Genomic DNA, 65,925 nt, shown 5'->3' with positions numbered 1-65,925 from the left:
TTGACACAAATCAGAGGTGATAAATTTTGAATTGTTTAAAGGTAGCACTCAAGCAATTTACTTTGGAATGGCGGGAAATACCATGTAGTAGGTAGGTATGGTGGACACAAATGGCATAGTGTTGTTTGGCTCAAGGATTTGGATGCATGAGAAGTATTCCCTCTCGATACAAGGTTTAGGCTAGCAAGGTTGTTTGAAACAAACACAAGTATGAACTAGTACAGCAAAACTCACATAAAAGACATATTACAAACATTATAAGACTATACATCGTCTTCCTTGTTGTTCAAACACATACTAGAAATTATCTAGACCTTAGAGAGACCAATTATGCAAACCAAATTTTAGCATGCTCTATGTATTTCTTCATTAATAGGTGCAAAGTATATGATGCAAGAGCTTAAACATGAGCACAACAATTGCCAAGTATCACATTACCCAAGACATTATAGCAATTACTACATGTATCATTTTCCAATTCCAACCATATAACAATTTAACGAAGAGGAAACTTCGCCATGAATATTATGAGCTAAGAACACATGTGTTCATATGAACCAGCGGAGCGTGTCTCTCTCCCACACAAGCATGATGTAATCCAATTTATTCAAACAAAAACAAAAACAAAAACAAACAGACGCTCCAAGTAAAGCACATAAGATGTGATGGAATAAAAATATAGTTTCAGGGGAGGAACACGATAATGTTGTCGATGAAGAAGGGGATGCCTTGGGCATCCCCAAGCTAAACAGCTTGAGTCTTCTTGATATATGCAGGGGTGAACCACGGGGCATCCCCAAGCTTAGAGCTTTCACTCTCCTTGATCATAGTATATCATCCTCCTCTCTTGACCCTTGAAAACTTCCTCCACACCAAACTCGAAACAACTCATTAGAGGGTTAGTGCACAATAAAAATTCACATGTTCAGAGGTGACACAATCATTCTTAACACTTCTGGACATTGCATAAAGCTACTTGGACATTAATGGATCAAAGAAATTCATCCAACATAGCAAAAGAGGCAATGCGAAATAAAAGGCAGAATCTGTCAAAACAGAACAGTCCGTAAAGATGGATTTTATTAGGCCACCAGACTTGCTCAAATGAAAATGCTCAAATTGAATGAAAGTTGCGTACATATCTGAGGATCACTGCACGTAAATTGGCATAATTTTCTGAGTTACCTACGGAGAGTTAGACTCAGATTCGTGACAGCAAAGAAATCTGTATCTGCTGATAATCCAAATCTAGTACTTACTTTACTATCAAAGACTTTACTTGGCACAACAAAACACAAAACTAAGATAAGGAGAGGTTGCTACAGTAGTAAACAACTTCCAAGACACAAATACAAAACAAAGTACTGTAGCAAAATAACACATGGGTTATCTCCCAAGAAGTTCTTTCTTACTTAGCCATTAAGATGCTTGGCCAAATTGAATGAAAGTTGCATACATATCTGAGGATCACTCACGTAAAGCGGCATAATTTTCCGAGTTACCTACGGAGAATTAGGCCCAGATTCGTGACAGACAAGAAATCTGTTTCACGCAGTAATCCAAATCTAGTATGAACCTTACTATCAAAGACTTTACTTGGCACAACAATGCAACAAAACTAAGATAAGGAGAGGTTGCTACAGTAGTAACAACTTCCAAGACTCAAATATAAATCAAAGTTACTGTAGCAAAATAAACACATGGGTTATCTCCCAAGAAGTTCTTTCTTTATAGCCATTAAGATGGGCTCGGCAGTTTTAATGATGCACTCGCAAGAAATAGTATTTGAAGCAAAAGAGAGCATCAAGAGGCAAATTCAAAACACATTTAAGTCTAACATGCTTCCTATAAAAAGGAATCTTGTAAATAAACAAGTTATGTAGGCATAATGCAATAAGCATAGGAAAACTAGACAAGGTCAATTTCAAAATTTTAAGCATATAGAGAGGAATTTTAGTAACATGAAAATTTCTACAACCATATTTTCCTCTCTCATAATAATGTCCAGTAGCATCATGAGCAAACTCAACAATATAACTATCAAAGGAAACATTCTTATTATGAGTCTCATGCATAAAATTATTACTCTCCACATAAGCATAGTCATTCTTATTAATTGTAGTGGGAGCAAATTCAACAAAGTAGCTATCATTATTATTCTCATCATCAAATATAGGAGGCATATTATAATCACAACAAAATTTAATCTCCATAGTAGGTGGCACCAAAAGACCACTATCATTATAATCATCATAAATAGGAGGCAAAGTATCATCAAAGAAAATTTTCTCCTCAATGTTTGGGGGACTAAAAATGTCATGCTCATCAAAACCAGCTTCCCCAAGCTTAGAACTTTCTATATCATTAGCAACAATGGTATTCAAAGTGTTCATACTAATATGTTCCATGGGTTTTTTAATTTTCGCATCAAACCATCCATGTCTTAAATCAGGAAATAGAATAAGAAGCTCATTGTTGTCCATTATGCCAAACTAGTGTAAACAAGAAACAAAAAGATGCAATTGCGGGATCTAAAGGAAATAGCTTCGAGCACACACACAACGGCGCCGGAAAAGTACTTTTACCGGGACCGGAGTATGAATGCCTTTTACCTTTCCTCCCCGGCAACGGCGCCGGAAAAGTACTTGATGTCTACGGGAGCTTCTATTCTTGTAGACGGTGTTGGGCCTCCAAGAGCAGAGGTTTGTAGAACAGCAGCAAGTTTCCCTTAAGTGGATCACCCAAGGTTTATCGATCTCAGGGAGGAAGAGGTCAAAGATATCCCTCTCAAGCAACCCTCCAACCACAAAGCAAGTCCCCAACACACCTAATAGGTGCACTAGTTCGGCGAAGAGATAGTGAAATACAGGTGGTATGAATAAATATAAGCAGTAGTAACGGCGCCAGAAAAGTGCTTGCTGGCGTGTGGTTGATGGTGGTAATATTGCGGGAAGTACGGATGCGATAAAACGAGTAAACAAGCAGCGATAGCGATATTTAGGAACAAGGCCTAGGGATCATACTTTCACTAGTGGACACTCTCAACTTTGATCACATAACGAGAATAAATAAATAGATCGTTGGACTCTACACTCTCTTGTTGGATGATGAACACCACTAGCTGTGTAGGATTACACGAACCCTCAATGCCGGAGTTAACAAGCTCCACAATATTCGATATTCATGTTTAAATAACCTTAGAGTGCATGACAGATCAACACAACTAAACCAAGTACTAACATAGCATGCACACTTGTCACCTTCACACTACGAAAGGAGGAATAGATCACATCAATACCATCATAGCAATAGTTAACTTCATAATCTACAAGAGATCACAATCATAGCCTACGCCAAGTACTACACGATGCACACACTTGTCACCATTACACCGTGCGGGAGGAATAAACTACTTTAATAACATCACTAGAGTAGCACACGAGATAAATTGTGATACAAAACACATTGCAATCATAAAGAGATATAAATAAGCACTTCACTATGCCATTCATAACGGTGAATAAGTATTACGTGAAATATAGCCTAAGAGACCCACACGGTGCACACACTGTCACCTTTACACACGTGGGACAAGGAGTCTCCGGAGATCACATAAGTAAAACCCACTTGACTAGCATAATGACATCTAGATTACAAGCATCATCATATGAATCTCAATCATGTAAGGCAGCTCATGAGATTATTGTATTGAATTACATAGGAGAGAGATGAACCACATAGCTACCGGTACAGCCCCGAGCCTCGATGGAGAACTACTCCCTCCTCATGGGAGACAACGGCGTTGATGGAGATGGCGGTGGTGTCGATGGAGGAGCCTTCGGGGGCACTTCCCCGTCCGGCGGCGTGCCGGAACGGAGACTCCTGTCCCCGGATCTTGGCTTCGCGATGGCGGCGGCTCCGGAAGGTTTTCTCTCGGTTTCGTCGTACGTGTCGAGGTTTTTAGGTCGGGGACCTTTATATAGGCGAAGAGGCGGAGTCGGAGGGTCGACGAGGCGACGAAACACTAGGGGCGCGGCCAAGGCCGGGCCGCGCCACCTGTCGTCCGGGGCCCACGGGGCCCTCCTCTGCGCGGCTCTCGGGTGTTACGGAAGCTTCGTGGAAAAATAGGATGTTGGGCGTTGATTTCGTCCGATTCGAGAATATTTCCTTACTAGGATTTCGAAACCAAAAACAGCGAGAAAACGAGGACGGCACTTCGGCATCTCGTCAATAGGTTAGTTCCGGAAAACGCATAAATATGACATAAAGTATGCATAAAACATGTAGATATCATCAATAATGTGGCATGGAACATAAGAAATTATCGATACGTCGGAGACGTATCAGGTAGCTTTCTCGCTATCTTCTTCGTTGGGAGTAGCCAGCCTCGTCTAGTAGGTTGTTTGAGTTTCAGGAAAGGCTGAGGTGCTTTCTAAAACTACCGGTGCCACTATGTTCTCGGTCCAAGATCAAATCCCAATCCATGGTTGGGGAGCTCGGTATGCCAATGCTTCCCCTAGCTGTGTTAATGGATCAAATCCAGCAATCATTACCAACAGCAACCCCCGCTTTAGAAAAAACCCTTTTTTAGCTAGTTTCGGGTAAGCAATAAGTTAAGTAAGTCAAGCCCTTCTAAGCGAAGAATAACAGAGAAAATGGTAATGTATAAGGGAAAGGGAGCTTATGAACATTCCACGTGCATTTCTAGAGTAAGATTCATGTGCAGCCTTTCTCTTTCGTTTATTCTCTCTCAATCCTCTTCCTTGCCTGCACCGTATGACTAGTTCCATAAGGTTGCAAGCGATATCCCTCATAAGCCCGCTAAGCTATTTTAGTTTAAACTTGCCAAAGGGTATATACAATGGTAGAGAAGGCATGTCCTCCCTTATCCCGCCACATCATCTAGAGAAAATAATAGGTATAAGTCCTACAATGCGTTATCTCTTATAGCCATCCCTAGAAATTAATAATAATCAATTAAATTTGGTAGGAAATTTTGTTGCTAAGGGAAGACATGTCGTACAATGGATAAAATAGTCTTCCCATATTTTCTAAGAGATGATCTCTTAGACAAGGAAAAACAACCTCCTCTTCCTTTATTTTCTCTCCTTCAACTAAACAAAAATACAACGTGGCACCTCTAAGGAAAGGCTGACGTCCACCTATTGTACGTGCCCTAAGAGCATCTCCACTCGCCTCCCCAAAGGCCCCCAAGAGCCGATTTTGGGGCGCCGGCAGGCACCCAACCGCGGCCCCCGAATTTGTTTTTCCGTTGGCGCGACCCAACTCTTCACCCGGTGCCCCCAGGCCGAACCCAATCTACAGGGGGCTAGCGGGGGCGTCGGTGGGGCGAGAAAACGCAGCGGGCCAGCCCTATCGGCGACCAGAGCCAAAAAAGAACCCAAACATTTTCCTCCTTCTCGCCCCGCGACCACTATCGCCGCTGCAAACACCCCTCGCCGCGATGGACCATTGCCGCTGGTAGTACCCACTCCACCGCCGCGTACGCTCCGCCGCAAACCCCCGCCACCTCGCCGGCCCTTCCCATAGTCGTCGTTCACCCGTTCCCGCCACCGCTGCTACCTCCATCCCCACTGCGTTCCCACCCTGCACGCGAGGTGTTCGGCCATTTGCCAAGGCGATGGACTCGGACGACGAGGACGTCATGGCCGCACTCATGGACGAGGAGCTCGCTGTCGCGGCTGCGACCAGGGACGTCGCTGGAGACGATGAGCATCTGGCGATCCTCGTCTCCCTCTTGGCCATGATCGACGAGGAGGACAAGCCAGTCATTGGTGGCTCTGGGTCGGGGCGCCGCAAGAGCAAGCCAAGGCAGAGGATGGAAGGCTACTGCATGCTCTACGCCGACTACTTCGCCAACGATCCATTGCACGGCGATATCGTATTTCATCGTTGTTTCCGGATGAGTATGAAACTCTTTCTGAAGACAGTCGAGAATTTGAGGGAGATCGACTACTTCAAATTGAAGAGAGACGCCGTCAGCGAGCTTGGTTTCTCGACAATTCGGAAGTGCACAGTGGCTCTTCGGATGCTTGCCTATGGAATTACAGGTGATACACATGATGACTATCTGCGCATGGCAGAGTCCACAACCATTTATTGCATGTATAGATTCTGTAGGGCAATTGTGGCGGTGTTTGGAGAGACCTATCTGCGCACACCCAATGCGGCAGATACAACTCAGATATTGGCACAAAATGCAAAGAGGGGTTTTCCTGGGATGCTTGGCAACATCAACTGTATGCACTGGGCATGGAAGAACTGTCCATTTGCACACCAGAGCATGTATAAGGGACACAAGGGTGCATGCAGTGTGGTGCTTGAGGCCAGTGGCTGACTAGGACCTATGGATTTGGCATACATTCTTCGACATGGCAGTATCACACAATGATATCAATGTGCTGCAGTGCTCCGATGTGTTCCAGAAAGCTTGTCGAAGGCAATGCCCCTCCGGTGCAATTTGAGATCAATGACCACCGGTATAACAAGAGCTACTATCTTGCATATGGCATCTATCCAAGATGGTCAACATTTGTGAAGACAATCTCGAACCTGTTTGGAGGAAAGAAAGCTTGGTTTGCTCAAATGCAGGAGGCTGCTAGAAAGAATGTGGAGAGAACATTTGGTGTGCTGCAAGCTCGCTTTACCATTGTCTGATACCCTGCTCTTACATGGTCCAAGGAATAGATGTGGAAGGTCATGACATGTTGTGTCATACTGCATAACATGATCAACGAGAGTGAGAGGGAATTTCCACTGTTTGACACTGAACCATATGACGAATCACAATGTGCCCTCCCCATACGGCGTTCTCATTTTCCGCCAGCGCCCCTCTATAGGATCCCTATAATTGCTACGCTGGAACGCCGTATGGGGAGGGCAAGCGGAGATGCTCTAACTTGTTGAAAAAGGTCACAACTAATCAAACTGATTTTGCCTACAAAGCAGGGCAGATCAGGCTGAGGCGTTCACCTACCCTCTTCCTGGACGAGGCGTTCTACATTTGGGGTAATTGCTGCATCGGCACGGATTGCACAACCTTCAGTAGAAAAAACACATGAGTCGAATTTCAGAAATACAGTCAGAAACAGTTGCAAAATTGACGGGGCCATATCTTGCAAACAGCGAAACACAACCGATCATAGTTTGCAGGTAGCAAAAAGGGCATCTGAACCTCAGCGTATTTACTCATTCTAAGTATCAAAGAGTGATCTTCTTTCTTTTCCCCTTACTGGTTTCCTCCTCCGTACAAGTTATATAACCAAACCAAACAGTCTCACAGTTCACCAGTTGTTGGTCTGGGTGCCTTCCTCAACAGGGAAAGCAATATTTGTAAAATGACAACATTATACACCCATCCTTTCGCACGATGGCCAGGGAATGTTTGTTGTTCTACCGAATCACCGGCGGCGAACCAGAAAGCAACACAAAGCACATACAGCAAAACCTGGTTCAACAGGTGCAATTTTTTTATTTTTTTCCGATTTTCAGCAATACTTCTTTTAGATTGTTCCACGGGTCAACATTGCTTCAATTATATAAGGCCATCCAGGTGCCCCGCGGTGAGCTTCAAAATTCCTGCACCCAGAACAGGGTTAACGTTAGCCACAGATAGTTATATGAAAAGAGTTTATGCATGGCAGGAGAAGGAATTTCACAGATTTTAGAGCATATGGATTGCCTTTGTATGACTGACGACAAATCAACCACCAAAATTGGAGTTAATAAAGCAACACTTTTCGAAGATGCCTCAGTTTAAACCAATGCCTTCAGAAGACTGCACATGTTTGGTAGAGAGCAAAATCCCAGAATGCCTGGATACAAATTTTCCAGTTCACCAAGTCAAATAATGGTATGAATAGCTTGGTAGAACAAAAAAAAAAGAGAAGAATAGGTGCAATGATGTTGATGAAACTGGCAGGGGATCAGTGGAACAGCACCATGACGATATCTACCATTACAGCAAATAAAGGACACGAACTTTGCAGGGACCAACGAAAACTAGTAAAATTTAGCTGGTTGCCTACCCCTCAAAAGATCTTACATTTGATAATATATACAGCTGCTGGTCCCTATAGATGCAATCGACTGAGGAAGTCTGACAATCTGCAACATAAACAGGATATCAATAAAGGAGAAAAATGAGAAGTATAGTAGCATAACAAAAAACAGAACACATACCTAATGTTCTTAGCAATAAGTGTACTTCCATCATCACAATCAAGATGTCGCAGTGTAACTTCTTCCAAGCGGCCATCTCTGTAAGCATGCTGCAAAAAGTACAAGCCCCAGGAATAAGCAAAACATAGAAGGGGAATGAGGATTGAGGACAAAGACCAGTTAGTTAACAACTTAACATTGCAATCTACAACAATCATTTCCATAGCTTCTATACCAAAGCATAGCTATGTAGAAAAATAATCAGCAGGAAATCAAATAGCATGTCCCTGACAACCAAAAAAGTACAATGGTCGCATGCGAACTTGAAAAGTAACATAAGCTCCCAGTCTTTGTATATGCGAACTTTATCCACCAAATAACGAGCAAGGGGCTGATAGGTAGTGGGACTTACGGAACATATAATTGATGATAAAGTAGACAGATTACAAAACACTCTTGAAATCAAAATAAAGTATTGGGCTATACAGAACATTATACTTTTGAAATATATAAAAACAGTATGTTGGGGTGTTTCTACTTTCTAGTAGACCAACTGACAAAGGAGAACGTTACTAATAGCTACCAGTGTTCTGTTTAAACCAGTTAGTGCTAACAGCTAGATGGGGTGGAGCTGGTCTGGCAGAATACTATATGGATAGGGGCAGGCGGATACAATGCATTCACACGTTCATAGAATGTGAGAAGTATGTATACCTTGTAGAAACAGCTAGTCCCAAAGGGGCAAGTACCCGTTCCAAAATCAAAGTACTTGCAATCTATAGACCTGCAACGGTACACTTCAAGGTTAGACAGTAGAATGCTAATCAAGTACTAAGGTGCATAACATACTTATCTTACATCACTTCTCCTGAAACATATCAGCTCATATATTTTTTTTTTAAGGAGAATGAAATGTAAATACATGAGGGCAAGATAATAAGAATGCCATCTGTAGTATATGGCTAACCCATTTCTTCCAGTAATGACAAGTTTAATGCCTAAATAAAATACATCAACTGAAATATATGTGACATTCTAATTTTACTTCTAAAAGTTAGGGCACAGATCACACAAGAGGAGCATGCCACAAAAAGCTTAAAGGATGGGTAATGCCAATCTTACTTGAGCTTTACTTTGTAGTTTTCAGTTATCTCCAGCTTTTCCTCCTTCGAAAAGTACCAAAGAACACTTGGAATGACATAGTAGGATAGTTTGCGACATATTGGGCAAGCCCTCAGTGCTGAGTTCACATCCATACCAGATGAAGGAGAGTTGCCACGCCAATTTCTAATGCATGAAATACAGAAGGGATGATCACATTCAGATAACAGCCCAAATTTCCTTTCAGCGGCCGTAGGCTTTGAGAGCACACGGTCCAAGCAGACACTGCATTCTATTTCTTGGCTACGTTTCAAAGCCTCAAGACGCTTGTGGTTCTTTTCACATAGCTTGATATGCTCCTGCCTCTCATCGGGACGATAGGGATGCAAGCACATTTTCCCACAGACTTCGCACATATCTCCATGCATGTGAGGGCACTCTTCCGCATATGGGCAGTTACCAGCAGCAGCAAAAGAACAAATTGGCATATCAGCAAGTTTGATGGAAGTTTGGTTTTGCTCAGCTTGATTGAACGACCAGTCAATCCCATCCTCTACAAGTTGGACCTCATTCTTCCATGCAGGCTTACTTCCAGAAAGTGGCAGCAAATCTGTAGATACCTGTTGTCTTTGGTTGCTTGAATTTGTTTGGTGTCCCAAGTGAAGAGGACGTCCAGGACTTAAGAGTTGTAGAGAAGTAGATGCAGCACGTGTTGCGGTATTTGATGATGGTGGCAGAGGCACTAGGGAATTACGTGCTGCAGTACTTGATGATGGTAGTGGAGGCACTGGGTTCTTACGAGAAACTTTGACATGATCATATCTGCAACGGCTACCATAGGAGCATGAGCCTTTCTGGTAAAAGGTGCAAACCTGAGGAAACAAGCATCACGGTAAGGAACACTACAATATGCATTGTGACGTCTGGCAAGTAGATCCACATCCAATGTTTACTTACATTATTTGATTGGTCACTCCAGTCATGGGAGAACTCACAGTAGTCTCCTTTCAAGCAAGCTCCATGCATGAAGAACTTACAAAGAACCCTGAAAGAATATCAGTAGAAGCACAAAAAAGACATGTAAGTGAACTACCATATTGTTAATTTCATCTCAGGCAGGACATATTCTGGAAGGAAAACAATAATGAGATTTATGGAGCTATTTCCTGCCACAATATTGCTTCTCAAATAAACAAAATGCAAACAAACTCAAAAAAATGTAGGAACATTTTATGCTTAGATAGATAGTCGAGTTAAGAATTGGAAGTAATGCCTGCCATGACAGAGGTTAAAGTAAGGTACACCTTCCCCGCAAAAAAAGGTACATATTTGTTTCCTTCTGTGTTACACTTCATGTTTTTACCTTTTATATTAACAGCAGTAACTTTATGCTATGCAGGACAATAGAGAAAGGTTAACCAGTTGAATGTTCACTACAAGTTAACACACAGGATAACTCCATGGAGAAATTCTGAGGCCCTAGATATGTGAACACATAGTTATTGCTCTACCAAGTTTGTATGCTCGTCGCTTTCAGCACAGTTAGAAAATGCACGTCACTACTGTTAATAAAATTCATGATAGACATTGTTTTGTCCACATGGAGGAATATCCCACTAGATATCCAACATCAACATCAGAACTCAGCGACCATTATAACCTGATAATTGTAACCTTGGGCCTCAAATTCAGAAAGAATGTTCCGTGAAATCCTCAGAACCCACCCCCATGAATAATCTGGTGGTTGTAGAACCGAAGAAGTAACCTGATTCTAGCCGTTTAAATTTAATCTACTCGGCATTAGAGTATGTATAACCATTCAACAACATATTTTCTGCCGGGCACAACCCAAAAACCTACGTCATACAGCAGAACCGTGATGTCATCATTAGAACCAGTTGATAACAAACAAGATGCATTTGGCGGGAATATAATTCCGTACCAGACCTGTGGACAAAAAAAAAGCCCAACAGACGCTGGATATTCCAAAAGGACACAAGAAAGAGCGTTACATATTAGCATGGTAATGCAACGAAATCACATCATCCACATTAATACGTGGAACGAATAGAGGACATGAGCAAGTGGAACGAATGGAAGGTTTCAGCGATCTGATGCTCAAAGATGGACATCCCATTCGTCCTCATGGGATTCAACTTCCAATTCTAAGCCTAATAGGTGTGTTCTCCTCAATCCTTAATATCTCAAGCTCATGGGGACCCTGAAATCCATCCAGTGCTCAACGGAGCCCCACGCAAATCTCTGCCTAACCTGCGCTTGAAGTCGACAGGATGAATCGCGACACTATTTTCTGTGGGGCACAAATCATGCAGAATCCTAAATTCGTAATACCATCATCACTATGAGTTGGTAACAAAGAAGAGGCACTCAACAGGCTTTTTTCTCTAAATAATCTACTACTTCCCATTCACATTCAGCCTAACTAATCGGACAAAATGTCTGCAGGTTCATGCTCCACAAAATTTATGCGGTAGCTGGACTCCCCATCTCGTCCCACGAATTCAAGCTCCAATTCTAACAAGCGTAGTAGTAGTAATCCTAGGACCCAGGCAAGGGCTACGCCCGCCCGATGGTACGACCGGCAAGCTCAACGGCCCGTGCCGGAACCCCACGGTACATCCTAAAATCGCGCGAAGGAGGGGCCAATCCGCTAGAATAGGTGGGCGAGGAGGGGGAATGATCAATCGCGGTGGTTACCTCTTGGTGGACATGGCCGGACCGGGTCGCCGGGGAGAGCCCGAATCCAGCGACGGAGAGATGGGGTTCGCCGCCGCGTCGTCGCCTAGGGCTTGCTCGTCGCCGCGCCGTCTCTCTCTCTGTCTCGGGCGGAGCGAATCGGGGATTGGATCATCCCTAAAAACGGGAGGCATGCGAAATGGCGGTGCTAGCCCGGACACAGAGGGCAGAGGCCGGAACAGGGCCGGGGGCATGGGCGTCCTTTCGCCGACCGCGTCCGGAGACCGCGCACCGATGCTCCCCCCGCACACATGCTGGGTCGGTCGGACCCTCGGATATGGCCCGCCTCTTTTCGGCCCACAAACCCTACTATCCGTCAACTCCAGCCCAGTCCCTCAAAGCGACCCCCAAAGAATAAAAAAAAAATTGATAAGAGGAAAATAAGGGTGAAAGTATACAAGGTCAACAAAATATGGAAGTACAAAACACAAAAAAGTGATTCGGATTTTTGGATAATAAAAACTCAAAGCAACATCGAGCTCCTTTATGAAGGTACTATAGGAAAATCTTACATTTGGGTGGTACTTTTAATTTCTAGAGTTTTCATTATTATCTGTCCGTACACTAAGGTGTAGTAGAGCTAGGACGATAAGAGCCATATTAAAATCTTAATAGAAATAGCTTTAGTTTCACAGGTATTTGTGAAGATGTCTAGTGTAACCGTGTTTAACCCAAAAGATTATGATGCGGTAGGAAGGTGTACCCTCATCAACCTTTTGAACTAAGTGCAACTATGAGGTCCACTTATTACTGGTCAAAGTCGTCTTCTTCAAAACCTGATATTCAGAGTGAATATAGATAAACATTAGTCGCTGAAACTTTTTCGGTTGTACAATGTTATACGACATACAAGGTCGTTTGATATTGCTAGGAAAGAGGCACGTCTTACAGCCATGTATCTTCCCAAAAATGAGTAATCATTCTATTTCCTATGATGATGTTCTATCTACTAACGAAATCCTCTTTAACTTGTTCGAATGCATATTGCCCCTGAGTGTATTTTTTTTAATTATGACAACTACTGAGAACTAATTTTTCATTAAATCATATTTGGCAGGATTTTTCATAGGCAATGCTTGATGACCATAAGGCTTGCCACTAACACCTTCTCCAGACCCCGCACAGTGCGGAAGCTCTCAGCACTGGGTACGTCCTTTAATGTTTGATGACCATATGTTGGTTTTAAGGTTGAAAGTACAAGAAACAAAGATGGATTTCATGGTTGTGGCACTCAAATGAAACATGCTCTAGCTTATGAGTTAATACATGGAGTATCAGGATCTTGAGAAGACGATTAAAAGAAAATAATTCATGATATGCATGCTATAATTCTTATAGAGAAATCAAACCTTTTCTATTTAAGCTTTAACCCCTCCCCCTCCTCCCTCACACCCCACCTCCCTCTGTTTATAATTACTTCGCGTTCTAGGTTTGTTCAAAGACAAATTTTGTAAACTTTGACCAAATATTTACCAATTTTTTTTGACAAAACAACATTTACTGTATGTACCTAGTGACAAGAAACAAAATCAACTCACTGAAGTGAAGTGCCTGGTTGTCTTAGTATGATAAGTAAAGCATTTCATTATCCGGTTATGATTTCTTTCTCTTTTGTGACATTATTTATTTTTATGTAGGCAATGAAGTTGACTGATGGTAGGAATCACGCGGACCTAATTGAACCTCCCTAACAAGACATGTTGTCGTAGAGTATATTTTCAGGTTATATTTATTTGGTATCATGGATATTGATATTTTTCTTTATATTTTTAGTCAAATTTTATAAAAAAATATCACATTGAAGTAAAGTGCCTGGTTGTCTTAGTATGATAATTAAGTAAAGCATTTAATTATCCGGTTATGATTTCTTTCTCTTTTGTGACATTATTTATTTTTATGTAGGCAACGAAGTTGACCGATGGAAGAAATCACGCGGACCTACTTGAACCTCCCTAACAAGACATGTTGTCGTAGAGTATATTTTCAGGTTATATTTATTTGGTATCATATATATTAATATTTTTCCTTATATTTTTAGTCAAACTTTACAAAAATATAACATTGACTAAACCTAGAAGGCGTATCTAAATACAACAGAGGGGTCTACTACATCAGGTTCTTCATATGACAGTTAAGCTCGGCCAACGGTATGTAGCCAATGTGCTGTACATAGAGCAATACGCTTTTACAATTTGCGAAACCCATGAAGCACTGAGTAGCTAGATTCCAGTGCCTCATCATCCTACAAATCTAACATCAGCCTATACTTTTTTTTAGGGAAATCAGCCTATACATTGTTACACCACACTACTCAGCCGTCGTCAATACTACAGCTGCAATGCCAATTGCAGGATATATATACAGCAATACACACACTGGAGCCCCTGATCGGTAAACCTTCTACGAAGCGGACCCCTTGGACTGCTGCTGGATCTCCAGCGCCTGCTCCGCCACCATGATACATGAATCCATCTCTAGACCCGCCGCCACAGCCTCGCTGCCCTCACTGCTGAGTGGAGGCGCTCTCGGCAGGGACGACAACATGTCGGGGGAGCACTGGATGTCAGGCTGGATCCCGATGTGGTCGATCTCGTGAAGCGCCGGAGAGAGGTACTTGGCGACGGTGATGAACAGGGCCGAGCCGTCATCCAGCTCTGTCACACTCTGCAACCAAGGGATGTGTATGTCTGTCAGATGAAGGGGTTAGGTTATACACGTTTCTGAACTGGATCTCTCGATGTACTGATAGACATTTTACAGTAACATTAGTGCCTAGAGGAATCGACGGCCTTGCCTGTATTCTTCCTTTCCCGAAGGTTTTGTGGCCTACCAGGATCGCACGGCCATTGTCATGCAGTGCACCAGCCAAGATTTCGCTTGCACTTGCACTTTCTTCGTTCACCTACATGTTAAAACCCATGAATACTGCAGTCATGTAAATAAAATGTAAGTATTTAATTTGATTTTATTACTGCAATGTATCTGTTTCTTCCTACCACATAAATGTTTCTGTGCTAATAATCAAGTTTTAGATATTGGCCTGATACTTTTCTGCTTTTAAAATAAACCTTCCTGTGATTTTTTTTAGCATATCCTTTTTACAAGAACTAAAACGACATGAGCAAAAACTGAATGGGAACTCACAAGCACCACGAGAGGATCGTGTGTTAAGGATTGTCCCTGGACCATATTTATCGCCCGCACATTCCCCTCACGGTCAATGGTGTTCACAAGAGTCTCATCTCCATCTAACCATATTTGAGCCACATCAAGACCAGCTTTTACCAAACCACCCTGTTACACACAGTAGCATTAATGCACTAACCTTTTTTTATCGAAATTGCAAATCATATACATGCGTTGTGATAAGAAGAGACTGACCGGATTATTTCTCAGATCTAAAATATATGATTGAACACCTTCATCCTCCATCTTTTTGACGGCACTTTCCATTTCAGCAGCTGCAGTCTGGTTTGAAACACAAACAGAATATGACATGAAGTAGATGTAGCTCAAATATTAGCAAAAAATATTTTCATCTTTTGCAAATTCATTAGGCCCCGCTTGGATTCTTGTTATTTAATCCGGTCGTTTTTATTTTTTGAAGATGCAAAGCAGGGGAGCTCCGTGTAATCTGGTGGTTTTGGTTAAAAAAGGACATTCCAAGCGGGGCCTTAGTATCGAAACAATCAGATCAATATTAGGTTCATAGGGGCAATGGTCAGGGTTTTTTGCAATATTATAGAACATAGGTAATATATTTTGGACTTGGAGAAGATATCAGTGCTGGACTAGTTTAGTGGGTTTGGGGTGGGCAGACTAATAGAAGAAGAAAAGCATAACATGAGCATGTACATTGGCAATGAACAGCGTATCACTTGGAATTGTTCAGTATGACTGACTGCTGGAATCCTCAAAACACTAGGCATGTCTTTAGTAATATCTTGTCATATACAAAGCAATGAAAGAGCTTGTTATTTATTTTTGGTACTAGGAAGAGCTATTACAGATTTTCTTATCGATAACAAGATTCAGGAACCAAATAAAACGAACATTGGTATTACCTGAGAAAAGGCAGCTAACCTAACATACCCAGTCTTGCCCTCAAGGCCACCACCCATCCTATGAGAGATGATTGCAGTTGATAGAGGTGAAAGATTGATAACCTCACGAGATAGCTGGACCTTTTGGGGAAAACATGGTTTGATTAGAAAAATGCAATATCATACACTTAAAGAGGGATACAAAACTCATCTCGGATTTAATTGAACAGTGCAACACTTTCCGAATTGCATAAATGGAAAATGTTAGTTATAAATGTTTGAATGAATTTGGAAATACTTTTCTTCTTGAGGAGGATATGAGAATTTAAATACTACTACCTCTATTTCAAAGCTTAAGGCTTATGCCAAAAATCTTAACATGCAAAATACAAAATCAATATTATTAGATGGATAATGAAATATGTTTTCATATGGCATTTACAAAATATCATATTTGTTGATAGGTTTTTTAAAGTTTGGTCAAACTTTACTTGGTTCGACTTTTTAGAAAAAATATAAGCCTTAAGCTTTGGAACGGAGGTAGTATGTGTTAGTTACTACCTCTCTCTTTGGAGGTTTCTATCACACATTGAAAAGAAGTTAGGCATATACCTCTTTTGGCTTTATCCTCCCACTGCTTTCATTTCCAGTACCCTGGAGATATGATGATGATATATTATTTAGAAATAAATCCAGCAAGAAGAAGAAAATTATTTCTGCACATAAGTTGAAGAAACTATATAACTGAAAATTTGGGATGTGATTATTATGCAACTAAGTGTTCAGTAAAGGATTCAGGCATGTTGCTTTTCCAATACAGATTAGAACCACCTTAGACGAACAGAGGAAAAAAGACACATTAAAAAACACACTTCTCAAGTTAGGAATCTGGGCGTACATCCAATAGTTTCACTTGCACTGTCGTTCCAGCACGACCTCGAAGTCTCTGAGCCACAGCTTCGCCGTCCAACCCCAAAACACTATTCCCTGCAAAACGAGCCAAGATTAATAGCATATCAAGCAACGAAAAGAAGGAAAGCTCGTGAATTCATAAACAAAGAATTCTAGGCTGTGTAATCCAATTTAAGACATACATGTCACTGGTGTGTGATGGGCCTACAGTGCATTTAGCAACACCGGAAGCAAACTGAGTTTAGAAACGAAGCTTTTCAAGGAGTGCAAATGTAAGGCCTTGTTTTTTCACGAAAACAGAGTATTTGAACAGGAAGTGAAATACCGTCGATCTCAACTAGCTCGTCGCCTTCACGTATGCCTGCCCGATCCGCCGGGCCTCCCTGAACGCAGTTCATGACAAGCTGCAGCAAGTTTTATAGGTAGATGAGATTGTAAGACTCTTCTAGTCTTCCGGTGCCCTCTCACATGAAAACAACAAAGTGAACTTACCAAGCGACCGGAGCCAGGTTCCGTGTTTATGAAAATGCCGACCCCTTGAAGGTTCCCGTCGCTGCCGATCCTGAAGCTCTGGTACTCCTGCATCTCACCAACCATGCATTACTAGCCTGGCTTGTTTCATTTCATTCAGCGTGTGTGAGAACAAGCCTGAACCCAGACAGTGCAACTCTTTGTTGACACATAGTATATATACCTTGGGGCTGATGATCTTTGTGAAAGGGTCGCCGAGCGTGGAGACCATCCCGCTGATCTTGCCGTAGGCAGCGTCGGCCGACTTCAGAGGGAACATCTCCACCATCGTCTGCTGAAGCTTCTGGTCCCAGTCTGCATCCACACCAAAGCAGTATCACAGACTATATTACTGTATTGCACTATTGCTAGCATAGCTACAACTATATGCAGAATCAAAAACCAAAATTTTACATCTTTTCCAAGTTATTATGAATTCAGAAAAGCAGCAAGATCAAGAATAGGTGGTGTGTGCAATCAGGTTCAGGTATACCTTGGTGGTTGAAGGTGGGGTCGACGAAGGTCTCCCGGATGAGGCCCCACGCCTCCACCAGCGTCCTCTGCACCCTGTTCACCTCCCGGGCCTTGGAGACCGGGAAAGCGACGGTGAGCGACTCGGCCCGAGCCAGCGGCGGGGCGACGACGTCCCCAGCGAACCCGGTCAGAGACACCACGGCGGCGGCCGCAATCCCCGCCGCCGCCTTCCCCAGCGCCCTGACTCCGTCGTGCTCCCGCGGTTCGGAAGCCCTGACTACCTGGGGAGGCCGCTCCTTCCTCTCGGACCGCACCCGGAGCCTGCTGGCCCTTCCGGCACCAAGAACTGCCCCCGCTGGGGTTCTGGGGAGCATACGCCGCGGCGTGCGGGTGGCGGTGAGGGAGCACTCTACCATTTCCATGGACGCGAGCGAAGCAATCACGCAATGTGGCAGTAGTGGGTTGTTTCGAGTTATAACCCCGCCGGCCGCCGGAGTCCACTGGACGGAGTGAGGAGGCGGAAGAATCTTCTGGCCGAGTTTGGTGGACAGGAGGAGATCCGTGGTCTGGGGATCTCCGAGCCGGGACACGTGGCTAATTTGGGACAGCACACGTGTGTCCCGTCGGGTTTGTGTGGCTATGCGCGCAACAAATATGCAGCCGCATAATAACGAAAAAAAAGGATTTTTTTTGCGGAATATAATATAGATAAAGACGCTCACAAATACGTACATACACTCACCTCTATGCACGCACATCCTACATCTATGAGCACTTCCGAGAGACTGAGTCCAAAAGATTGATGCGACAAGTTTTGGAATTGACGAAGTTACGATGGACACCTCGCTGTCGACGAGATACCTCATCTCCCATTGAAAAATATTTCATCTTTAATAGTATTAAATCTGGAATTTAAATTCTCATGGGCTGCCACTACCCTCTAACCATTCAATCATAAGTTGGTTCTCAAGGAAAAATTCTTCCTAGGAGTACAAACCCAAGAATCATTTGTCATGTATCCATGTAGTGGGAGTGCATGCTAATTGGATCCGCTCCCTTGTGTTTTAATTTGTTTGCAACTAGCTAGCATGGTTCCATCGTGAAAATGTAACAAATATGAAATATCTACGACCATTAGATTAGTGAGATGTGAGGTATAACCGCATGAGAGTATAACCTCCACATGTTTTTATAGAAATTACTTACATCTCACATCAGAATCTAAGGGAGCTTTTCCAAGTATTTCGTACAGTCACAGAAGGCAGACAAAAGGTACATTTGGTTTACCTCCGTATTAATGAATGATCATACTCACAACCATAAATATTGCATTGACGAGCTCATCGTTAGAGTCGACCCCAAAGAATGGCAAACCGACTATTCCCTGGATAAAGGAGATAATTCATTTGGTAGTGATAACAATGAATAGATGTTTAAAATTTATCCTTCATAATTTATTACTTGTATTAAAAGTAGGGAATCCATAACTATATCCTCACCAAGGGTGCTCTACGCAAGGAGAAACATAAAATATATATGTTGTAAAGTACTGAAATTAACTCTTTGATGTTTCTTTTTCACTGCAATCTCTGCTGCTACCCGAACTCTAAGAGTAGAAAAAAACATATATACATATCATTGACAAAGAACTGCCTACACACAAATAAAATTGATACAGCATGCAGCAGCAACATCCATAATTGTGTGTTACTTTCTAGATGGCTGGCACATGCCTACACACAAATAAAATTGATACAACATGCAACAACAAAATCCAGAATTGCTAGCTTGTGCTATTTTTTTGGACTGGCACAGAGAGCAATACTGCATCACCTCCTTCGGCATCATTTAGCCTTCCCTGTCTAGAGATATTAAGAGAAAAAATATATAAAACATCAATGTGAACACATAAATTTTGAACTACTCGAATTGAAGTAGCATGAGTTGATGCACTCAGCTAATTTTGGTCGGGCTCTGGGCTGCAAAAAAGCTTGATACTCGCGAGTGGCTCGAGATCAACTTGTCTTTTAGCTTGATTTGAGATTAATCCAAAAATAAATTGATCCAAGTTTAGCTCGACGTAAAAATAAGCTGATCTTGAGCGACCACTAGCTCACTTGATTTCATCTCGTTAGGATATTTTTGCAATATCTTAAAAATAAATAGGATATTTTTTACCTTGAATGATGTGAGCCTATATTTTCCTTTTTCTATGTGCAACAAAATCTGAAAGGTTATTTAGGTGAGCAATTTTAGACATTAATGGTATCTGGACTACCCCTCTAAATAGGTACTATGTTTTCCGGCTAAAGTTTGACTACACACATTTTTATTATCTTGGTTTTAATTGGAGTAATGTTTAGTAATGTTTTATTTTGATGTTGCTATGTGTCTTACTAGTTAAAAATTGCGTTCAAATATGGAAAATTTTCTTGTCAATTTTAGCTCGAAACTAGCTCGAGATTAACTCGAGATCGGTACAAGCTGAGATTACGACTTAACCTTTCGCTCGAATCAATCAAAGCTTTCCCGAATTTTAAGACAAGCTAAGATGATCCTAGTGTAAATCACTCGAACTCAACTCGTTTGCAGTCCAATCGGTCTCAACATTTGTGACACATATGATAGAGTTTGTGTATTCCTCTATCACTTTAACCTGACAATACTCTAAATAGTTGAGCTGTCTAATAGTGGTTAAAACACTAGTGCTAAACAATGAGAAGCCTCCCCTAGCTTCTTGGGATTTAGTTTGTCGCCCCAAGTCACAAGGTTGTCTGGGTGTACTTAAGTTGTCAGTTCAGAATAATTGTCTATTAATGAAGCATATCCATAAGTTCTATAACAAAGAAAATATTCCCTGGATCCATTTGGTATGGGAGTCTTACTATCATCACACCTTGCCACCTCTTAGACACAGAGATATTTCCTTCTGGTGGAGGGATTGTTTAAAAAACCTTGATCTTTACAAGGCAAAAGCATCATGTACTTTGCACAGTGGAGAAACTGTTCTTTTTTGGACAGATTTATGGAGTACAGAAGTTCTTTCTACTAAGTGGCCTTATCTTTTCACTTTTGCCAGAGATATCACAATATCTGTCAAGAATGTGTTGCTCACTGAGGAGATTTGTCTATTCAAGCTATGGATGAATACCATCAGTTTATAGCTCTCTTACAAGACACACAAATCTCACAGGAGAAGGATAAATGGACGGTTACTGTTGCTACTCCAGGATATGCAGTTTCCTCCATGTATAAGGATCTGATGAATCAAGGACCTGTGTTACCCATCTTATCCTGGCTCTGGACAAGCTGCTGTCAAGAGAAGCATAAAGTGTTTTTTTGGCTACTATTTCATAATCGTCTGAATACCAGGGCTATGTTACAACGAAACAGATTCTTCCTGCCTGACTACACTTGTGTTATGTGTGGTGGTACTGAATTAGAAACAAGGGACCACTTGTTCTTCACCTGCCCCTTTGCAGTTAATTGTTGGCAATACTTATGTCCTGGATGGGTGCCTCCTCTTTCTCATGGACATCTAGTTCTTCAGGAGGTGATCCAGAGCTTGAAATTCAAGATTCAGAAGCCATTCTTCATGGAGATTATTATGCTGATCTCTTGGTCTCTTTGGACGATTATAAATGACTTCATATTCAAAGGAATCACTCCCAGTCTCTATCGCTGCAAATACAAATTCAAGGAGGAGTTGGCTCTGCCGGTGCATTAAGCTAAGAGGAAATCCTATATTGGCCTTAAGGCCTGGGTAACGAGTTTCTTGTAAATTCTCTGTATCATAGTGTAGCTCTTCTTAGCTTAGTTTTAGTGCTACCCTCCAGCACTCCGTACTTCTAGTCTTATACTTTATACCAAAAATCAATAAAAATATATGCAGTGAGGAAACTCACTGTACAGCTTCAAAAAAAAGAAGAGAAGCCTCCCCGATTTTTAGAATTAGTGTTAGGTTTGCCTAATAATCGTAACATGTCTTGGAGAGACCATGCACTATTCGTTCTACAATGCACCATGTCTTGGAGAGACGAATTCATGCAACGGAATAAAAATCATGTGAAGGCCAGTATTAAGCCCTTTTCTTCTCCAACTCAAAGTTTAGAGCATATAAGGGAGCACCATTCCTTTGAATCTAGATCTACCACTGTTCTTGTAAAATATATACACACTACAACAAAGAATGAAAGTATGGATGAAGATTCAATTCCCCTTTATGTGACATTTTTAGCTTGTTCATGTTGCAGAAGAAGGTCAAGCTTCTCAAATGCCTCATTCTTCAAACTATGCATGCAAAGTTAATCCCACAATTCCCAGTTTTCTAAACTTAACTTGTTAACTCATAGATTCAATAGGCGATAAATGTTAAATAATGTTTATGTTGCAGAAAATTACTATGAACTACAACAACAACATTTTAACAACATCTAGTCAAATATGGTTACTTTAGAAATATAACAACTTAAGTATTCATTTTGTGTGTTTGATGAACTGAAATATCTGACTATCCATGTTACACATGCAGAGCAATTCATTATAGAAAAGAGGATGCCGAACAAATGGCCCTCCTATTTAAACAACTACACACATCTAGAGGGATGCCTAAATGTTTGTTGATTGGTGAACCAGCAGAAAGACAAAAGAAAGAAAAAAAATCATAAATGGTGATTGAAGATGTTCAAAGTGCAGCCTGTGCTATATTTGCTCTCCTTGCCTTGCAAGTAGCCCAACTAATCCTGAGATGAACAAGTCATCATTAGCCAATATCCCGCTTATATAACCTTTTTTTAAAGAAAAAAATATTCTAGATCACAGGAAGAACTAACAAATCAAATAGTCAAGATGCAATTGATCATGCACTACCCACTACTGACTACTCTCCCTCCCTCGTGGTGACTGGAGACAATCACAAGTCTTACTCTTACATATGCTTCTTTTGCCATCTAGATTTAGATGGCACCATGGAGAAGTTGAGAACTCTAACATCACATATCACTAACAATATCATCATTTTCTGATAAATATACCGATATCACTATCTTCCTTTTGTGCTTTGTTGTTGCTCCTTATGTTGTACGTGCAAGTGCATGGCACTTATTTAACCTAGACCAATCTAGTCTGGTTTGTATGTGCCCTTACCGAGAAACCTCAACATCAAAATTAAATGATTGAAAGCTTATTTAGTCTGGTTTGTGTGTGCCCTTACCCCGAGAAATCTCAAGCTCAAAATTAAATAGTATGAAGTAGAAAATTCATTGAAAATTACACAGTGAGAAGCTAAACTATTAGAAATGCATTGAACATTATAATATCAAGACCAAACAACATCAGAAATGAAATCCAGAGATATCTCAGACACAGTTCAATAATTCATAAACCATATCACCACAAAATTAAAATAGTAGCGCACACATTCTTATATAGACAATGACCCAATGAACCATATTTTACCATAAATGTCTAATAATTCTTCAACTCCATAGCTAAAAATAGAACAATAGATAATTATGAATGTAAAGTTGAGACATGCAATAAATAATTATTGTGAATAATCAAAAGCTTACTTTGTCACATAAGAAGTATAAAATAATAAAACAACATGTGATAAAATCATCCACACAGATTGACAACATGTCTTTCAAATATACTATCGAATTATCAGATATTTGAGAAAATCCACCCAGGAGTAAGAGCAAACTCACCATGAAATGGCCGATCACATTATGGCTCTATCGGCCACCAACTTATCTCCTCATTGTGTAACTAATTTCTAAGATAGAAAAGTAGAAAGTAGCAGTGGAAAACAACTTGGTGAAAAACCATATATGAAGAAAGTCCACTTTTGGTCCTTGAATTCTAGTGGAAGTCACTTTTGGTCCTAGAAATTCTGTTTGGTTTAAAACGACCCTTAAACTCTAAGAATGATTCACTTTTAGTCCTTATCCTAGTTAAGCTAGTCAATTATCCGCCACGGGTGCCAGAAAACTCAAGATAACGCTGCATGGGTAGAGAGGTAGGATGATGTTGGTAGGCAAAGCAAACATGCCTTCGTGGTGCAACGCTTCAATTGAATTGGGAGATCGAGAGAGAGGGGGAGAGAGAGAGCAAGCAAGAGACTGGTTCGGGAACACAAGGGTTTCAATTTTCCATTAAATTCTTGGGTTCGACATCTCAACTAGCTTGGGCTTGGTCTAGTTCAAAAATAATTCGGTTGGTTGATTGTTTCTTCTTTTCATGTTACCAATTATATCAATTGAACCGAAAAGGCTGAAAGTGAACTATCCGAGAGTTCGATGTCCATTCTAAACTAAAAATAAATTTTAGGACGAAAAGTGAAATTCCTCAAAAGTTCAAGAACGAGAAGTGGACTTTCTTCACCATATATTAGTCAACCAAAACACACAGTAGATATAGGAATAAGAACATGGAGGCCCCACAGAAACTAATCATTTGCAGTTCCAGCTTTTCCCTTGAACCTAGAGGCACAACGACTCCTCACACGAAAACATATTCTCTAGCGCAAATAATTTCATTTAAATAGCTATAATCGGTGCAAAACACATTAGTATAATTTTGATGAAAAATGATAACCCGTCGATTACTTGCCATGGTACATCAAAGAGAATCCATCTAGGCACGTATATCCCATTATAGTTGCATATGGTAAATCTTTGGTTCTAAATAATCAGAGTAGGACAAAAACATATAAATAAATTCTCAAGTTTATGACTGGATACTAAAAGCATGATGCTATCGATGGCACTGGTGAACTTATAGTGCAAATAGGTAAATGTTATGGGCAAATTGATGGACAAGTTGTCGAACTTATTCACCAAAAATACGCTCATCCTTTGAACAACCTAGTAGTTAACTAATCTAGCCTACAAAATGATGCACACATTATAGGCTTGTTACATATGCTTCTTTTGTCATCCAGATTTTAGCTGAAACCACCGAGAAGTAGAGACCTCAAACAAAACATATCACCATGAGAACTGTGATTTTCGGTAAATGTACTGATACAACTCCCTCCATATTGTGCTTTGTTGTTACTCCCGGTGTTATTCAAGTGTAGTTCACTGATTTGCAGTAAATGCATTCAGATAGAAGCAACCAGAATATATTCGCGAAAAAAAACAGAGTACATCAGTGGAAGTATCTACTTCCTCCGTCTCGGTTTAACAGGCGTGCACGTTGTTTAAAAAATTAGTTTAACCATTATTTTGGTCAATAAAATATAAATATATGTAAAAAAAATTATATCATTTGAAACCTTTTTTAAATACGAATCTAACGGTACAGATTTTGTAGATAGATAATTTACATTTTATTAATCAAATTAATGGTTAAACTTTATCTTAAACTACATGCGCGTATGTTAAACTGAAACGGAGGGAGCAGGCTAAAAGCTGAGAACACTCTTAAATTTATCATTTTGGTCCCATATACCATAAGACTATCAACAAATAAGACAACATACTACCTTCATCCGGTTTACCGGGGTATTACGCATTTTAAGAATGAGCTTTGACTACAAATTTGGTAAACAAAATATAAGATTTATGCCATAATAATTATACTGTTGGATTCGTATTCAAAAGAAGTTTCTAATAGTATGATTTTTTGATATATTCTATATTTTGTTGACCAAATTGTTAGTTAAAGTTTTTTTCTCGAAAAGCGTAATACCCTGTAAACCGGTATGGAGTATTTTAATCAAGGTTCAAATAATGGGGATGCATGTGATACGGTATATTCGAAAGTGCAGTACTTCTACTCCATAAATGCATTACATAAGGCAATCAATATGATATAAAAAAAACTCTCTTAATAAAATACCATGATGGTTCCTCTCAGCATTGGTCTAGTTTTTTGCTCCGTCTCAAAAAAATAAAAAACTCGGTCCAGACATATTATTACACACAGATTAAATTGCCTCGCCTAGCTCGGTTAGCTATACCCCAGTCTATTATTCCACCTCATGAGACATAGTAGTACCAGTCAGTCAGTTTGACCGTGGCCCGCCGAAGATCGGTCTCATGAACCTGTCGTCGAACTTCCTCCAGTGGATGTGCACCGTGTGCACGGGTCTTTCCAGCAGCATCGATATGCTCCTCTTGGCTTGAATGAAGCCGCTTCCACTCCCCGATGCCTCCTCGTCCGAGAGAAATGGCAGGATGAAGTCGTCCTTCGGGGAGTTGCTCCCCGTGCTGTGGCCGCCTCTTGTCGCCTCCTCACTGTGCCGATGATGCGGGAGCATCGCGCTTATAAGAGGCCTTGTCAGGAAACCAAACACCTGAAAATTTGACGGGGAATATGGCTCTTTCAGGGCATGTCCAATGCATAGCTTTAGGGGTGTTGCTTCGCAGATTTATCTTGGTTCGGGTGGTCTAAATTAGGTTCGGATAAGGAGGCAGTCTCTTCATCAGGAGGCAACCTCTTCAACCATAAAGTGAAAACTGAGTGAAAATGTGAGAGAGAAAGAGACAAACCAAATCAGCTTTTGAGAGAAAGTCATATTAATGGGACCATAACATGGCATGCATATGTCAAAAGTTTTTATCCAAGCCTAGTTAGACAGCTGCCTCCATTGCTCATGCCCTCAGTTTCCAGGTTTCCAAAACCTTTCAATCGTAGGAATATCTCATTTCGAATATTGCGGCGCCTGGCGAGATACTTACCAGAGTTGTGAAAAACACTACAACGATTGTACTGGTGATGATGGCTGCATGGACGGGATCCACCGTTACACCTGAAAACGTGAACTGAAAACATGCATGCATGTTAAACAGATTTATATTAGTGCCGCGCGCCCAAATGACGACTGCATATACCTGATTATATGCTAGCGCGATTGAAACGGCACCTCTCATGAGCCCAGCCCACCAGATCACAACCTTTACCCGATAGACGAATTGATTCAGTGGATGTTTTACCAGGTCTAGACATGAGTAAGTGAAGGAATATATAACTGGTTCAGAAACAAACCTGGTGCTTGAAAGTGATGGGTGCTTTCTCAGAATTCCCAGTTAGGAAATTTGACAGAATGGATAGAGGGAAAACAAATGCGGCACGACCCAGCAAAATGAGTGAGATGATGATACCGAAGATACCAAGTGATGTCTTGAAGCTAGGAAAATAAGAAAATTAGGCTTTAAGGTTGTAAGTTGGGGGAAATGCTGAATTCTTTGGGCGAATAAAAAAATTGGGCTTGTCGCTTACCCTGCCTTTGTTATCTTCCACTTATCCATGTCAAGGGCATCCATTCCAACATAAAGAAAGATAAATGTCTCAGCGATGAACGATAATGTCGCGAATATGTGCCTGCAGTTACATCAATTGCATTATATTATGTCTGTCAATATAATTTTCACAGGAAAGTAAATTACCAAAATAAAACAAACTAGTTAACAGTTGCTCTGATGGCCAAGCAGACAATTTAGTAACGTTTAAGCAATATAGTTGTAGCACCTTGTCGTGATTCGAGAGCTCTCTGTTACATTATGCCATGCGTAATGGGACATGACGATGCCGCAAAAGAAAACAGTCAAAATCCCACTCAGATTTAGAAACTGCGAAAACGAGCGTATCGTCAGGTGCATTGCTGAAGAACATATAAAACTGAACATACTTCAACTACAATGGACTTACTTCCGCCAGCATATACGATAAATAAGCCATGAGAGCCATTAAGGCTACCTCCCGGTCAGTCGAGTGCCTAGAAAATAAAGGGAAAGCATTACAAATATAATGAGCAAAAGATGAACCAAATGAAATTATGACCTGGTAGCTTTCTACTCACCTACCAAAATATAGTGCTCTGAGAACATAAGCAGTCGACAGTCCAATCTGGTTCCATTTTAAAAATAAATAAAGGTATGCAAAATTATTTAGTGCCACGATTCTGTAAAATATGTACAACAGTAATCATAAATACCACAGATTTGAGATTTTAAAAACATACTGTCCTTACCGTAGCTCCAAGGATAGTACTAGTTGCAAATAGGTAGAGGAAATCTGCGATAACTTTTAGCACCACCCCTCCTTTGAGTCTAGTGATATCAATATTCTTTATGGCGTTGAATAGGACCACTGACGTTGCATCATTGACGACTCCTTCTCCAAACACTAAGCTGTACAACCTTGGAGTCTCGTCTTGGCTTATGACCTGAATTTTGGCACGCGAGATGGAACAAATTCGTCAAAATACAGATACTTGGGGAAAACACTCATAAGTCAGACTTTAAGTGCCCAACGGACCTGGAGCGTGCACACGGTGTCTGTCGAAGAAAATATGACTCCCAGTGCTAGAATTGCAAATCAGATGAGCAGTACTTAATTGGAAGCAATATAAGAAGAAGAGGCAAACATTCCTAGATAAAGAAATGCAAACCTAGATAATCCACCACGTCAAGTTTTCCGAAACCAACTTTTGGGAAGAGCCAGTAGCAACCTGATCCCAAGAAATAGGATATTCAGCAAGAGATAACCAATGTAATGAACAAAAAAAAACTTCCTTAAAAATAAAAAAATTGGTTACCGATGCAGAAAAGAGTGTTAAGGCGACAAAAACTGGATCAATGATCGACCGAGACAAATCTATTCCATAACATCCACGTAGATGTCACTAATAGGAAATTGCCATTTTTAGGGGAAGCTGTTTCATGTTCATGGATAATAGCACACAACTTTTTTTTGGGTGTACCTCACACTGTGAATAATCCACCTAGTGTTAATCCGGGAGAAAAAAGCAGGAATTGGCACCTTCCTCCATGTACTAACAAAATCGTGTCTCCAGTCCACTCATAAAAAAATCGTTTAGTGCCACTCGGTTTTAGCAGCTTAGTCCATATATATTAGTCGTTTACTCCACTAAATTTTGCCACTCATGTAAAATTGGTTTATTTTCCAAGATTGCAAATTCACTATTGTTGTAACACATGCATGGGCAAGTAACATATGCAGGAAAATGTGAAACAATTCGCAAAGTATATACCTGCAGAAACGATGGAAACAGAGATGAAAACCCCTAAGACCCCGAAGGACATGATGGTGAGGAAATTATGGAAGAACTGCTTCTTCTTCACCTGGAAACTGCAAATTGATCAAGAAGAAGAGCCATGAACCGACTCATCCAACAGACACACTCACTGTTGCTCAATTATTACTTGAATACATGGCACAATGAATATATACTAGAGCATGTGTGCCCCATGCGTTACTAATTGAAAGGGCCGAGTGCGCTCCTCCCACACCCAGGGGCGGAGCTCTTTGGGCTTACCTTGATGCACATGCATTAGGGTCCAAGACTGTTTTTTCTAATACTTTTGAGCTCAAACGAAGGCATCAGGGAGGCAGAAATTCAACAAGAGAAGGCTGCAAGCTTGAACATGCATCAAGATATTTTTTCTCTCTAGCTCCGGCCCTGCCCACACCCACACTGACAGGTGGGCTAATAACACATTTGGCCAGTTCGACGCCCAGAGCTCTCTATTTCTACAGAGCTTAGAGCATCTCCAAGGGCACCCTCCATATTTTGTTTGAATTTGTCTGCCGTGGACATGATTTGGGGGCCAAAATGGCCGTCGTCCGTGCGAACGCTGCTCCCTGCGCCCAATGGCGCCTGCCAAATCCCATCCACGCACCGATTTTTTTTTGCCTTTTGACTATTTTTGAATTTTTTTGCTCTTTTAAATAATTTCAACATCACTCATAGTCTCAACATCAAACATAGTTCAACATAAACAACAAATATTCAAATTCAAACACCCGACATCGGGCATACTACCAACTCCAAAAGGACAACAAATCCCACATAGTTTGAACAAGCTTATGAATTGATTAATCTTGTCGATAAATGATTTCTTTCTTCTTCTTCTCGTCCTCCTCAAATCATGCCCTTGTCACGTCGTCCATGCGTCTAAAATCGTGAGCTCATCTTCCTTGTTTGTGAATGACCCGGTCCTCTTGGCGCAGTGTGATGCATTTGAGTTCATGTGCTCAAGCTCAAGCTCAAGCTCAACTTCAAACAAGCCCTCTCCTGCACCATCAAGCTCACTTTGCTCACTACATTGATCACCACCTTTCTCGCTACCTTGCCCATCACCATGCCCACCACCTTGCATACCAGTATACCACCAATCCCATCACCATGCCCATCTTGAACACCAACAAGGCCACCACCATGCGCACCTTGCATACCATGCACAACACCTTGCATATCTTGCTGATGACCTTGTCCATATTCGTTGATCATTTCTTGCTCCACTTCATCCTTGTAGTATGCCAAGTTCGCCGGCGTCGATCCGGCAAACACATGGTGGGCATCCGGCGCCAAGGCCATCGTCGACAGCCCATCGAAGATGTTCCAGCCATCGGGTGTGCCGCGCACAATGGGCACCCACACCAACGCCGACGAGTCAACGAGGGCGCGCGTAGGGGAAGTTGAGGTAAAGATTGGCCGGCGCCGGGCAAAGGACGCCGAGTCGCCAAACTCCGGGGGACTCACTGCGCAAAGACAAGCGGCTCGGCGCTCGGCGGCGGCACACAGGCCGGCATGTAGCCATACGGCGGCAGCGGATGCGTCATGCTCTGCGGCGGCCGGTTGCCGGAGGTTTGGTTCGCGAACCGCGGACACCACATAGGGACGGCCGTTAGAGGCAGTTTCGGCCCAAGCGTCGTCCGCACGAATAGATTAGGACAGATGGGGGGCGGTTTAGGGATTGGAAGGATAAGTACCCGGCGTTGAAGATGATGGGCGGGAGGACGTAGTTGAAGAAGAGCTGCTCGTCGAACCGGAGGATGCGCGAGTTCTTGCCTTTGCTTAGCAGGAATATGAATGCCCCAACGATGCACCCCTGCGTGCCAAGAAAATCAGACAGCTCGGTGCTAGTACCTGTTATGGCGACCTCTCCCAGAAATTAACATGATGGATGGAGATGGAAGCGTACGATGATCAGGGCGGTGATGGACTCGTTGACCCATTTGTTCTCCTCGAGCAGGTGGCCGGCGACCAGGCACAGGCACAGCACCGCCGTAAACACGCAGATGGAGAACACCGTGCCACCGTCGCCGCCGCTCCCGCCGGTCGACACCGCGACGGCCACCTCCTCCCACACCGCCGCCGCCATGCGCACCTAGCCCTGTTTCCTTCCAACCACTCAATTCACTGCTTCAGACTGGATGGTTTCAGATGATCAGATCCACCGCTCTGCTCTGATTTGCATTTTCCATGCACGAAGCGCTCTGTCTTTTTGAGTGACGCCTGATTTTGGCGGGAGCGGCGGCAAGTAGCGGGTGCGGGGCTCGATTCAGAGGAGCCACGCGTGGCGGCCGGATGTGGCGAGCTGGTGCCACGCCTGGGTTCCGGACGGAGTTCGAGGTCACGGACGACACTGCTGCCTGGGGGCCACTGTGTTGCGCGGCAGCAAAATGTCCGATATGCCAATTACCGGATGTACGTGTACCGTGTATCTACACTAGTTAAAAAGGAGGAACATGTGGAGCTGGCAATTTGGCTCATAGGAGCAAATGCTCTCATTATATAAAATAATTAAAAAACAATTTTAAAAATGTTGAAAAATTCTGATATAAATTTGTTGGTGTACATCTTGACATTCTATGTTAGTGCACAAATTTTCGTGGAGAAACAACATTTTATATGGCGTGTACAAAAAAGACAAAAAAATATCCTGTACGTAGTCGAGTTATAGCATCAAAACTTGTCTTTTTTAAAGGAGCCACAATTATTTTTAGTTTTTTTTGAAAACTTGTGTACCAACATAAAATGTCTAGATGTACATGTAAAAATTTAGTTTAGAATTTTTTGACACTTTGAAATGTGGATTCACATAATGGGAGCCAAAGTGCATTTCCCGGAACATGTTCCTTATTCTGCCTCACCTCTCGCTACGTCAATACGTCAAGTTTTGGTCGTCCGCTCCGTCGTCGCTTCCTCCAGTCTTTTCCTTCGTCACACTCGGTCTTTCCTTCGTTGCGGCACTCCCCAGGCTACATTTTCGGAAACGAATTGATTGTCTCTCAATCAACCCATAATACATGCCTATCTCTTCACATATTTTGGTCGCCACAGAGGGCGCATCGTCCAGTACCCAGACTTCATTGTCGGCATCAGCGGAGATCGTCATGCGGCGGCGTCGAGTAGATCAGGGCGATCCCACCGGTAGTAGTTGCCGAGCTCGCCAGCGCGGCCATGGAGCTCGGCGGCGCCTCAACCCTTCCGCGTTGCCGCCCCCGACCTGAAGCGTCGGCATCCCGAGCTCATGCTGCCGGCGTCCGATCCGATCTCTTGGGGCCGATCCCACACACCGTCCTTCGTCCCCGCCATCCAGCAGATCCCTCATGCCGCTCTGGCCTTCGACCCTCGTCAGCCGCCCCCCATCGTCTTCCTCATCCACCAAACCTCAACGGCAGGTGCTCCGAAGTCTTACTCCCTTTTGTTCTTGGTATGCCCGTTGCCATAAAGCACATGATGGCCAATGTAGATGGATTGATTCACCATCTGCCAGTCTACGCCCTACTGTCGTGTACGACATGAGAGATTAATAGAAACCTTGGTTATTCTGTGATTGTTTTAGCATTGCCCTTTCCATGCTTTGGATTTGATCTGTATACGATATGTCACTTTAGTGCTTTGTAGACATGGTTTTTGGAATAATTAACCTTGTAGTATAAAATAGTGCTTTGCTCTTTTAGTTTAACATAAGTTATTCAGTAGGCTTCTCATGCATAACTTAATCTTATTTTCACATCGTGTGGCCAAATCTTATTAACAAAGCAATATGCAAGTATGTAAGAAGCAATTATGTTTCATTATGTTTGAACTAAACTGGGTATCATCGATCTAGGAAATCAACAATCACCAAGAGGAGACATATCGGCTAGCGACGTGTCCGATCACAGCATCACCTGGCTTGAAGGTATAGCTCTCTCCATCGTACCATCCTCCCTGTGAAACCATCCTTCACCATGATCTCATGCTTCTCTCCAAGAATCCAGGGCGGCGTCACCCATCTACTTCTGCATGTTTGGATCAGGGGGTTGATCAACCTGACAACTTTTGTTTTCTGCGCATAGGTAGAAACTGTCAATCAAATGGTATTTTTTTCTTTTTTGTGTTGTTAGGGTCTGAGTACATATATGATACTGAATCTGGCCGTGTCTTTGGACCTGCAAAAGTTGGTAGTACCTTTTGTCATCCAATATCTGTAACCATCTCCTTAGTCTTCTACATTACTTAAAAAGGAGGAACATGTTCCTTATTCTGCCTCACCTCTCGCTACGTCAATACGTCAAGTTTTGGTCGTCCGCTCCGTCGTCACTTCCTCCAGTCTTTTCCTTCGTCGCACTCGGTCTTTCCTTCGTTGCGGCACTCCCCAGGCTACATTTTCGGAAACGAATTGATTGTCTCTCAATCAACCCATAATACATGCCTATCTCTCCACATATTTTGGTCGCCACAGAGGGCGCATCGTGTAGTACCCAGACTTCATTGTCGGCATCAGCGGAGATCCTCGTGCGGCGGCGTCGAGTAGATCAGGGCGATCCCACCGGTAGTAGTTGCCGAGCTCGCCAGCGCGGCCATGGAGCTCGGCGGCGCCTCAACCCTTCCGCGTTGCCGCCCCCGACCTGAAGCGTCGGCATCCCGAGCTCATGCTGCCGGCGTCCGATCCGATCTCTTGCGGCCGATCCCACACACCGTCCTTCGTCCCCGCCATCCAGCAGATCCCTCATGCCGCTCTGACCTTCGACCCTCGTCAGCCGCCCCCCATCGTCTTCCTCATCCACCGAACCTCAACGGCCGGTGCTCCGAAGTCTTACTCCCTTTTGTTCTTGGTATGCCCGTTGCCATAAAGCACATGATGGCCAATGTAGATGGATTGATTCACCATCTGCCAGTCTACGCCCTACTGTTGTGTACGACATGAGAGATTAATAGAAACCTTGGTTATTCTGTGATTGTTTTAGCACTGCCCTTTCCATGCTTTGGACTTGATCTGTATACGATATGTCACTTTAGTGCTTTGTAGACATGGTTTTTGGAATAATTAACCTTGTAGTATAAAATAGTGCTTTGCTCTTTTAGTTTAACATAAGTTATTCAGTAGGCTTCTCATGCATAACTTAATCTTATTTTCACATCGTGTGGCCAAATCTTATTAACAAAGCAATATGCAAGTATGTAAGAAGCAATTATGTTTCATTATGTTTGAACTAAACTGAGGCTAATTTGACCGAATTTTCTGTAGGTATCATTGATCTAGGAAATCAACAATCACCAAGAGGAGACATATCGGCTAGCGACGTGTCCGATCGCAGCATCACCTGGCTTGAAGGTATAGCTCTCTCCATCGTACCATCCTCCCTGTGAAACCATCCTTCACCATGATCTCATGCTTCTCTCCAAGAATCCAGGGCGGCGTCACCCATCTACTTCTGCATGTTTGGATCAGGGGGTTGATCAACCTGACAACTTTTGTTTTCTGCGCATAGGTAGAAACTGTCAATCAAATGGTATTTTTTTCTTTTTTGTGTTGTTAGGGTCTGAGTACATATATGATACTGAATCTGGCCGTGTCTTTGGACCTGCAAAAGTTGGTAGTACCTTTTGTCATCCAATATCTGTGACCATCTCCTTAGTCTGGTTATTCATTGTTTGTTGCAGTTCTTTACACTGCCAGAACAGAGGTCTTGTGCAACGATCGTCAGATTATAGTAACACATGTTGGTCGCATATATCTTGTTGCATGTTGGTTTACATTTTTTTTTGGAAGAGACGATGCTTATGATGCTTGGTTTGTCTAGATTTGTATGTTTGGATATCTGAGTACTATGTTGAGCCTTCAGTAGCACCAACAGATAATCCTAGCTTCATCCTGATTAAATATTGGCTTCTATCTTTACTGATTGAGCAATAATTATTAGTTTTCCATAGTGTAACCTGAAGTTAAATGGTTCTGCTAGCACCTGGAGCAGCATATAAAAGCAGCTTATGTACTTGCTATTTATATGTTATTCAAAAGCACTGAACGATTAATATGTAGGAACTAATCCTCTCACAGGAATTTGTTTGCTTTCTGAAAGAAATATCGTTTATGTATAATTAGTTTATTAAGAGTCAACCCCTGCTAAACAGTTTAAGAGTCATAGTTTACTCTTTGATGTAGCAATTTGCTACTTCCAAGGTTGCATATTTCTATTTCTTTTCAGTTTGTGTTCTATTCGAATGGTACTGCATACCTTGCTAGAAAATTTTCATTTCTAAATTTATGTACTAATTAATGTTTACATCAAATACTAATCGAAAATTCCCTATTTTTTCTTTTGAACTTTGTGCAGACAACGATCAGATTATCACATTTTACGCTGACTTTCTTTTCAACATCAGAGTTACCGTGCAATTCTGTTCTAAGATATATCCAGTATATGAGACTTACTTGCACGATGGTTTTAGTACATCATAAATGTTAGAATACTTAACACAAAAGCAAGCATCAATTTGTACACAATCTACAATTCCCATTCACGAATGTTGCATAGGTAAGTTTATTTTCCTCATGAATTCAGGAATGTTGTATAGATACTTTTTATTCCTGGAATGTTGCATAGTTATTTTCTAGAATCGATTTCTTGTTCCACAACACTCTTAATTTTATGTCTAAGACTGCATGATTCATTCTTCCAGTCTTTCTATCAATTTCTCTTCTTTCTTTATGTCTAACCATGTTAGTGGAGATGACGCTATGATGTGGACATGGAGGCCAATCAGATGGTTGTGGTGGCAGATCACAACAGCGACGAGTTCATCAGCCTTGAGGCCCCCTGAGGAGGTTGGTTGTAAGATCAAACTCCACTAGGTTTCCGTTTTGTTTACTGTGTTCTGCAAGAAGGAGCATTGTTTGAAGGAACGCATGGAAAAAATGATATTACTGCTTCGGTAGTTTCTAGATACAGAGCTTCATCTTTAGTTCTTTGCTGATTGTATATTGACAACGTATTAACGGGATGCATACATAGTGCTGATTGATAAGAAATTTTTGAGGAGTTCATGTTGCTACGTTCTAAGTATAAAGTACAAAAATGCTGTTTGTATGCAATAATCTATATATTGCTTCATCAGTGGTAACTGTTTTGCAGTATGCATGCATATTTGACATTTGAAAGTTTCGTAACTACATTATTTCTCTCTCTGTAGTAGTACGGGACACCATAGCTTCTATATTATGTTGTTACTTTAGGCCAAAAAGTGAACTAAATCTCATGAAGCCAGGGGCTCCTCGCGTTGCTCCCTAGGCGCCGCCGGGAGCCAAACCCTACCCGCGCCGCCGCTGCCGCCGGCCCTTGCCGCGGTGGCGGCGGGCCTCATCTCCAAAGGGGGTGAGGGAGGCCCGAGCTCTTTCCCGTCGGGGTGGCCGGCCCGTGTGGGGCGTCGCCGGAGGGGAGGGTGGAAGCCAGGGCGACGGCCCTGGAGTCTCGTCTGCTGCGGCGGCGGGGTGGTGCGGCTGGGCGCTGCGGGCTGTGGAGGCGCGGCCGTGGCATAGCAGCAGGCGGCGGCCGGCGGTGCGGGGCGTTCGGGGCCCGATCTGGGCCGCGGTGGTGTGGGCGCCTGAGGTGGTGCGGTGGAGCGCGGCAGCAGTCTGCTGTTGCCGGAGGGGTTACTCCGGGCAGGCGTCGGGGGTGGCCAGGCGGGTGCTGTTGCGATATGGCCAGGCGTGCGAGGGTGGCCAGGTTGGGCGATGTGTGGCGCGGAGGTGGGCGCAAGGACGCCGGAGCGGCGGCTCCGGAACGATGGGAAGGCAGATCAGGAGCCTACGCTCCCGGATCTGATGGGGAGGTGGGCCGTGGCGGCGGCCCAACGGATGCGGCGACGCTTGGGCCGTGTGGATGGTCAGGCTGCGGTGCGTGCAGTCCCTGGCCGATGTGCGGTGCAGGGATGGTCCGGGGCGCGCTGTGTTGGTCATTTTCTGGCCTCGCTGGGTTCCAGATGGCTTGGGCAGGGTGAAGCTTCGGTGGTGCTGGGCAGCGGGGCGGCTGCCCCGGGATCTCGTCGGTGGCTCCTATGCGGCGGTGGTGCTGTCGCCGCACAGGAGGTGTGTGTCAGTGGAGTGCGGACTGGCGAAGCTTCGTCTTGTTGTCCGGTTGTGTGGGAATGTTGTAGGCTTGATTGCTCCAGGCGAAAGCCTGACCGCGCGGCGTCCGTGGACGTCGCCATCCTTCTTGGGGGCGGTCGTGGAGCTCTTCGACCTTCGCTATCCCCGGGTTCACGTCTTCGGGTGAAATCCTAGATCCTGCCTTGCGGGATCGGATGACGGCGTCGTTCTATCGTCGCTTCCCCTCTTGAGGGCGTCGTCTTGAAGCCGGTGATCCCCTTCGCGCACTCCGTCGGGCTGGCCGCACACGGCATCTGGGTTGGCTGGTGGTCAACCGGTGATGCGGGTGTTCCGGGGTGGAGGTTTTGCGAGGCAACGACAATGGTGATGAGCAAGGCTTGGTTGCACAAGGCCGTGTTAGTCGGCTCCGTTCCGGCATGTCCGAATGTCTTCGGGTTGGTCTCCTCTTGATGTGAAGTCGAAACTGCTTTTGGGCAGTGTACGATGACCTTCGAGGGGCGGTCCGGTGAAGGTCCTATTCGGCGCGCGCGTCTTGCGCATCTCCCCTCCGGGTTTCGTTTTCAGAATCGGAGCTGACAGCCTCTTCTCGAAGAGCCATCTGTTTGGCATAGGCCAACTTGAGCTTCGCATATGTGTAGCTTCTGTGGGTAGCCAGGGTGGTTTGGTGTGCCCCTCGTGGTGGCGAGTGGGTAGTTGTGAGTGTGGGCTTGACCCTGTTGCTGTAGGTTTTCGCCCGGTTTTCTCCTAAAAACCGGACACCTTCTACTTAATCAATGAATGAGGCAAAGCTTTTGCCTCCGTTTTGAAAAAATATATTATGTTGTTGTTCAAGTTCAAGTAACATGACAAATTTGCATGCTCGCTAAATTTCTTAGTGTACTCATCGGAACTATCGCCTCTCGGTCTCTATGGTATTTTGATTATGATGCGTGACTTCCTATGATTTGGTGATACATTCAGATATCATGTGCAAGGAGTGTCATAAAATCTGGAGGAGCTTGACGAGAAACAAGGTGAGCAATGACCCTCTTGCCCTTTCGGAAATTCTTAGACTTTCCTGCCTAAAATGCAAAGTTTTGATCTGATATTTGTTTCATGTACCATACAAAGGTAAGGGCAATCATACACATAGGGCCTGGACAAATTAGCTTATCATAGAGGCACAACCCAATCACAGGTAGCTCACTACTTGCATTATTGTGTAAATAATTTGTAATAACGAGAAAAAATTGAATACTACTATGTTGCCACTGTAGTTTTACCTTATGGAATAAAAAAATCCACCATCGTTAGAAAACAAAAGTAGAAGATCCGAACCTTCTATTTGGTAAAGACTATTTTAACGCTGAGATATAACATGTTTTCACCAAGGAGGGCAGTTCAAGCAAAGCAAAGCCATGGCCTCCAACGAGGTCAGTTCTCATTCTCTTCCTCATCAAAAGTTGCATGCCTGCCATTATTTGAGAAAGGTTTCCTGATGATACGTGTATATCTGAGACTTTGTGCGCATTTCACAAGGATTTGGATCCTCACGATACAGTATATATGACAATGATGGATCTTTGGAAAATAGTTTGCTTTTTGTCTGGAAATAAAATGTGCAATTTGAAGCAATTTTTTGGTATTCATGTATCTAGAACTCAGTTGGAGAAAAATGTATGTTCTTAAGGACATGGATGGACAATTTGTGAGCAGGAGCTTTTTTTGGGTTTTGTAAACTTACTTTTCTCAACTGGTTGTTTGCTACCTAACTGTACTTGATTTTTTCCCCTTCCCACGAATTTAATTTCTATAGCGCTATGAAAGAAAGGCATGTTCACCTCCCTTAAATTTACGTTCCAAATACTGCAAGGCCTCCCTATGTATGCATGACAGTGTATATTTCCATCATCACCTCAAACTATGATGTCTTCTCTCAGTATTACGAGATTCTGTTTCGGAAAATCTGTTGGTGACAATGGATAATTTTCATTTACATGGCATATGCGTATATGTTTGGCTTATTGAATAATCATATTGTAATACTTGAACTTATGTGAGGACTAACCTATGCTAAACATATGCAGATGATTACACGTGTACCACATATCCTGTTGAGATAAGGTCTATCACTCTTCCATAGCGCCAAGCACTGGGTTTTGGACCTACCACAAGCTAGCCTCCTCCCTCGAGTGCCATAACCAATGACAAGCGGCGGAGTAGAACATGGGCATGCCACCAGGGATAGGTAATGGAGGCAGCGGTGGGGAGAAGGCGTTCATCGAGGCTAGCGGCTGGAAGGCAGGGGACTAGGCAGTCCGGTCGCCTGTAGTGAGGAGGCAAGGAAAGGATTCTTCACCAAAGGGAAATGGAGGGAGATAGAAAGAAGGAAGGTCGAGAGTGGGGAGGCAGGCGAGAGGCACTAAGATGGTGGCCGTGTCCCAGTTTGGGTGTGAGTTTCTTTTATTTTTTCGCAGTGTCATGACTCAAGGAAAGTTTCAAGTTAATTAAGGCTTAAAAGAAAGTTTGATTATGCGTATATGTGGCTACAAAATTACGGCTATGTGGATGCAAAATTACGGCTTCTCAATATATATCAGTATCCTAAATGCATTTGAAAACTTGTTGCTAGAAAATTATGGCTTCTCGAAATGCATTTTAATTGAATGTCAAACTACATGGTTGTCAAAACCTAAATATATCACTGGAGCATGTTCGATATAAATGATCGCCTTGATAGATGCTGATATGGCACTACATATGGTATATGGTCTGGAAAATATCGGAACAAGTGAGGATTCAACTGATGAACCAGATTAGTATCCGTGTAGGAGATATTCCTTTCTCGTTAAAGATGTTGCTGACGGGGCTTAATGTCATCCTATATATGTGCATTAAGAAATAAAATATGAGATCCGTGGCAACGCACGGGCATTTGTACTAGTTTGTTAACAAGAAAAAAAAGGGAACCGCATCAATGGTGGACCAATAATGCATAATGATTTTTTTTTTGCATATCTATCAAGACGGTCAGCCTGATTTCAAAATTGTCCACAGTTTTATATGTTATTTTCATTGCAAATGATGAGTTCTCCTTCCGTAGCTTTCCAATTACGAGTACGAGAATTAAAAGACATGAAAATTCTCAATTCTCTACACCGTCTAGGAGATAGATACTGTAAAATATTTTCAGAAAGAAGAAAATCAGAAAAATCTTTCTCTCTATTCACTACCATTTTGCATTCTCGATTTCTATTATAGTTTCTTTTCTTATTTAATGCAATGTGTTTTCATATTTTTTCGATAAAGAGAATATATTAATATCGTCAAGATACTAATTACACACAGCCTCTACAATAATAATACGGATTCACATAGCTAAAAATAGAAAGAAAAATTACAGAAAAGAAAAGTCTAGTTATAGTGTTTATTCCTTATAATAGGGGACCAAACAGCACGGAGACAGCACCGGAAATCCATCTTCTCCAAAAACAACGTCTTCAAAAAGGAAACAATGCGCAAGTGTTGACATCGTCCTGATTGTAGATCATAGGTTTTCACTTAGGAGAAAGTCTGCAATCACAAAATAATGCCTTCAACAAGATCATTATTAGATACAACCAATTAAGGCCAGCCCTAGGGTTTCACACTGCAAGTTTAGACTATGAATGACTCGAAGCACCATTACTAGTACTCGGATCACGACCTCCATGCCATTCTCCACGACTGATTTCAACATGGGACTAAAGACATGTCACATGATGGCAACAGACTGCAAATCTTTCATCGCTCACTCTGAAACCAAACAACCAGTAAAAAACACGATTGTGCGCGCCTGAAACCCATCCGATCTAGCATCTCCGGAATGTCGCTAGTTAGAGTTCGCCGACAAAGCATTTTGGAACTCGACACTCTAGCTAGATCAAGGAAGACCGACATCAATAAATCTTTGTCTTGGCATGAGATGGATCCTAGTACCGCCGCCTTTATTCAGGCCGAGCAAGCGGCCCCCTCTTCCATACCATTTATCATGGGTTGCCTCCCAAGAAGCGCTTTGTTTTAGGTCGTTGAACTCGACCCAAATGAAGATGAACTCTTCTTTGCAATGGGGATTCCAACCCCAAAGTAGTTCGCTTTTAAGGTGATTATTTTTGTCTCCGTTGGACTTGTTCTTCTTCCTAGGAAAAATAAAAATAAAATGATGCACACGAGGGTAATTCAAATCTAAACGTTCCCTTCATGAAAACTAATCAAGGCTTTAACGGTTCTCAAAAATGACCTACCAAGAATGATAGGCGCCTTAGAATATTCAGCTTAGAATATTCAGGCATATTAACTATGAAAAGATCAATTAGTGCAAGACAATCTTTAACATCAACAACTATGTTTTGTTTAATTTCAACAACTTGTTTCTAGGTGGAATCTGCTAAGTGCAAGTTAAATTTACTTGTCATGGAAGAACCAAGATTAAGCCTATCAAATAATTTTTTGGGGACTGTAGAGACACTAGCACCTAGATCACTAAGTGTAGCAATTTCATTTGTCCCTAACTTAGAAGGTAGTTTCTCAGACAATTTCTTGTATTCATTCTCAAGCTAATGTCACGTACCTTCTGAGCAACTTGATTAATAAAAATTTGGTACATAGCTTCATTACCTCGTTCAGTGTCGGGGGTTCTTCACAGTGATCATCTTTATGAGGTCTTCAATGGTTTAGTCGGTTGAGCGAGTGTTGCCATAGTACAACCCTTCATGTTCATCCACATCCATACTGCTTCTTACTATTTTTTATATCTGCAACTGGGTTAGGCTCTGATTTGCCCGCAAATTGGGCGAGAATTAGTGTTTGGCTTTCAGCAATTTTTCCAAGTTGAGCCTCTATAGTTTTAATTCTCTCTTGCAATTCATTTATATCAGTTTTCATAAAAACCACTTATTTAGATAGTTGTCCTATTGCGGCTTCATGGTTCTTTGACATTTTAGTTATAAAACTATTTTGCTCAGTTTGAACTTGCAGGAAAGACTTAAGAGAATCTTCTAGTGATTGACCATTACCATTGTCATTTCCTCCACTATAATTATTATATGCTCCTGTAGGATTAGGATATGGTTTTTGAAAATTGGAATTATATTCTTTGTTCATCCATGCATGGTAAGAGTTATCGCGTGAAATAAAATCTACATCCTTAACCTTAGCATGAGAGGTAGCTTTACCTTCATTACCTTTTTATCATGCAAATGACCTCATCTACCTTTGCGGTTAGGACTTCATCCTTTTCCTTGGTGAATGAGTTCACCTTTCTTGAAGCGGATCACCCCACGTGGCACTATGAGTGGTTAACTTGCATATCATTGAGGAGTTTTGTACCGACGTCGATCTCCTGTCCCATAAAGGTTCCTCTTATTGTACTGTCCAATATAGACTTAGACATAGGATTTAAAGCATTATAAAATAGATGCAATTTGAGTCATTCCTCCGTCCCATGATTGGGACAGTTTCTTACGGACTCCTTCATCCTTTCCCATCCAAGCGCTAGTGTCTCGCGGTTTTCCTGTCTAAAGGATGTAATATTAGAACGAAGTTGCATGGTTTAGAAACTTAGTCATGAACATGTTGCAACAGTTTTTCAGGAGGTAATAGTTCCAGTAGGAAAAAGGAAAAAAGCGCAACTTAATAATATTTGAATTAATATCTTTTATGTGGAGCTTATCGCATATCTCAATAAAGTTATTTAAATGCATGCTCGCACCCTGAACATCTAAACCACCAAATTGGTTTTGTCATACCAATGTTAATAAATGAGGTTTGATTTCATAATTATCCTCATCTACGTACTGTGGTTTGAGTGATGGCTGCGCACAAATAATCATCACTGGGAGTTGCAAACTCGCCAAGCTTTTTATCTGCCATGCTACCAATTTTTAATGGGTTTTCAAAGAGTTATAAATGATATCAAACTAAGAAAAAAAGTAAAAAATACTTTGGGGTTTTTGTTTAAGAATACTAAGAAAACTATAAACTAAAACAGTAACTAAACTAGCCTTAGGTTTTGTGACGTTGCAGTTACGTTTAGATGCTAACCACACTATCGACCCATGAATACTATCACCTATGCATATCACAGAATCATGCAGTTTAACTCTACTCAAAACCTTAATTTCCTTACCGGTCTTGTTGGTTTTGGTACCAATTAAACCTTCAAGATCGAGATAAAATATCTAAGACATTTAATGCCTCTCTACTCAATATCCCATAATAAGTTAGATGCACATATTTCTGCAAGGATTAGGCCTCAACCCATAGCCCAAGTGGACTACTCACACATAATTTGATGAACAATATCTATAACAAATCTCAAAGAGATGAATGACGAGTCTTACAATGTCGCCAATTGGATACCGAATCTAGATTACAAGTTCATGGAGAGGGGATGAAGATGGCGATGATGTTGATGAAGCGTGGAAGTCGATGGCGGCGGCTTTGAGGCTTCGGTGGAGATGAGATCTGATCTGGCGGCAGAATGGAGTTTCTCTCGATGTGTTCGTCAGGTTTGACGAGACGGAACCACCGACACATGGTACAATTATCCGGTACGGGCGGGGATGACCGTACCATGGGTCGTTAACTCTTCCGTTAATTGTCTCATGACCCTGCTTGACTTGGTGATGATTCCTTCTTCATTAAATTCCCTTGATTTCTTCCTATTTGCTTTCATTTTTTGCAAAACAATTAAAGTAGGGGATTTGCATTTATTAGTTGAGATAGGAAGATATTTGATGCATTTTGTAACGAAATATCCCGGTTTCGATGGAGATAATGCGGTCTTTTTCACGAACCATTAGTCTTCACTTGCTGAGAACCCTAGATCTCTAAGCAGGTTGTTGTTGAGCTGGTTGCTAAGGCCGTGGAGGTTGTTGCAATACACCTGGTTGTTGCCAGTGGCCAGGAAATTACCCATGGTAGATCTGAGAAAATTTCCCATGTTACTTCCATTGAGGAAAAGGAAACGGGGGGAAATTACCATACTGTGACTTGGGAGTATGCGGTAGCATCATCGATTGTTGATGTGGTTGCTGCATAGGGAAACCATAACCAAACCTTGGAGGAGGCTACATACGTGATGGCGGTGGCTGTTACCAAGCATTACGGTCGCTGCCACGCCCTTTTTCCTCAACCTCTTGCTTTCTCCGCCATCTCACAATAAGCAAGAGTTTCATGAAGAGAGGGGCATGACACCCAGCGGCTACTTCGTAGGTCAAAACATGGGATTATATTAGGGAAGACATCACCATTAGATGTAGGGAAGCAATCCTCTGCCGAGAAGCGGCACCCTGCTAACATATCTTTCCTCATATAGATTAGGAGGAGGGGAACATGTGGAGGGGTGGTTTCACCCTAGACATAGGGGTATCCTTGTCCTCTCAAATTTTCCCGAGGAAAAAGCCCCACACATCAACCCATGCCACCTTCTTCAGCTATTTTACACGTGAACCTTGACTTAGGTCCTTCAACAAAGTTCACACATTCAAAAATAGCTTCCCGAGCAACAATATTCAGAGAGTCTTCTTTGAATTTAATTCAAAATTGTTTGTTAGTAACCCCCCCCCCCCCCCCCCCAAATTTAAGTGGATCCCTGACTGAGAGCAACTAGAGACACAACAATGATAACGTCCTTGAATGCAAAATGTTGTTTCCTCTCGAGCCCATGGGGAGAGAGGTTTCGCTGACTGCCACGCTTGGATTTGGGGATGCTTACCCCCAGTGGAATCCCTCTCAGTATGCGGCTTGGTGCAGGCGGGTAGAAGTCTTGGATGTGTCATACGCGCTTGCGCTTCTTCTGGACCTAATTCAGAGCCAATCCCTTGGTCTGAACCCGATTCATAGAAGAAGAAACCAATGTACCGATCCATTCTGATAGGCGAGAGAAATTGGTGAACAACCGCCGAGCTCTTCGCATATATGTCCTTCCCCATATGAGCGATGGAGGAAATCAAGCTGTGGTTGATGAGGAAATTGAGTATCTTGGGGAGGCAACCTCTCGAGTTGAGCAGAGCTTGGAGGTCTCACCTCAGTTAAGGCTTGAGGGCGAAGTCAAAGCACTGTACGACTCATCCGGGCCTCCATCAGACGACAGCGTAAGCCGATGAGAAATGCCCATTGAAGGTTCAAGGAGATGAGCCAGAGGTGGAAGAAGAGTATTACGACGATCGATGAGCTTGAGGGAGGCAGGGGTCGAAGAAGACGATGCGGCGGTGGGATCAAATTCTCCTTGACTGGGGCTTTTCTCTACACATGCCTCGACCCGATATCCATGGTCTAAACATGGACATGCTCACGTGGGGAGGCGTGTTGGTTTCACCATTGAACAATACGATGCTCCCATTGCAAGTGATGCTTCCAACATCGGAGGAGTGGAGCAACAGCGAGCTCCGAACGGTCACGGCGGCGGAAACCTAGGGCCTCGCTCCCCATCCGTGATCCACGCCTTCATGTATCGGATCTTTCTCCGGAGATCTATCATGGGGATCTCCGGCCTCCACCCAATAGGCTCTAGCATGGCTTCCCAGTCCCCAGGCGAGTCACGCACCACGTATAGGAGGAAGAATTTCCTCTCCAGCTTCTCTTGGAGATCCTTTCGCTCGGCTTCGCGGCGAGCAGCCTCCCGCTAGAGAGAGCGCCGACATGAACTTCCCGAGGCTGACATCTACCTCCCATCCTTGGGGGCAGCGGAGGGGCGAGATTTTGCCGGAATCTCTAGGGCATCACCAGCGAAAAGCGGAGGGAGATAGCGGAGCCTCTCTAGTGTGGATTCAACGGATTCAATGCCGACCGTTTTCTTTTTCGATAAAGGGAATATATTAATATCAAAAGATACCAATTACACCCAGCCTCTGCAACAACGCAACACCCTAATATCAGTACAGATACACACAGCCAAAAAAAAAAAGAAAACTAAGAAACAAAAGTCCCACTAGAGTGTACCAGACCTAGCAACAGCAACACATCCACCACCAAGACAACACCTGAAATACAGACTCTCCAAAAGCGACGCCTCCAAGAAGGGAACAATGCATCAGCGTCGTCGTCGCCCGATTAAAGACCTTAGGTTTTTACCATGAAGATAATCTCCGCTCTCAAAACAATGCCTCCAACAAGATCATTGCCAGATGCAACCAGTTAAGGCCAGACCTTGAATTCACACCGACCGTTTTCTAGCGGTCCCAACGGAGTATACACTATCTGAATTTGGACAAATCTCTCACATCCTTCAGGAACAAATAGGTTGTGCAAGAGATTTAGAATAAAATAAAGTATAATAGACTTGTTACCACGAAATCAGGAACGCAACAAAAGCGTTCACTTCCATCATTGTAAACTACGTAGTAAACAGAAAAGATAAGAAAAAAAGGCGCAAACAAAGCGAGCAAAATGAAAAGCATCCGTCGTCTCCCACAAATTCGACCACCGTCTAATCCTCGGTGATCGTTTCGACCCGCCAATGCAGATGCCAACGAGACGATCTTCCGCATTTCCTAATTCGTGTTGTCCGAATCAGCGCTAGCTAGCTAGAGCTAGGGCGTTCTTCCAAGAAGAATAAGTAGATTTGATTGATCCCTTGATTGATGTCGGCCGGGTTCGTGGGGGTGGTGGTCTCCGACCCCTCCCTGCAGGGCCACTTCACCCAGGTCGAGCTCCGATCCCTCAAGGCCAAGGTCATGATCACGCCCTAATCCAAATCGCATTTTCCTAATTGCGATTCCACCCCCAAATCCAATCGTGTCCATCCTGGTGGCTGCAGTTCTTGTCTCTGAAGAGGGACTCCGGCGGCCATGTCACCACCAAGAACCTGCCGGGGCTGATGAAGAAGCTCAGGGGGCTCAGCGACGTGGTTTCCGAGGACGACATTGCTGCATTCTTGTCGGAGGTCTACACCGACGCCGACCAAGAGATCGAATTCGAGTCATTCCTCCGGGTACATCGATCACGCCATGATCCCTTTCAACCAGCTATAGTGTCAGAGTACTTTTATTTGATATAAACGGGGTTGTTATGTCAATGCTGCGGCTGCAGGAGTACCTGAACCTGCAGGCGAGGGTGAGCTCCGACCAGGGCGCGAGCAAGAGCTCGTCGTCCTCGTTCCTCAAGTCGAGCACCACCACGCTGCTCCACAACCCCAACCAGGCCGAGAAGTCATCCTACGTGGCGCACATCAACAGCTACCTCGGCGACGACCCGTTTCTGAAGAAGTATTTACCCATAGACCCCGAGGGCGACGACCTGTTCAACCTCGTCAGAGACGGCGTGGTGCTCTGGTGAGATGACCATGCTGTTCGTTGTGTTGTTTTTTACTGCTTTGGTAGCATACAAGATGATGCATTGCAGTGAGTTTGCTACTATGAAAAATTGAAAATATTGCGGTTTGAGTACATACAGTCCTGCCTAGCCTAAAGCTCTGTTTATTTGTCATTCATGGATAAATGCGGTCAGTAAATTGATCAACCTAGCTGTGCCCGGGACGATTGATGAGAGAGCCATCAATAAGAAGAGGGTCCTTAACCCATGGGAGAGGAATGAGAACCATACACTCTGCCTCAACTCTGCAAAGGCTATCGGATGTACCGTTGTCAATCTTGGTGCCCAAGACCTGGTCGAAGGACGGGTACACATTCGCCATCTCTTACCAGCTGGGCTACATTTTCATTTCAACTGACATCAATAATTTCCTTCTAGGTAGTATGTGCACTGTAGATATAGAAATGCTGTCACTGAAACTGTTTAAATATCAATGTCATGTTTAATGCAACAATAAGTTAGTTATTAAGCAAGGGCTAAATTAAAAATGACTGATCCTAGACCTGATTTCTCCATGTTACAGCCTCATCTAGTTCTCGGGTTGATATCTCAAATCATAAAGGTATATCCTGTAAGTTTCAGCCGACACTACTATCTATCATGCAGACTACACAGTACAAGTGTAAAGCCATCTTAAGACCGCAGTTAATTATGATTTATGTAAACAGATACAACTTTTGGCTGATCTTAATCTAAAGAAGATGCCACAGCTGGTGGAAATTTTCGATGACAGCAGGGTATATACTACTTTTGTAATCCAGCAATGTTTAATTGACATAATATATGCGTGTCATTTGATTTTACTCATTATTGTACAGGATATAGATGAAGTGCTGAGTTTATCACCCGAAAAGTTGCTTCTCCAGTGGATGAACTACCATATCAAGAGAGCTGGCTACAAGAAAACTATTAACAACTTCTCTTCAGATATCAAGGTTCGAACATCAACTAGTCTTGTATCTTGAGGAAATTTTTATAACTCAAGCAATTATCTTATAAACTAGGCTTGGACAGGATGGTGAAGCCTATGCCTATCTTATCAAAGCACTTGCTCCAGAGTATTCCTCTGAAACTTCATTCGAGACTAAGGATCCTACAGTAAGGGCAAAGATGGTGCTTGAACAAGCAGATAAGTTGGACTGCAAAAGATATTTGAGCCCGAAGGATATCACTGAGGGCTCTCCAAATCTAAACCTTGCATTTGTTGCACAAATATTCCAACATAGGTGAGAATTACTCTTTGAAGGAATCTTAATTTTACGTCTTGTCTACTGAATATTCCAACAAATATTTCACCAAAGCAGAATGCATTTTTACATGCAGAAATGGATTGACTACTGACACAAAACAGATCAATCTCACGCAGTCAGCGTCGCGAGATGATATTATATTATCCAGAGAAGAAAGAACCTTCAGAATGTGGATCAACAGCCTCGGAATTGCGACGTACGTGAACAACTTGTTTGAAGATGTTCGAAACGGGTAAGCTTTCAACAGAGGTGGGCCGCGTTTGTCTGTAAATGGATGATTAATGTCAATTCCTGTGCAGGTGGGTTCTTCTAGAAGTGCTCGACAAAGTCTCTCCAGGATCTGTCAACTGGAAGATGGCAACGAAACCTCCAATTAAAATGCCATTTAGAAAACTGGAGAACTGCAATCAGGTTATTAAAATCGGGAAGCAGCTCAAGTTTTCCTTGGTGAATTTAGCTGGAAATGACATTGTTCAGGGAAACAAGAAGTTGATTGTTGGTGAGTTCGGTTTAACAAAATATCGATATTGCTTACTCTTATTTTCCATGTTCCGGATATAGTTTTCATATTAAATATCTTCTCTCGTGTTCTTTCAGCGCTTCTATGGCAACTGATGAGATTCAATATCCTTCAGTTGCTAAACAAACTCAGATTCCACTCTCAAGGGTCCCAAGGAAAAGAAATAACTGATGCCGATATCTTGAGTTGGGCGAATAACAAAGTGAAGGCTTCCGGGAGAAATTCTCGAATCGAAAGCTTTAAGGTGAATTTTATGACTGCACATTGTGTTTCAACAGCGATGGAGTTCGGGGAAAAATTAAGTGGAGGCCTGTATGCAAATTAGACAATTTCATCAAGCTATTTTGTGTCTTCATTGCTGAACTACCCTAATCAATATACTAAACACTTGGCCACAGTTCAGTTGTCACTTCTGTCCAGCAAATAGTAGCTGCTCATAATTCTGTTGTTACTTCAGGAAAAGAACCTATCAAGTGGGATTTTCTTCCTTGAACTTCTTAGTGCTGTACAGCCAAGGGTTGTGAACTGGAAGGTTGTGTCGAAGGGCATAGAAGGTGCATTCTTGGTCAATGAATGAATTGGGTTGTGTTTTTCATTATGGGGTATCATAAAAATCATGCCTAGTCTTTCTTCATTTTGTTGCTGACTCAAAGATACTCTTGTGCTGTGGCAGATGATGAGAAGAAGCTAAATGCTACCTATATCATCAGTATCGCACGGAAGCTTGGGTGTTCTGTTTTTTTGTTACCAGATGACATTATCGAGGTAAAGGGGAATTGCTATGGAACAACCGGCATCCTACATTCCTAAAGATCAAATACATATTACCCTTGGACCTTACAATGTCACTTGTTTGTGCTGCAGGTGAATCAGAAAATGACCCTAACGCTGACTGCTAGCATCATGTACTGGAGCCTGCAGAAACCACAACAGCCTGAAACATCTGAACAGCCGGAACCATCATATGTGGCTTCAGATGCTGCTTCTGATATCGCCTCCGAGGATGCTGCTTCGCCGATGGCACCATCGGAAGGAGAAGAGGTTAACTCATTTCCTATAAGAGTGTCCAACTTGCCAACGGATAACACTTCACAGGCTCATGTTTGAATTCTTTGCCTGATAGTACTACCCCAGCTTAACCACAATGGGCCAGATCATGGTACTGATATGACAACGATATGGAGCGATGATCTGTAGCAGTACTTACCCTCCCATCATTTTTCATTCGCTATCTTGCGCACAGATAGAGCTCCGCAAATTTGTCATATTTACTTATTTAGTTTCCTGACTAGTTAGTGCACATAGCAGTGCTCTCTATAGGGTTGTACTCAATAGAGGTGCTATTTGTTCACTGAATTTTGATCTTAATATGAAAGAAGTGTATAGAGGGCATTCTTTTTTTTTGCAATTTATATGCAACGTTTAGGACATTACGGGAGGCCGTTTCTGATGTCAACTGGAGCTGTTTAAAGCCTTAAACTTGTTTGGCTTGTGCTAACAGATGCTCGAAATGTTGTAAGGTTAAGCTGTCAATTGTGCATTCAAGAATTTATTGTTATCCAGAAGTGTGGTACATGCTGTTGTCCAGAAAGTACGCCTCAATCCTGTTTATACTCTGTAAATTATTTGGTACCTTCAGAGGAAATTTGATTTTTCCTTGTGCACGACCGTGTCATGCACCGAATAGAAAAAATAACTGCACAATCTGACTTAGATTGGTTAAAATGGCCATTAACCATGTTAGGGCAACTCTAGCGGGAAGACTGGTCGGAACCAGAAAACTCTGGCCGTTTTCCGGTTTCTTCGTTTCTAGCGCTCCAAAGAGATACTGGATAACAGCCCGGCCCGAAAACATTATCCAGGGTACCCGATAGAACTGTCGTGTGCTGCTGCCGTTTTAGTGTTTCGATCCCACACCGATCCGCCGCAATTACACCCCTCCCAATCCCTAACCTCCGGCGAACAATCGGCGACGCTTGCCAAAGGGGTCTTCTACTGGCGCGCAGGAGATTGAGTCTATTAGAGCATCTCCACCGGCGGTCCCGATAGCGGTCCCGATAGCTTTTTGTGGACCGGCGGCGAAATTGGCTCGCACCAGCGCGCCCATACGGCGCCGGCCAATTTTGGAGCCCAATAAAATCACCGGCAACCCCGTGCCGGCCCCTTCGCCAAGGGCGCAGATTGGACGCGTCGGCGCCTCGTGGAACGACGGTTTTCGGGGGTGGGGGCGCCTTGTCAGCGAGGGGACGCGGCGGTTCGCATCGGAAACGACGCGGGGAGGTTGGTCATCGGCGTTAATGGCCTCCCGCACGGAAACCGAAACGGCGAGGGCGTCGACTGTCCACGCGGCGTCCACCTACCTTACCCACTCGCCTTCAATGCGCGTCCGCCGCCTTCCTTAAAACCACACCGGCGCGCACTTCTCTTTTTTTCCCCGCCGTCCATCCCTAGCCGCCGCCGTCCTCAATCTCCGCCCGAACCGCCACCCACCCACGCGCGAACGCGATGGCGCACAACGACCAGGCCGGCGGCAGCGGCAGCGGCGGCATGCCACGCTCGATGCAGCTGTCGTTCGACGAGGCCGACGTGATGTACTGGCACCAGATCCCCGTGCCAGTGCAGTTCAAGTTGCCGCACGGCTGGCACGTCTCCAACGGCTGCTTCGCCGACCACAGATGCTGGCCCTCGTCAAGGAACGGCGGGCCTCGATGACGCCGGAGCAGAGGAGACTCCCGGAGAATGCCCTCGGCGGCCCAGACTGGGAAGAGCGCTTCGGCCGCGAGCGCGCCGAAGAGGTCCCGCGGATGGACAATCCCTCCGGCGGCCGCTTCAACAACGTCGGCCGCTGTGCCTGGTGGTACGGCAGCGACATCGACGCCACGCTCCGCGAGTACGGCTACCGTCCACGCCACCGCGGGCAACGGGAGCCGCTCTACTTCCCGCAGGCGGCGACCATGGCGCCGACGCGCGCGCCGCAGATGTCGCCGGGACGAACCGCGGCGTCTGGAACCTCCCGCACCGGATCGTCCGCCGTCGGGCGCACGCGCTCGGCCGCGCCCGCGCCTCCTTCCGGAGGCATCGTCATCCGCGACGACGCGGCGCGGCGCGCGTCCTCTGCTCCGGTTCGTCCGACGATAAGGTCGGGCCGCCGCTCCCGCGTCAAGGAGGAGGACACCTCGCCACCACCTCCACCGGCGAACAAGAAATGGTGGGAGAAGGAGGCCGAGGCGCAGGCGGCCCTCCGTGGCGACGGCGACGAGGAGGAGTTCCCCACCCTGCAGTACATTGTCGGCCGCTCCGTCGACGAGGACTACCGGCATATCGCGATCGACCCGCGGCAGGCGGCGGTGTGGTCCGCTAGGGACCACGGCGCCAACTACGTCGACCTAGCTATCCATCGGAGATGCCAGCGCCAAAGGAGGAGAAGGCCGACGACGCCGACAGCTGGTCCTTCCCGTCGTCCAGCGGCGACGACCTGGACTTCAGCGCCTTCGACTCCTTTCGCGCTAGATGTTTTTTAGTTTTTTTAGTTTGAATTTGTGTTAAATTTGTATAAATTTCGTTCGAACTTCGTATGAATATTGTTTTCAACATTTGAATTCGATTTTCTAAATATTATCGGGACCGCCTGTTTGGGGGCGCCGGTGTGGGAGCAGCTCCCCCAAATGGAGGATGATATGCCAGCGCCTATTTGGGAGCTATCGGTGGAGATGCTCTTAATGTGGTACCGGAAACGGACAGTACTGGAGTTGCTGCGAAGCTAAAGAAGGGCGACATGGACCAGTTTGTTCATAGTCCTTTAGTTGAGGAAATAAAAAAACTCTTCTTGCTATGCACATTGTTTAGCTAAAGAAGGCTGCGAAAATAAATTATGTAATTCATGGTATGGTGTTGCACCAAGCTGGTTACTTGGTTAGGGAACAATATTGTGCTGGATTCGGTTCTTAATTAAATATATCGCAGCATTTGACCTAAAAGAAAATTCTCAGGCAGGAACTAGAAGACCCTTGTTTCTCTTTGATGTGAACTCAGGTTTCCAAACAGGCTTATACCGGTAAAATGTAAGGACATGTGCAGATTAATTACGAAAACAGGAAGCTCCTCTGAGAGCAAGGATAACAGTCATCAAAACATGCCACAGAATTAACAGAACAACTGTTGTGATCCAAACTCCAATCAGCGAAGGCTACCAAAAAACAGAGCTCCACGAGAAAACGCACATACTTCCAGTTTTCAGGTAAGTCATCCAGTATGGTCGTCATCATCGGCTTCTCGCTCCGCGACAAACATGAGCAGCTCGAGCCGCTTGTCAAACTGCGCCGCACTCTGATCTCTCTTATCTAGCTCAGCGGCCTCTGCTTCCAACCATTTTTCGCGCAGATCATCGAGAACATTACCTTGCTCACTGTTCCCAGTAGCCCCGGGCGCGCTGGGATGAGTAGTTCTCAGTGCGTCGGTTGCAGATGGCGGCGGGAGTGTCAACAGCAAGGCCCGGAACTCCCTTGTGTGCGCAAACGTCTCAAAATTGCAGGCGATTATGTCCAGACAGTACTCCCTTATTTTCATAACGCCATAACTGCATTTGGAGAAAATATTGAACTCAGGAACCCGTCAAGATAATATAAACACATACAGAGATCACGCATGAGGAGGACATACATGTCTGATAACATCAACCAATGACACAGTTCTGCAGGCGACACATGTACCAGGTTTGGTAACAGGAGGTCGGCTACGACTCGCTTCAGGGGAAACAGCAAGTATCTAGATGCAACATCAAATAGTTCTTCGGCCTGGGATAGGTTTACTTCATTTTAGTTTCACAGTAAACAAAAATAGCTTCAATACTTCCGTAGAAGTGGTAATTCAGTAATGTTTTTGAATCTTACCAGGATTGGATCCATATGCTCTACTTTATCAGTATACCTAAAATTTTAAAAAGCAGGGGATAAGTCCGACAGCAGCAGTAACCGTAACAATAACAAAGAAAATGTGCAAAGGGACCTTACATGTATTCAAGCATCTTTTCAAATGCTTCTACACTCATGTCATGCGCCTCAAGACATGGGAGATCCGGAGATTCATTGTTACCTTCGAGAAAACCCACTGTTCGAGATATCCTGGCTTTGAAGTACTCCGATCTTGAGGCTAAAATCACCTGATGGCACCGAAATACCCTCTCATCTACTTTCACAATGAGATCGGCACGATCACCATCATATGAGTTCCTGCGCATCTCATTTGGTACAGTGTTGCAATAATCTTCTTGTCTTGAGTTAGCTAGACAGCTATGTAGAACACGCTGCAATGCTGACGGAAGACGGTCTTCCGGTGGCAAGGACTGCCCTTGCAAAACAAACCTCGTCTGCGACTCCATCAAATCCAACTTCCTGGTTGCCTTATACGGCGCAAACCTATGATGCACAATCTCCTTATCAACTAGCCTGTGCAGCTCCTGGCACTTGCAGACTTTGCAAATGATTGACAGACCCTCCATGTCATCGACAGGTGCCTCGAGTCGATCGGCGTAGAAGAAATGAATAAGGTTGTACAGGGCAGTAAAGGATAATTTTTTTTCAGAGAATCTCACTTCCTTCCTGTCTTTCCAATCTGTCTTGAATTTCTTCTCAAAGAAGGGCGACCGGGCACAGAGGATGACCCGGTGAGCTTCGATCGGTTTTCCACCCACGTAGAATGTGATGTCCGGGGGCACCAGACGAGCCGCGGATGCAGCATCCGTTGGCCCAAATCCTGCACAAAATTTAATCAAGGTGTTACTAACGCAAAACCTGTCAATTGTATACCCTTCACTAAAATGAAAACCATCTTGTACTGGGAATTGGTATATATGTCAAATGATTTGCATTGTTGACACTAGAGCCTAGGTGAATCCTAGATGCCAAATTCCTCCCGGACTAATCAATCTATCGACAATCGATGGGCATAGACAGCAATGGGAGAGAGAGGCAAGACCTGCGGCCTCTGCGAGCGCGGCGGCTTCGGCAGTGGCGCTACCCTGGAGCATCATGTCGAGGAAGGCGGCGCGGTTGGCGGGGCATGCGAGGAAGGCGGCCCGTAGCGCGGCGGGCAGCGGGGCGAGCGGGGGCGGGCGGGCCTCGAATGACTTGAGGAGCCGGCGGAGGTCGAGGTTAAGGGCGGCGTAGTGGCAGCGGTCGCCGTCGAAGGTGCGCTCGGCGCAGACGGCCCCGGCCTGGAGCAGCATCCGCGCGGCGTCGGCGTGGCCCGCGAGGCAGGCATAGTAGAGCGGCACGGAGTCCCAGCGGTCCCGCGCGTTCACGTTGGCCCCGGCCTCGAGGAGGAGGGCGAGGCGGGCGCAGTCCCCCGCGCGCGCCGCCTCGAAGATGTCGCCCCCCGGGACCTTCCGCAGGGGCACCGTCGGGTGGAGGTCCTCCGGGTCGAGGTCGATTTCCATGCCCGTGAACGTCACCTCCGCCGGCGGCGAGAAGACCATTTTTTTTTCTGTTCTCTTTGGGGAATTTTTCTGCGGCGGCGGTGGCGGTGGCGGGAGGGCGGGCGGCGGTGAGCGAGGCGTGTCACGCTCGGTTTGTCCAACGAGATGGATGTGTGACACCCACGCTTGCTCCGATCTCGGCCGTTGATTCTGGTCTTGCCAACGGTGGATCTTCTCTGATTCACGACAAGTCGACCACATCAATGGCTTGGTTTTGTATTGAGGGCATCTCAAGCGGCGCGACGTGAGCGACCGTTTGTGTCCGCCGTGACCGGAAATGCGTCTGGGGCCTGTTTCAGCGGGGGCAAAGTGATCGGGCCGTCCGCGGAGACGCAAACCTGCTCGGCGGACGCTCGGCGGTCGCACGGAGCGTCCTCCATTTCTTACCCGGTCCCGCATGTCAGGGACAGCGAAATCGACCGCTTCGATTTGCGTCTTTTTCCCCTTCTTTGCTGCCCTAGTGCGTCGCCACCACCCCAACCCCATCCGCCGCCGTCCGGCCGCAGCCGCCGCGATGGCCGCCGCCGGCTGCGTTCTTGCCGCGCGAGAGAGCGGGAGCATACTCGGGCTTGGCTCCGCCGCGTACCTGCCGGCTGTTTTCGGGCGAAACGCTCCCGGTTGCGCCGCCCTTCCGCCCACGACCTGTTCGGTCAATTGCGCCGGTAGGTTTCTACTCATGTTTTCGGCGCTATTGTGCGCGGCCATTGATCCGCAGTTTGTACCCACGCAGATGGACATGTGGCAGATGTTGTACAAGTTCCGTGCGGAGGTCGTCGACTCCTCTTCCGACGAGGAGTCCGTTGAGTCGACGCGGACATTGGCAACCTCTGCGGCCTCCATGATCCACGAGTTCACCTCTAACCCGGAGCCGCGGCACGGTGCTCTATGAAGGGGCGCTCCAAAACCTGCCGCGCAACGAGTGGAAGGGCGGGCGCGCCTCCACAAGGACTACTTCCACCTCACCAATCCGATCTTCCCGGAAAAATATTTCGGCGCCGATACAGGATGTTAAGGGACCTGTTCTTGGTCATTCTACGGGGCGTCAGAAACTACGACCCCTACTTTCAATGCAGGCGCGATGCAACAGGTGCGTTAGGCTTCACCTCCTACCAAAAATGCTCCGCGGCTATTCGCATGCTCTCATATGGAATGGCTGTGGATATATTCGATGAGTATCTTCGAATGGGTGAGAGCACCTGTCTTGAGGCCATGTACGGGTTTTGCCGAGCCGTGATTGCCGTGTTCGGAGAGTATTACGTAGGGAGACAACTGTTGAGGATACAAGGCGCCTCCTGTCTATCAACGAGTCTAGAGGCTTCCCAGGAATGATTGGCAGCATAGATTGCATGCACTGGCAGTGGAAAAACTGTCCATTTGGATGGCAGGGTGCGTACAACGGGCATGAGGAGGAAACAATTGTCATTCTTGAAGCTGTCATATCTCAAGATTTATGGATTTGGCATTCATTCTTTGGCATGGCCGGTTCCAACAATGACATCAATGTGTTGCACCGATCACCGGTTTTCAACGAGGCTCATGCAAGGTAAAGCTCCCCGGGTGAGCTATGAGATCAATGGAAATGCATATGACAAGCCATATTATCTTGCTGATGGCATCTACCCCGACCGAGCCACATTGGTGAAGGCTGTCACGTAATCCAAACTCCGAGAAGACGAGGAGGTTTGCCAAGATGCAAGAGGCTTGCAGGAAAGATGTGGAGCGCGGATTTGGTGTGCTTCAAGCTCGGTGGGCAATTGTCCGTCACCCGGCAAGAACTAAGGAAAATATATATATTAGCAAGAACATGGTCGCTGAAGACCATGCATGAGGTGATGACATGCTGCGTGATCATGCACAACATGATCGTTGAGAACGAGCGTCCTGGTGGCCGCAATGAGAACCAATGGGATTTTCAAGGTGAGCTGGTTGCGCCACTTCCTGGAGCTTCATCTTGGCAGGACTATCTACATAGGAATGTAGAAGTCAGCGACGAGAACGTCTCCAAACAGCTGCAAACGGATCTGATTGAGCATCAGTGGACATTGGTTGGCCATGAAGATCATGCCTAGAGAAATACTATCTTATTTTCATGTCGACTTTTAAATGCAATAACTATGACTTTGTTGATTTCCTTATTTTGTTGTTTGGAAACTTCATAAATTGATGCAAACGCGAAAATGCGTCGGCCCGCTGGAGCCACCCCTAGGTGCAAACGGACGCGCGGACAAAAACGATCTGTCGAGCGTCCGCCGCCCGACGCAAACGGACATTTCAGACGTCCGAAATGCATCGCGCCGCTGGAGATGCCCTGTGGCCCGGGAACCCATACATTCTCATCCCAGACTAGCTCAATCTACCTCCATCCCAAAGATTAAGCCTATATTTTAGAAAAGTTAAAAGAAGTAAAGTTTGATCAAAATTTTAGAATAATCAATCAATAAATATGATATTTTGTAGATAGCACATGAAAATATATTTCATTATCTATCTAATAATATTAATTTTGTATTTAACATGTTAATGATTTTTTATAAAACTTAATCAAAGTTAACATAGTTTTACTTTCTAAAAAAATATAGGCCTTAAGCCTTGGGATGGAGGTAGTATTAGTTAGTCTGGGTTCGACCATTTTAATAGTACCGATTTTATAGAGCTCGATTGGTAGATTGCACCATCCCTAAATATGTCGTGGGACGCCAAAATCCATGTGATTGGACGACTGGGCTCCCTCAAAATCTTGGCCTACGCGCGTCAAAGCAGTCTAGGGCTAGTCCCTGGTGGTGCGTCTTATTTGGCTGTTTCCACGAAGGCAGGTCCCGCAGAGCACAAACTGACACTTCCCTTGATATCGCGTCGGTCCATGTCGCTCGCCATAAATTCCGCTCGCCACCCTCTTCCTCCTCTCACTCGCTCTCGTCTCACTCCATTCCCCTCGACGGTTCATCTGCCGACGATGAGGTGTAGATCGACGGCGGGGTTTGTGTACCATCGCCGAATCCATGCCGCCTCTGTTGCTTTGACTTTGACCACTGATTCCCTGCTGCCTCCGCCACCCCTACACCCTCTACTTTGACCATCGACAGATCGGACATGTTGGTAAGGCTTCCAAAATCTCTCACCATCCCTTGTTTACAGTAGATCTACCCGTGCGCGATTCATGACATGCATAGCAGTTCTGGTAGGGTTTAGGGTTCCATCGGGTTAATGTTCCGAGATTGATTCCCTTTGTGACATTCCGATTGTTCTTTGATACGTCTCCGACGTATCGATAATTTCTTATGTTCTATGCCATATTATTGATGATACCTACATGTTTTATGCACACTTTATGTCATATTCGTGCATTTTCTGGAACTAACCTATTAACAAGATGCCGAAGTGCCGGCTCCGTTTTCTCGCTGTTTTTGGTTTCGAAATCCTAGTAACGAAATATTCTCGGAATTGGACGAAATCAAGACCCGAGTTCCTATTTTCACCGGATGCATCCGGAACACCCGGAAGGACCGGAGGGGGGCACTGGGCCCCCAGACCATAGGCCGGCGCGGACCAGGCCCTGGCCGCGCCGCCATATGGTGTGGCCACCCCTTTCGACCCTCCTGCGCCGCCTCTTCGCCTATATAAAGCCTCCGTCGCGAAACCCCTGAGGCGAAGAACCACGATACGGAAAACCTTCCAGAGCCGCCGCCATCGCGAGCCAAGATCCGGGGACAGGGAGTCTCTGTTCCGGCACCTCGCCGGAGCGGGGAAGTGCCCCGTGAAGGCTTCTCCATCGACACCGCTGCCATCTCCACCGCCATCTTCATCACCGCTGCTTGCTCCCACGAGGAGGGAGTAGTTCTCCATCGAGGCTCGGGGCTGTACCGGTAGCTATGTGGTTCATCTCTCTCCTATGTACTTCAATACAATAATCTCATGAGCTGCCTTACATGATTGAGATTCATATGATGATGCTTGTAATCTAGATGTCACTATGCTAGTCAAGTGAGTTTTACTTATGTGATCTCCGGAGACTCCTTGTCCCACGTGTGTAAAGGTGACGAGTGTGTGCACCGTGTGGGTCTCTTAGGCTATATTTCACGAGAATACTTGTTCAACGTTATGAATGGCGTAGTGAAGTGCTTATTTATATCTCTTTATGATTGCAATGTGTTTTGTATCACAATTTATCTATGTGCTACTCTAGTGATGTTATTAAAGTAGTTTTATTCCTCCTGCACGGTGTAATGGTGACGAGTGTGTGCATCCGTGTTAGTACTTGGCGTATGCTATGATCATGATCTCTTGTAGATTGTGAAGTTAACTATTGCTATGATAGTATTGATATGATCTATTCCTCCTACGTGGCGTGAAGGTGACAGAGTGTGCATGCTATGTTAGTACTTGGTTTAGTCGTGTCGATCTTTCTTGCACTCTAAGGTTATTTAAATATGAACATTGAATTGTGGAGCTTGTTAACTCCGGCATTGAGGGTTCGTGTAATCCTACGCAATGTGTTCATCATCCAACAAGAGTGTAGAGTATGCATTTATCTATTCTGTTATGTGATCAATGTTGAGAGTGTCCACTAGTGAAAGTCTATTCCCTAGGCCTTGTTCCTAAATATCGCTATCGCTGCTTGTTTACTTGTTTTATCGCGTTACTACCGATGCGTTACTACGCTTGTTTACCGTCCCGGGCAAAGCACTTTTCCGGTGCCGTTGCTACTACTTATTCATACCACCCGTATTTCACTATCTCTTCGCCGAACTAGTGCACCTATTAGGTGTGTTGGGGACACAAGAGACTTCTTGCTTTGTGGTTGCAGGGTTGCATGAGAGGGATATCTTTGACCTCTTCCTCCCTGAGTTCGATAAACCTTGGGTATCCACTTAAGGGAAACTTGCTGCTGTTCTACAAACCTCTGCTCTTGGAGGCCCACAAATAGGAGGCAAAGTATCATCAAAGAAATAGGAGGCAAAGTATTATAGGTGGCAAAGTATAATAGGTGGCGCCAAAAGACCACTATTATAATCATCACAAATAGGAGGCAAAGTATCATCAAAGAAAATTTTCTCCTCAATGCTTGGGGGACTAAAAATATCATGAAAACCAGCTTCCCCAAGCTTAGAACTTTCTATATTATTGTCAACAATGGTGTTCAAAGCGTTCATACCAATATTACTACCAGCATGCAAAGAAGATTTCATAGGTTTTTTAATTTTCGCATCAAACAATCCATGTTTTAAATCAGGAAATAGAATAAGAAGCTCACTCTTGTACATTATGCCAAACTAGTGTAAACAAGAAACAACAAGATGCAATTGCAGGATCTAAAGGAAATAGCTTTGAGCACACACACAACGGCGCCGGAAAAATACTTTACACGGGACCGTAGTATGAGAGCCTTTTACCTTTCCTCCCCGGCAACGGCGCCGGAAAAGTGCTTGATGTCTACGGGAGCTTCTATTCTTGTAGACAGTGTTGGGCCTCCAAGAGCGAGAGGTTTGTAGAACAGCGAGCAAGTTTCCCTTAAGTGGATACCCAAGGTTTATCGAACTCGGGGAGGAAGAGGTCAAAGATATCCCTCTCATGCAACCCCGCAACCACAAAGCAAGAAGTCTCTTGTGTCCCCAACACACCTAATAGGTGCACTAGTTCGGCGAAGAGATAGTGAAATACGAGGTGGTATAAATAAGTATGAGCAGTAGCAACGGTGCCGAGAAAAGTGCTTGGCGTGTAGTTGATGGTGGTGGTATTGCAGCGATAGTAACGCGATAAAACGATGAAACAAGCGATAGTAACGCAGTAGTAGTAACGCAGCAGTAGTAACTCGGCGGTATTTAGGAACAAGGCCTAGGGAATAGACTTTCACTAGTGGACACTCTCAACATCGATCACATAACGAACGAGATAAATGCATACTCTACACTTTTGTTGGATGATGAACACATTGCGTAGGATTACACGAACCCTCAATGCCGGAGTTAACAAGCTCCACAATAATGCTCATGTTTAAGTAACCTTTAGTGTAAGATAGATCAACAGACTAAACCAAGTACTAGCATAGCATGCACACTGTCACCTTCATGCATATGTAGGAGGAATAGATCACATCAATATTATCATAGCAATAGTTAACTCCATAATCTACAAGAGATCATGATCATAGCATAAACCAAGTACTAACACGGTGCACGCACTCGTCACCTTTGCACACATGCAGGGAGGAATAAACTACTTTAATAACAAATCACTAGAGTAGCACATAGATAAATTGTGATACAAACATGCTGCAATCATAAAGAGATATAAATAAGCACCTCACTATGCCATTCAATGAGTAAGTATTCTGTGAAATATGGCCTAAGAGACCCACACGGTGCACACACTGTCACCTTTACACACGTGGGACTAGGAGTCTCCGGAGATCACATAGGTAAAACTCGCTTGACTAGCATAATGACATCTAGATTACAAGCATCATCATATGAATCTCAATCATGTAAAGAAGCTCATGAGATTATTGTATTGACACACATAGGAGAGAGATGAACCACATAGCTACCGGTACAGCCCCGAGCCTCGATGGAGAACTACTCCCTCCTCATGGGAGCGACGGCGGTGATGAAGATGGCGGTGGAGATGGCGGCGGTGTCGATGGAGAAGCCTTCGGGGGCACTTCCCCGCTCCGGCGGCGTGCCGGAACAGAGATCCTGTCCCCCGGATCTTGGCTTCGCGATGGCGGCGGCTCCGGCGGGTTTACGTGGGTTTCGTCAATTGGTATCGGGTTTTCGATCCGGGGGCTTCTTATAGGCGAAGAGGCGGCGCCGGGGGTCGAAGGGCTGGCCAAACCCTAGGGGGCGCGGGCCCCCTAGGCCGCGCCGGGTATGGTGTGGTGGGCCTGTGCCCCCCTCCGGTCCCTCTCGTGTGTTACGGATGCTTCCGGGATTCTAAGATCTTTGGCGTTGATTTCGTCCGATTCCGAGAATATTTCGTTACTAGGATTTACGAAACCAAAAACAGCGAAAAGCGAGAACTGGCACTTCGGCATCTTGTTAATAGGTTAGTTCCAGAAAATGCACGAATATAACATAAAGTGTGCATAAAACATGTAGATAACATCAATAATGTGGCATGGAACACAAGAAATTATCGATACGTTGGAGACGTATCAAGGGATATCTTTGACCTCTTCCTCCCTGAGTTCGATAAACCTTGGGTGATCCACTTAAGGGAAACTTGCTGCTGTTCTACAATCCTCTGCTCTTGGAGGTCCAACACTGTCTACAAGAATAGAAGCTCCCGTAGACATCAAGCACTTTTCTGGCGCCGTTGCCGGGGAGGAAAGGTAAAAAGGCACTCATACTCCGGTTCCTGAGTAACGATACTTTTACGGCGCCATTGTGTTTGTGCTCGAAGCTATTTCCTTTAGATCCTGCAATTGCATCTTTTTGTTTCTTGTTTACACTAGTTTGGCATAATGGACAACAATGAGCTTCTTATTCTATTTCCTGATTTAAAACATGGATTGTTTGATGCGAAAATTAAAAAACCTATGAAATCTTATTTGCGTGCTGGTAGTAATATTAGTATGAACGCTTTGAACACCATTGTTGATAATAATATAGAAAGTTCTAAGCTTGGGGAAGCTGGTTTTCATGATCTTTTTAGTCCCCCAAGCATTGAGGAGAAAATTTGCTTTGATGATACTTTGCCTCCTATTTATGATGATTATAATAGTGGTCTTTTGGTACAACCTACTATGGAGAGTAAATTTTATTGTGATTATACTATGCCTCCTACACTTGATGAGAATAATAATGATAGCTACTTTGTTGAATTTGCTCCCGCTATTACTAATAAAATTGATTATGCTTATGTGGAGAGTAATAATTTTATGCATGAGACTCATGATAAGAATGCTTTATGTGATAGTTATATTGTTGAGTTTGCTCATGATGCTACTGAAAGTTATTATGAGAGAGGAAAATATGGTTGTAGATATTTTCATGTTACTAAAATGCCTCTCTATGTGCTGAAATTTTTGAAGCTACACTTGTTTTATCTTCCTATGCTTGTTACTTTGCTCTTCATGAACTTGTTTATTTACAAGATTCTTTTTCATAGGAAGCATGTTAGACTTAAGTTTGTTTTGAATTTGCCTCTTGATGCTCTCTTTTTCTTCAAATACTATTTCTTGCGAGTGCATCATTAAAACTGCTGAGCCCATCTTAACGGCTATAAAGAAAGAACTTCTTGGGAGATAACCCATGTGTTATTTTGCTACAGTACTTTGTTTTATATTTGAGTCTTGGAAGTTGTTTACTACTGTAGCAACCTCTCCTTATCTTAGTTTTATGTTTTGTTGTGCCAAGTAAAGTCTTTGATAGTAAAGTAAGTACTAGATTTGGATTACTGCGCAGTTCCAGATTTCTTTGCTGTCACGAATCTGGGTCTACCTCCCTGTAGGTAGCTCAGAAAATTAAGCCAATTTACGTGCATGATCCTCAGATATGTACGCAACTTTCATTCAATTTGGTCATTTTCATTTGAGCAAGTCTGGTGGCCTAATAAAATCCATATTTACGGACTGTTCTGTTTTGACAGATTCTGCTTTTTATTTCGCATTGCCTCTTTTGCTATGTTGGATGAATTTCTTTGATCCATTAATGTCCAGTAGCTTTATGCAATGTCCAGAAGTGTTAAGAATGATTGTGTCACCTCTGAACATGTGAATTTTTATTATGCACTAACCCTCTAATGAGTTGTTTCGAGTTTGGTGTGGAGGAAGTTTTCAAGGATCAAGAGAGGAGTATGATACAATATGATCAAGGAGAGTGAAAGCTCTAAGCTTGGGGATGCCCCGGTGGTTCACCCCTGCATATTATAAGAAGACTCAAGCGTCTAAGCTTGGGGATGCCCAAGGCATCCCCTTCTTCATCGACAACATTATCAGGTTCCTCCCCTGAAACTATATTTTTATTCCGTCACATCTTATGCACTTTACTTGGAGCGTCGGTATGTTTTTGTTTTTTTGTTTTGTTTGAATAAAATGGATCCTAGAATTCACTTTATGGGAGAGAGACACGCTCCGCTGTAGCATATGGACAAGTATGTCCTTAGGCTCTACTCATAGTATTCATGGCGAAGTTTCATCTTCGTTAAATTGTTATATGGTTGAAATTGGAAAATGCTACATGTAGTAACTCTAAAATGTCTTGGATAATTTGATACTTGGCAATTGTTGTGCTCATGTTTAAGCTCTTGCATCATATACTTTGCACCCATTAATGAAGAAATACTTAGAGCTTGCTAATTTGGTTTGCATATTTGGTTTCTCTAGAGTCTAGATAATATCTAGTATTGAGTTTTGAACAACAAGGAAGACGGTATGGAGTCTTATAATGTTTACAATATGTCTTTTATGTGAGTTTTGCTGTACCGTTCATCCTTGTGTTTGTTTCAAATAACCTTGCTAGCCTAAACCTTGTATCGAGAGGGAATACTTCTCATGCATCCAAAATACTTGAGCCAACCACTATGCCATTTGTGTCCACCATACCTACCTACTACATGGTATTTATCCGCCATTCCAAAGTAAATTGCTTGAGTGCTACCTTTAAAATTCCATCATTCACCTTTGCAATATATAGCTCATGGGACAAATAGCTTAAAAACTATTGTGGTATTGAATATGTACTTATGCACTTTATCTCTTATTAAGTTGCTTGTTGTGTGATAACCATGCTTCTGGGGACGCCATCAACTATTCTTTGTTGAATATCATGTGAGTTGCTATGCATGTCCGTCTTGTCTGAAGTAAGAGAGATCTACCACCTTTATGGTTGGAGCATGCATATTGTTAGAGAAGAACTTTGGGCCGCTAACTAAAGCCATGATTCATGGTGGAAGTTTCAGTTTTGGACACATATCCTCAATCTCATATGAGAATAATAATTGTTGCCACATGCTTATGCATTAAAGAGGAGTCCATTATCTCGTTGTCCATGTTGTCCCGGTATGGATGTCTAAGTTGAGAATAATCAAAAGCGAGAAATCCAAAATGCGAGCTTTCTCCTTAGACCTTTGTACGAGGCGGCATGGAGGTACCCCATTGTGACACTTGGTTAAAACATGTGCATTGCAAAGATCCGGTAGTCCAAGCTAATTAGGACAAGGTGCGGGCACTATTAGTATACTATGCATGAGGCTTGCAACTTGTAAGATATAATTTACATATCTCATATGCTTTATTACT

The 65,925-nt window shown here is 44.0% G+C and overlaps 5 protein-coding genes across 7 annotated transcripts; 1 reads left to right on the top strand and 4 right to left on the bottom strand.

Moving 5' to 3' along the window:
• Positions 1-7,703: 7,703 nt before the first annotated feature.
• Positions 7,704-12,120, bottom strand: LOC124684800 (E3 ubiquitin-protein ligase makorin-like). 2 transcript variants are annotated; one of them, XM_047219149.1, is made up of 7 exons: positions 12,001-12,120; positions 10,240-10,327; positions 9,304-10,154; positions 8,896-8,965; positions 8,203-8,291; positions 8,049-8,127; positions 7,704-7,835 (listed from the first exon to the last, which is right to left on the bottom strand). In XM_047219149.1, the coding sequence occupies exons 1-6, from the start codon at positions 12,012-12,014 to the stop codon at positions 8,094-8,096; spliced, it is 1,146 nt and encodes a 381-aa protein (XP_047075105.1). In that variant the 5' UTR covers positions 12,015-12,120; the 3' UTR covers positions 7,704-7,835; positions 8,049-8,093. The 2 variants fall into 2 exon arrangements, with proteins under 2 accessions (XP_047075105.1, XP_047075038.1); XM_047219082.1 differs by having other exon boundaries at positions 8,066-8,127.
• Positions 12,121-14,141: 2,021 nt separating this feature from the next.
• LOC124684709 (carboxyl-terminal-processing peptidase 3, chloroplastic-like) lies at positions 14,142-18,435 on the bottom strand. The gene is made up of 11 exons (XM_047219000.1): positions 17,998-18,435; positions 17,689-17,819; positions 17,487-17,573; positions 17,320-17,398; positions 16,981-17,069; positions 16,695-16,736; positions 16,104-16,223; positions 15,421-15,507; positions 15,184-15,333; positions 14,834-14,941; positions 14,142-14,703 (listed from the first exon to the last, which is right to left on the bottom strand). Exons 1-11 carry the CDS (start codon positions 18,398-18,400, stop codon positions 14,440-14,442), a joined length of 1,560 nt encoding a protein of 519 aa, XP_047074956.1. The 5' UTR covers positions 18,401-18,435; the 3' UTR covers positions 14,142-14,439.
• A 7,554-nt stretch (positions 18,436-25,989) lies between these two features.
• Positions 25,990-31,114, bottom strand: LOC124648079 (sodium/hydrogen exchanger 4-like). The gene is made up of 14 exons (XM_047187905.1): positions 30,935-31,114; positions 30,723-30,841; positions 28,981-29,078; positions 28,378-28,437; positions 28,245-28,291; positions 27,958-28,152; positions 27,787-27,833; positions 27,636-27,702; positions 27,456-27,556; positions 27,207-27,308; positions 26,973-27,114; positions 26,819-26,881; positions 26,666-26,749; positions 25,990-26,280 (listed from the first exon to the last, which is right to left on the bottom strand). The coding sequence occupies exons 1-14, from the start codon at positions 31,112-31,114 to the stop codon at positions 25,990-25,992; spliced, it is 1,596 nt and encodes a 531-aa protein (XP_047043861.1).
• A 15,602-nt stretch (positions 31,115-46,716) lies between these two features.
• Positions 46,717-50,323, top strand: LOC124648068 (fimbrin-5-like). The gene is made up of 14 exons (XM_047187894.1): positions 46,717-46,806; positions 46,893-47,066; positions 47,165-47,406; positions 47,582-47,753; positions 47,970-48,008; positions 48,115-48,183; positions 48,265-48,381; positions 48,461-48,672; positions 48,770-48,928; positions 48,996-49,195; positions 49,294-49,460; positions 49,674-49,770; positions 49,890-49,981; positions 50,081-50,323. Exons 1-14 carry the CDS (start codon positions 46,717-46,719, stop codon positions 50,321-50,323), a joined length of 2,073 nt encoding a protein of 690 aa, XP_047043850.1.
• A 2,971-nt stretch (positions 50,324-53,294) lies between these two features.
• On the bottom strand, positions 53,295-55,730 carry LOC124676307 (BTB/POZ domain-containing protein At2g04740-like). 2 transcript variants are annotated; one of them, XM_047212389.1, is made up of 5 exons: positions 55,190-55,730; positions 54,226-54,967; positions 54,106-54,142; positions 53,876-54,009; positions 53,295-53,792 (listed from the first exon to the last, which is right to left on the bottom strand). In XM_047212389.1, the coding sequence occupies exons 1-5, from the start codon at positions 55,686-55,688 to the stop codon at positions 53,459-53,461; spliced, it is 1,746 nt and encodes a 581-aa protein (XP_047068345.1). In that variant the 5' UTR covers positions 55,689-55,730; the 3' UTR covers positions 53,295-53,458. The 2 variants fall into 2 exon arrangements, with proteins under 2 accessions (XP_047068345.1, XP_047068353.1); XM_047212397.1 differs by having other exon boundaries at positions 53,628-53,792; positions 53,876-53,980.
• Between the last annotated feature and the right edge of the window lie 10,195 nt (positions 55,731-65,925).

This window comes from Lolium rigidum, chromosome 1, assembly GCF_022539505.1.
Source record: "Lolium rigidum isolate FL_2022 chromosome 1, APGP_CSIRO_Lrig_0.1, whole genome shotgun sequence".
NCBI classification, from domain to species: domain Eukaryota; kingdom Viridiplantae; phylum Streptophyta; class Magnoliopsida; order Poales; family Poaceae; genus Lolium; species Lolium rigidum.
The sequence above is the reverse complement of the archived record's forward strand: the minus strand, read 5'-3'. Positions and strand labels throughout refer to the sequence as shown.

What these genes read in the sequence shown, in the direction of transcription:
- LOC124684800 (XM_047219149.1), bottom strand. An exon ending in GGACTAGCTGTTTCTACAAG is followed by an intron (nt 8,292 to 8,895) that starts GTATACATACTT and finishes TACTTTTTGCAG; the next exon opens with CATGCTTACAGAGATGGCCG. An exon ending in CTTATTGCTAAGAACATTAG is followed by an intron (nt 8,128 to 8,202) that starts GTATGTGTTCTG and finishes TTTATGTTGCAG; the next exon opens with ATTGTCAGACTTCCTCAGTC.
- LOC124684709 (XM_047219000.1), bottom strand. Translation starts at nt 18,400, where the DNA reads ATGGAAATGGTAGAGTGCTCCCTCACCGCCACCCGCACGCCGCGGCGT. An exon ending in TGCAAGTGAAACTATTGGAT is followed by an intron (nt 16,737 to 16,980) that starts GTACGCCCAGAT and finishes TCATATCTCCAG; the next exon opens with GGTACTGGAAATGAAAGCAG. An exon ending in GGAGGATAAAGCCAAAAGAG is followed by an intron (nt 16,224 to 16,694) that starts GTATATGCCTAA and finishes TTTCCCCAAAAG; the next exon opens with GTCCAGCTATCTCGTGAGGT.
- LOC124648079 (XM_047187905.1), bottom strand. Translation starts at nt 31,114, where the DNA reads ATGGCGGCGGCGGTGTGGGAGGAGGTGGCCGTCGCGGTGTCGACCGGC. An exon ending in GTACTATCCTTGGAGCTACG is followed by an intron (nt 27,834 to 27,957) that starts GTAAGGACAGTA and finishes AAATGGAACCAG; the next exon opens with ATTGGACTGTCGACTGCTTA. An exon ending in TCGCGCTAGCATATAATCAG is followed by an intron (nt 26,750 to 26,818) that starts GTATATGCAGTC and finishes GCATGTTTTCAG; the next exon opens with TTCACGTTTTCAGGTGTAAC.
- LOC124648068 (XM_047187894.1), top strand. Translation starts at nt 46,717, where the DNA reads ATGTCGGCCGGGTTCGTGGGGGTGGTGGTCTCCGACCCCTCCCTGCAG. An exon ending in AAACAAGAAGTTGATTGTTG is followed by an intron (nt 49,196 to 49,293) that starts GTGAGTTCGGTT and finishes GTGTTCTTTCAG; the next exon opens with CGCTTCTATGGCAACTGATG. An exon ending in CTCGAATCGAAAGCTTTAAG is followed by an intron (nt 49,461 to 49,673) that starts GTGAATTTTATG and finishes TTGTTACTTCAG; the next exon opens with GAAAAGAACCTATCAAGTGG.
- LOC124676307 (XM_047212389.1), bottom strand. Translation starts at nt 55,688, where the DNA reads ATGGTCTTCTCGCCGCCGGCGGAGGTGACGTTCACGGGCATGGAAATC. An exon ending in CGCGCTCGCAGAGGCCGCAG is followed by an intron (nt 54,968 to 55,189) that starts GTCTTGCCTCTC and finishes AATTTTGTGCAG; the next exon opens with GATTTGGGCCAACGGATGCT. An exon ending in TGGTTGATGTTATCAGACAT is followed by an intron (nt 53,793 to 53,875) that starts GTATGTCCTCCT and finishes CTCCAAATGCAG; the next exon opens with TTATGGCGTTATGAAAATAA.